Source organism: Poecilia reticulata, chromosome 22 (assembly GCF_904066995.2).
Source record: "Poecilia reticulata chromosome 22, P_reticulata-male-v2, whole genome shotgun sequence".
Lineage (NCBI taxonomy): Eukaryota > Metazoa > Chordata > Actinopteri > Cyprinodontiformes > Poeciliidae > Poecilia > Poecilia reticulata.
This window is the reverse complement of record NC_088851.1, coordinates 20,801,742-20,873,830: the sequence shown is the minus strand read 5'-3', so window position 1 is coordinate 20,873,830 and position 72,089 is coordinate 20,801,742. Positions and strand designations below refer to the sequence as shown.

The window sequence follows — 72,089 nt, the reverse complement described above, 5'->3', positions numbered from 1 at the left end:
ATATCATGATTTAGAAACGGTAAATAAAATGACACATTAATTACAATGGGATTGTGATGGGAGAAAAAGCCAGCTCTGTTCAAAGCTCCATTGCTTATCAATAATTTACAGTGAAAACACCCTTTAAAGTTTCTTTATGTGAATGTGTCAAGTGTACTAAAATGAAAAGGCAGCGTTTTCACTACTTTCAACACTTACTGTGGCAACATTTTCAGAAATAGGCTGGACAGGACTACTATAATCATCTCCTTTATTAAGAAGCAAAAAAAAAAAAAAGACAATTAGTGACGATATTACCTCTTTCATTTGTCCGTATAAGCTTTTTCGATGCATTTAACTTTTCTCTCTTAAAACTCATAATACAGATGAAATACAACACTGACATGTATTTTAAGTATGAACAGGTGCTTCTTCCTCAGGTGAGTTTTCTCTTGACAGCCACCCCAGTTAATCACCAAAGTCAAATTTCCGACTGTAGATCAGGTTGATAGGCTCAGTTTTTTTTGGGAAGGGTCAAACACTAATTCATTAAAGAAATGTCAACATTTTACATGGTGAGCTACCAAAAAACAACAAGTCTGTAGAGGTGCTGAGAATCCAGGATTACATGTTTTTCCAAAGCTTTCAAAGAGCATAAATCTGCCCAATTTCAACTTAACCAGGTTTCTGGTAGCTCTTTAACTCCGTCACTCGCAAGTTCTAACAAAAGAAGAGTTGAATTTGTATTTGACTTGGTGAGTGAAAGAGTGACTCTCAAAAAAACAAAGGACTAACTGACTTTGAAGCATGAAAATCTTCCTTTAGTGTAGCTTAAGAAAACTGTTGTGAATTTCAAGTTAAAAATATGTCACAACAAACCTTTTTTTCTTTTTTCCACACAAACATACAGCAGCCATTCAACAGTTAGAGCAATTCATCTCCGACTGGTTTTATCTGACCTGAGCCGAGTGTTTTACTCAGCATGGTCTGGCGTGCCGAGCACTCTCACTCTTGGGGATTTGTGTGTGTGTGTGATTATGTGTGTGTGCCCTCTGCCTTGTTCACCGGCCCTTCTTACAACCTGTCTCAGAGATAAGAGGCAAGGCTTTTTCATTCCAGGAAACTCTCCGTCTCTGTTCTTGTAGCTGGGACCGGTGAGGTTTCTGACTTCATCCCGTCAATACGATGGGATAAGAAGTCCGACTGAAAGTTCATTAATTCCCGAGTAACCTCTGCCTGGGGTAGGATAATATCCCCTCTGCTCTATTGATGTTGCTGTTACCAGGGTGAGAGTGCTGGCAGCTTCATCCGTGCAGCATACATAGTCATGTCTGTCTTGATTTGACTTTTTCTTTCAGCAGCAACTGTCCAATTTTCAGGAGTGTGATTTACAGGTTGTGAAAAAAGATATTAAAAACATCTAAAGTTAAAGAAAGAAATAGATCAGAATGAAAAAAAATGACCTGAAAACATGTTTTACAGCCCATGTCTTAATCTCTGATCTTGAATAGAAGGAGTAACTTCAGAAATCTGTCTTCATATATGAAGTTTGAGAGAGCGCCACAATAGCGAATCTTCAAAATAATAAAAAATTACAGCAGCATACCCTAGATTCTAAAAAAATATATTTTTAATGGGGCAGTGTCTCCGCTTTTAAACACCTGCATTAAGAACATTTTGCCTGTCTTTTTATTTTCTTTTTTCGTCTGCGTCAGTCAGTTGCAGCTGCCTCTGCTCCGGCGGCGCAGTGCAGGACCGTGGCCTCTAAGGTCATGCTCCAGGAGCCGTTTCAAAAGCCTGACATGTGTTGCCTCTTGATCAGGGATAACAAAAGAACAGAGTGATGGTCTGTACTGAACATCGCCCGTCATCCCAACTCTTCACCCTGTCAGTAACAACACAGATCTGTGATTTTTTTTTTTAAGTAAGAAACCTGACACCGCCCGATCCACTATTTTGCTCACAACTGTTGACTCAATGTTTTGCAAAAAAAAAGACAGAGAGCGAGCAGAACTGTTGCTTCAGAAGATAGGACCAACAGAAAAGAGAAAACCTTTTATTAAAGTCATGTTCTGCCAAACTCCATGGCTTGTAGGGTCTCTATGAAATCTCATGGGCACACTGTAAAACAGCTCACCTTCGAACCCCAGTCTTTACAGATTCATAGATCTCAGGTTGGGTCTTTGAATATGTGTGATGCAGCACAGCAAAACCGCAAACAATCCACCAAAACACAAACGTAAAAACACCTTAAAAACCATAAAGTTTCTAGAAAATAGGGACTAAGTTTTTGCTAAACATACTCGTTGATTTAATGAAGAAATCAGCCCATGCTTTAAATATCAGTCTCAAAGGTTTTAACATGGTAAGCTTTGCATTTGAATTTTGCTTGTTTATGGAGTAATCCTGAGCTGTTTCAGAGTGTGGTAATTAAAATACTGGACTTTACTGTAGTCAAACACTGCTGCTATAGGTTTCAGCCAATAACATGGAAGTTTGAAAGGAACGTGTGACTCATTTTCATCACCAAATCATCACCCAACCCCACACTGGTACTGAGCTGTTGGAGGAAAAAGACCCCAAACCAGGTTTACAGGTTTGTGTTAAACTTTTGCTGTCAGGGTAAATGCTATGAAAGAAGCGAAGGGAATTCTCTACACTGTCATCCAGCTGCAAACTTTCTCCAGAGTACAACAATCAGATAAATTCCTTCGGAGCAAAAACACAGAAGCCTTGAAGCCGACAGGTGTAGAGTTTTACTTTGGAGATGAGAGCATCCACCTGAAAGATGCTGCCGAAAAGAAAACAACACCAAGGTAACGCATATGACCAGAGGCATTCATGTCTGCAGGAATACAGTTCAGTTTCTAATGGGCAGAGTTTCGATATAATGGTAGAAGTTTCCAAATAAAATAACTTCTTGTTCTGTTTATTCAGAAATTTAACAATTTAGTTTATTTACCAACTGCACTTTGCCTTGGTGATTATTTTGTAACGTATATCTAAATTTTAACATTACTATTTAGAACTGAGAACCAATTCCGCCATGTCACCAAGTTTCAAATGTGGATTTGCAAAATAGTGCCCCGTTATTATGAATAATTCTCAAACTGTGTGAAGAGAAGAAAACCCTATTACAAAATATAATGGAGCTGGCAATATAAAGAATATAAAAAGGTGGTAACCTCTCTCAGAACTTTAACAATTAAAAGGGTATTCAGGCCTAATATTTTCCGTAAAACCTGTATTTCTAACAGTAAATATGACATTTGATCAATTTTCTATATAATATAAAATTTGGATTCACTCAGTTTTACCAGAAATACATTCTCTTTGTTGTATATCCCACATGAATGAGTTTAGCTTTCACTGAAGTAATGGTGCATTTTTATGGGAATTCGGAGTCTGCTGCTGCGGACTTATTCCAGGAGCTGTGCTGCTTATCCTGACCAAAAAGTTATGGAAACAATATGTATGAAAATGAGTCAGAGTGTCAAAAGTAGTTTGTACCATAAGCAGCCTGCTGCTCCCAAACTGATGAGAGACTTATCCTGGGTTTGTGGGGCCAATAGACTGACGTTTTTCTTCCTTCTTGGGGGTATCTCTACTTTGCCATGCAGAGCCATTTAATAGTTTCTCAGTGCAGTTGGCATGACTACCGGTGCGGAACGGCAACTTAAATCTGCCATCTGAATCTCAGTGAACCTGCAATAATCATCGGACAATCTCTGTATTAACATCAGGCTTCTGTCAGTGTTGCTCGTTCCCCTGCATGCCTTAGACCAGCACGAAGAGGGTCTTTCCCTCTAACAGGAAAACGGATGGAAAATCAGGGTTCTAACATCATTACCTACCAAAGCCTTTCTTATTTTCCCTGACCCTACTCCTGCCATTTGTCTCTTACGATATGAAAAAAAGAGAGACACAAGGCGGGATCGGGTTAGCAAAGGGCGGATAGGGTTGTTTCAAACAATAAGAATTGGAATAACAAGGAAAGACAAGAGGCTCTGGTGGTGGCTTACTGGATCCATGTAAATCCCCGGAACATGGAGGGGAATGTTACGGGGAATGTAGCAGGCAATGTGCAAACGTAAGCCCTTTAACAGCCGCTGGCCCTGATTAAAGCAGCACATTAAGATGCCACGGGCAGCTGAAAAACATGGCCAAACCCGGGTCCAAACTCTGGGTTATTTATTAGCTGGCATTGCTAACAAGTATCGACTGGCCTGAATTAATGTGCTCTTTCCTCTTTTGCAGCTTTTGACGTGTTTAGTGCCACGGCCATTTGTAAAGGCGCTGGACTCTTGTGACCTCATCCCATATTACAGCAGAATTTGTGGGTACTGTATTTGATGTCCGACGATGAGGAAACATTGTCCAAAAGAAGAAGACTATGAAGGCAACAAACCCACAGCATCTCTGTCCTCATGCTTTTTAAATTGTCCTGCTTTGTCAGTCATCACTTATTTTGCTTTACAAAAAGTTTTAATGATGCATACATTAATCATTTTAGAGTTGCTCATCATTTCGTTCATGCAGTTAAAACGTCGTCATTGTTTGATCTGGGTTTTGTCAGGATCCTGGTCGATGTGTGTGCTTGTTAAACTCCTTTCTTGAAGAGAACATTTCTGCTGGAGGACGTGGCCAACGTATTACACACCTGGCTGCAATTACCTTATCACTTGCAGGAGATTTAAGAAGCTGCTGGAGGATCCTTCTAATGGTCTGCCTTTTTCAGTTGAAGACTCCTTGCTGGTTTCCACAAAAGCTTAAAAAGTCAACAGTCTTACTGAAATTATCATCACCTAAGATGGCAACATGTTTCAATCAATCACATTTTAAAAGACTCCGCTTTACTTTTGAGATAACTTTTGAATAAACATTTTGTACTATGTTAAAAACCTTCCCAAAAGTTCTGGGACACTAAAATTTTCAAAGGCATAATTTACTTTTCTGACTTAACTAAGCCTTCTGGTCCCCTGAAACCTTCAAAGAGCATTGCTGAGGTAAAGCCCAGTTGAAGTCACCTTCCAGATACCTCCATCTGTTGCTGACTGGTCTCTCTACACTCGCTCCAATTGCTGCAACGCCATCTGATGTCCTGAACTCCAGAGATGCCAAACAACAAGTCAAAATGACTAAACTTAAAGTAGCCTTAACTAAGTTTCTGGGAGTGTGGCCAGCTAGCAGAGAGCCACAGAGGTGATGGACAACAAAGAGAGACCCTTCTCTGCTCCATATGGCAGGTTTGAAAAGGCTGCAGTTGGTAGAGACAAGACACTTTACGCCAATAACGCTCAGTATTAACAAGCTGGTATGTTCACAAAAAGAAGCTTGCAGAGAATTGAAAGATGGGAGCATTAGCACAAAATGAAGCAGATTTTAAGATTGGTTCAGTATGTAGAAAAAGTTTAATCAGACACATCTTTAAATGCAAGTATATTGCATTCTGATACTGTGAGTACTGTATTTAGATTAGGCTGTAACTGACCTCAAAGTACTTTAAATGTTATCCTCCAACCACTTGAGTCTGACATCTGCGATTTTAAATAACTGTACCAAATATAAAGTCCTATATTTCTATTGTGTTATATACATTTTCCATGTAATAAAGTGAGTCATACAATGTGATTTTTGAGAGTTTTTTTAAATTCTGTTTCTCAAAGTTAAGGTGTACCTGCGAAGAAAATTATAGATTTATAGGTGCTTCGTAAATAGGAAAACTGAAATGTCAGTGGTGCATCAAATATCAATTTTCCCCCAAAGTTCATAAAGCATTAGCAGCGACAAAAATTAATGGGAGTTTGAAATGTGTTATTTCAAATGCTGAAGAATTAGCTGATCAGGTTTAGGATTAAGCGAAAATAAATAATGTAGTTTTCAGTGTTTTGTTCTGTAGCAACATGTTCTCTAATTGAGGTGATGCAGTACCGGAAAGAAATGCTTAATGAGACTCACATCATCCAATGAGCAAAGAAAACAAAATACCTGTTGCCATCACAAAGTGACGTTGAAGTTTGACTTTTCCACTTAATATTCCACCTCCCAGGATACTTCTGGGTAAAGTTTAGACTATGTAAAACAAGGACCAGGTGTTCACGGGGCAATGACTTTTCAGAGGAAAACCCTGATAAGTATAAAAATGAAATCTCAATTAACTTAATCTAAACCAAGAACCTAAAAGCAAACCCAAGGGCTTACACTCATCTCATGGGCAGGGAAACTAATTTGTCCATTTTGAAGCAACAATTGATCGAGACATACAGTATACCTCAAACAATACACCGACTTCGTGACCAAGTTGCAGGTAGCGTGTAAAGGCCAGTTTCTATCCTTACAAATCCCTGAATGTCACCCATTCCATTGGATTGACAAAATAATATGCACCCTTGCTTTATGCCAGCAGATTGAAAAAAACATAAAGGAAAGGACGTGGGGCGCATTTGGACTCCCCCCCTTCTCTCTTTTTAATCAGAGGAGGAAGACTGACATGTCCAATCATAACAAAACATCAGCTGGTAAATGGGCCTTCGCAATCACTGTCAGCCAGCCTCCATTAGAGAGACCCCCTTTCCTGGACATCAATCAACGCTTTATGGACCGCTTCCTTCATTCATTATTTAATTACAACACTTTCTTTATTTATTTAACAACTGAAGACTTTTTGTGCGGCTTAATCACTTCTTTGTTGGCAATCACATTTTTCCGTCTTGTTTATATCTGTTTTTTTTTTCTTCCTTCTTTTATCGTTTTTTTGGGTAATAACTTTTTTCTTCTGTTCTGTCCCCAGTGAATAAAAGCACAGAGAACAACAGTGCTGGTCCTGTCAGCTCCAAGCACGACTGCTGCAAGCTCAAAGCAGAACCGTCAAAGCAGACTGTGACACATTTGATCAATTTTGAATGTGTTAAAAGTGATCTTCTAAACAGCGCCGTTCTGCTCTCCAGTTCCACAACACTCACTGAAAGGAAAACAGCATCCCTTCAAAAAGTGGCACGGCTTCGGCAGAAATCATATGCAAAATAGCAGAGTGTGGAAATGTGGAATTATTTCCTGAAATTAAGCCCATTAGCCATGAAATTATTTGCTTTCATTTAAGAAACCATGCAATCCAATTCGCGGTGGCACCAGCACACTACATCTCTTTCCAATTTCCCGCTGATCCTGTGGAACTGAACATGCACAAAAGAAGGTGCGTGGGTCACCTAAGTATAGACATCAGGGATATATCCCACTGAGAATCAGATTGGAACGGGAGATTAGCGAGGCTTTATCAAGATTTTATTCAAATCTCCCCAGCAGCCAGTGAAGTTTTTTTTTTTTTTTTTTTGGTCTGGGTAACACTTGAGCAAAGTTTCATTAAAGAACAAAAACTGAGCACACAAAGTTGAATGCAATGAAAAAACGCAGTCAATGAAAAATATACCTTGTACATTACAGATTTAGTTGCAGTCCATTTATCCTGACAGCAGAAAATTTTATTCCATTGTCATTATGGTATGGTTTGTGTTAAAGTTAATTCAGTGCTGTAATCAGCATTTCTGTTTGTCTTAGGTCACATATCTACGACCCAGTAAGGTGGATATGGTTTTGTATAAATGAAAGAGGATGTTCTCACTTTTAACTAAAGTCTGTTGTACTGACTCTGATGAACATGTTTATAGCAGTGAGGCAGAAGGGAAGATGATTTTCACTCAGTCTGTAGATGCTTTTTTCTCAAAACTGTTGCTACAACAATGAGGATATTGCTGTGGCTTTGGTCAAAGCACAAGCACACACAGGTGGCAATTCTGAAACTCATGCATGCACCAGTTCAAGCTTCATCTGCAGTGCATGGTCCTGTTACCAGATTCCCATACCCTATCTGAGGCTAAATATTTCAATCTACAATTGTTGTCTGGGTCTAGAAAAAGCCTTATCTCACAGGTTTGTTTTCATTTCAAAATAAAATAGGATGCCAAAGGTTAGGAAAATCGGCCTTTAGAGCACATTCACGTTTACTACATGCAGGTTAATATATATGGGAACAGGTTCAACAATAAAAGCAGTAGAAGGTGTGAAAGCCTGAGGCACGCTGTGCTATCAAACCGTTAGCACAGGTGCTGCTCAGTCAACCTGTTGCCATAAGCTGTGGTTTGCTGACACGGGAAGTTTGATTCAGACATATGAAAAGACTAAACGAGTGCATGCATCCAGTCTACCAGCAAAACACATGCAGATAGGGGTTGATAAGCCGCATCCTGTGTCTGGGTGAGAGCGACCAGTGTGCCTTGATGTGCGCTTTCCGAGTTCCAGGGCTGCGAAAGCTCACTGCACACCAACGCTAGAGCTGCTCTGGAAGGAAACCAGAAGATTTCAAATCAGTTTATAAGTTTTTGGAAAAGTTTTATCTTGATTCAAGCATATCGATTACTAAGTAATATTTTACTTCAGAAGTTATTGTTGTTATAATCTCAGACTGCTTTTATTTGTATCTGTAGGATAGTTTTTGTTATAGATAAAAGGTAAACTAGGAGAACAGCCCTGAGCAAATCTATCCACTGTTTCCGTGCCACGTTACAGATCCTCCTGGGAGATTTAAAGGCATCATCAGGCCAGAAGGGAAACTCACTGAGCAATAAGTGTCATAGCACACACTTCATTTACACATGATATACAAAATTTTCAATTTCTGTGATATTTTGAACATCAACAAACCTCCGGACAGAACAGCTTTGGTTTATTTGAATATTGATGTGGCATAAAAAGATAAAGGTTACTTTTAGAGTTTTACCAACTATGACGTTTAAGAGCCAGCATGTTCAACAACTGCGTTAGAGTATTTATTTTTCAGCACCACATTTCACAGAAACTGAGTCCGTTTCATCATGTAACATCAGAGTTATGTTTCCAGGAATAAACTGAACTAAAGAAACAAAGTGTTAACTGACTTGAACAACTAGAAACACTGCAACACGTCTTTAACACCTGCACAGCCCCTGGCCCCCTCACCCTTATTGTCTGGCACTCCCTTGTTCACAGAACATCCTCTGCCATAATCCCACCACCCCTTCCATATGCCTTAATCATGACCTGCTTTGGCCTATTTTGGCTGAATAAAAAGGGATAATTGGCTATCATTGTCTTTCTGTTGCGCTGCGGTGGCAGTGACAGCAAAACGCAGGTGTCCAGATGCAAAGACCTTGGCTCTAAAGGCCTTAATTAGGGCAAACCTGAGGACTAGGAAAAGGCCAATTAGACCCTCATAACACACAAACACAGCAGACAGAATATACTACCGTTTGCAGTTGTTAAAATGTCTTATTTCTTTTTTTTCTATTCAGACATAAGAACTAATGTTTTAGTCACAAACATTAACAGGTGCCTCTGTCTAACTATACCTCCAGGGTCATTTCATGTGCAGCCATACTCTGTCTTCCTTTATCACGTGGCTCAAGTCCATTAAATGACATGTGTGTACAGAAAGAAAAAAACCCTGAGGGAATAATTAATTAAATACAATTTAAAAAGCATAACAGTGTATCACCATCATCTAGTGTCAGTGGTATTCAAATGACCTGGTCTCTTATTCCTTTTCTCAATGTGAATTTGCATTGAGTATTCATTCAAATGCATCTTAGATTAATCAGAGCAAACGCTTCTGCATGCCATAAAAAAGGACCTTTTAGAATGGTAACCAAGCACCCGTACATGTATCTACATTATTCATGAGAGCGATTTGGATAATGCTGCCTCTGACTATTAGTCCCCTTATGGTGTGTTAACATGTATTAAGAGTGATTTGATGAGATGTGGATTCATAGGGAATGGGGCTGTCAATTACCACTGGAGTTAATAGGGTTGAGTGAGCAAATGGTGCGAGCAAATTTCATGCAGTTCGCACTCATGCAACATTAATGCAGATCTTTAGGAGCAAGACTTTGAAATCCCTGCATGTCCGCACAATGCACAACCTAGTAAAAGCTGCTACTAATCAATTATGAGAGTTGGCAGAGACAGTTCAGATGGTTTCCTAATGTGCATTAAGTTTCGAAAAGTTTCAACTGATCCACAGGTAATTGGATAAATGTCACAATAGGAGGAAAATACCAAATTTCTTCAGCTGACATCCAGGTAATTGGGTGATAAAGGGGATATTTCTAACATATTTGAGTAAAATTTGTTTTGGTTTTTGCATCTTTTAATCTCGTTTCTGTACTTTTGTTGGACAAAGAACTATGGCAGATAAAAAGGTGGTGCTTAAGGCTATAGGAAAGTCACAAAAAAAGGGGACAACATACTATAGGTTGTAACTTTTGTTCCAAGTCAAAAGATATACAATAATCAAGATGTTTGTGTCAATTAGTATGTTTTTTTTTTTGTTTGTTTTGTTCAATTTTTACGGTCTGTCATATGTAGTGCCACTCACAATAGGTTCTTCCTTTCCACCTTAAACTCTAACCCTTAAAACCATTCATGTTTTAGTTATTGCACCTTTCATCTAGTGTGGGCAGGACTTTCCTTTGACTACTTCAGCTTCTCCAAGAGAACAAGAGCTTAACTCACTTAGCAACTGAGGATATAACTTAATCAATATAAAATATCTGAAACTACCTTAATATTGAACCCTTTAATGATTAGACAGACATATAAGAAATAAACTTGTGTTAAAATATGAGCTTGTCCAAGAGAAACAATTTCAGCAGAAAGTTAATTAGCAGATATTTGGATACTAGAATCTTTTTTGTGCTGCACAGTGGTTCAGTTCTCACTTTTGCATTGCATTGAGACGGATTTGGGTTACAATTTTTGTTTGTTCTCCCTGGGCAAACATGGATTCTCTCAGGATTCTCTGGTTCCTTCTCACCTTCATGTTAGGTACATTGGTCTCAATTTCATTTGATTCTGTGAGTGGATGACTGTTTTTTTAATGCATAGCTAATATGTATTCATTCACTAAATGAATGATATACACAATCTTAAAATGTGGTAGGGATTTAACTGCAGATCTGCCTTGCACTTTAATGCATTAAAATACAGAGCATTACACTGTTTTAGGTAGAAAAACCTTCAGCATTGCCTTGTTACACATTTGTCACAGAATAATAAAAAGTCTCACCAGCAACTAAACTAAACTGTCATAAATTTCTTCAAATTCTATGACATGAGAATCACATCTTATACAATAGCAACTGCTACGGAGGTTAAGTTTCAAAAAAGACGTTGGAGGTAACCGATCCTCCAAACAGAGGCCAGAGGTCAGCAGAGATGTCTTATGGATTAGCTAGATTCCCCAATTGAGTTTGTCATCGCTTGGCAAACTCAATTGGGGAATCAAAGATCCTCAAAGTCTTTAAGCCTGATCATTGGAAATCTTGTGCAGCAACAATTTAGATAATACAATTTTGTATGAAAAATGGTGTATAACCCTGAAAAGAAATCCACAATATGACTGCTGTTTAGAAGGGTGTACCATGAAAGATTAGTCTTAATGTGGTAAGCATTTTTTTCATGAATTAAATTGCTAGATATTAGTTATTTCCAGTCATTCAAGAAAAAGTACTATTTGGCCATTTTTCCCAGTTAAAGTAGCAAAAGAATCTGCAATCTCCATCAATAACGTGTGGAAAAATAAAGCATGTTTTAATAAAAACTGAAATATAAAATTAATAGGAAAGAAACACAAATATGTTATGACTATTTAATAACTGAGCTTCCTCAGGGCACACACACGACCCCGTTAACAAGCCATGTGATTGGCTAAGGATCGTTTCATCTTTACTGTCCTTTCTGAGACTTCCTTGAAAGGACAGTTGTACTGTAAGCTTTGACGCTATCATGCTAATCTTTTGCCAGCCGAATATGATGCTTATCTTAATAATGACCATCAAAAGTTTATTTTAATGCTGAGATCGGCACTGGCACTCGTCCCCTGGGGAAGGACTTCTTAGAGATTGGAGCAGCTAGATTTTATCCAGTTTCGCGGTTATCAGATCTGCTGCAGAGAAAGTGACTTCCCAAACTGGGTTTACTGGAGTAGTGTGTGGAAAGTAACCATTGTAGAGGGCAGGTATGAGTAACACTGTGCACACATTGCTGAAAGTGCACTATGAGGCGCTGCTTTCTTTTCATTTAAATCTGTGAAATCCAGCTCACTCTTAGGACAGAAGTGGGTTTTAGCGATCACATCTCTTTATCTCCATGGCTGACACCATGGCTTGAACCATTCCTCCGTTCCCCCACCCCTTCATTACACACATTTTGTTCAAACAATATGGCATCAGAGATTTGGAGACCTGATCAAACCAGTTTGCGCTAGATGGAAACCATATTCCATCACATTGTATCAGATAATCTTGTAAAAACAGTGGAAGAGCCCGAATGCCCGAGGCAAAAACAATTTAAGCCGCAGCAGCAAAGGCCCTTCAGTCGGCGAGGAGCCCCAAATTAACAAATTAAAGTGTGAAGTCCTCTGCTAAAGTTTTAGAGGAGGCATTCTAGTGGCTTGTGTTGCTTGCAAAATGACTTTTCAGTTACGACCCATTAGCTAATTAGCTAAAGCCTACCAGGGAAGCAATTTGCATTAAAAATACAAACATAGAACCATACAAACCTAAAAAGAGTAAAACGAGTCCTTTAACTCTTTTTACATGGACAATTACAGATAACATACATGTGCTGTGCATAGAATTCCCATTCATTTTAATACCCTAATGATGGAAATGATCTTGAATAGGAAGCAGTCAATTCAATTTAAATAAAAAAATAATGCAGCTAACCTAGAACATGACATATTTTAGGGGAATATATATACACCCAATATGTGTTTGTGAGCCAGACCTTCAGTGTTGCACTGCAGAGCCAGATTTATTAAGCCAAATTGAGTGAATTACCCTGATGAATGAGCAGCAACAGACACCTGAAATACTTGGGTTTATCGAGCAGATCCACATGGCTTCAGATGAAACCTTTTGTAAGTGAGTGCAAGAGAAAAGAATAGAAACCAAAGGAGTGGGAACAGGATGGAAAGGAAAAAGATGAGAAGAGGAGAAGGCCTATTTATCAGTCTAATTATGAGAGACAGATCAGAGGCCCCAGCGCATAGCAGGATGGTCTGACTCAGGGAAAAGAGTCCAGCCAGTCACACTGAATATTAATAGAAAGATGAGAGAAAGGGGAAGCATTTTATTAGAGCGACTAATGGTGGGTGTGAGTAAACCTCTTTTCCAATATCTGAGTTGCTCTGACCTCCCTCATCTCTTGGCCTCTTTTGAATAGAGCAGCTCTGAGATAAGACGGACCACTGCAGGGCGACCTTCTCAGATTTCAATATGAGACACCAGATCTTAACCCTGCCTACACTAGAGAGAAGAATATGAGGCCAAACTGGGAGCTGGACAGAGTTTGAATAATGATCTGAAGGATCCTTTGAAATTTAAAATAATGACAGCTGTATGCAGAATTGTTTGTTCGCTCCGCATGAAGCTCACCTTTATTTCTTCCCTTTTGGCGTTTATACTTCTGTGCACTTTTTTTAAGGTTAGAAATGTTGCTAAAGTCGCACTTTTTTATTTATTTTTATTTTTAGCTATTCAAGAACGACTCCAGATGGAACAGAATCCATCGCTCACTTTCTTTCTTTGCCGAATCTGGAGAAATTTCAGAGGCCAAGCTTAACCTGAAGTGATGTACTTCCAGCTCTCGTATGGACCCTCACACAGTGGAAACATGGATTGCATTCAAATGTGTTATTAAAAATGATCTTAAAACAAAGACAGAAAGGAGCCATCCAGTCTGATGTCGACAAAAAAAAAAAACGGAAGCGTTTTTTTTTGTTTTTCTGAGGCTGAATTAAGGCCTTTAGCAAAGTTTCTTTTTCACTTTTGGGCAACAAGCCCGACTTCAAGACCACATCCTTCTCAGGTACGTCCATGTGTTTTTACCAAGACAATTAAAAATCATATTCTGCAAACAGAGGATGAAGAGAATAAATTACTAAGCTGGGCTGCCTTCAAGCCTAATCTTATCCGAATAGAAAACATCAGAGAATTTAGAAACCAAAATGTTCTTGTTTTTACTGTGGGATGGATGCATGTTAAAATAAGCACTAAATTGATTCTTTCTGCAGATGTTCTGAAAGACAACTTCCCTGTAATAGAGTAGAAGATGTTTGCAAGAAAAAGTGAAAGGTGCTATAAGTGTACAGGTTATCACAACTGTGCAGTAATGGACTGCTTAAGGAATAAATGGTATCTTAAACTGTTTGTTTCTAGCACTTTTGTCACATCTTCTAATCCAAACTAAGCACCAATATGTACATGTTGATATCTGTATTCTGATGAAGATGATGAAATCTGAATAGCTGTTTTAGTCAGGCCAATCTATTTATCGTCGTCAGGAGTAAACCACGGATTCAACCTGTCATGGTGCTGGTTTCTTAATGTTCCCACAGTGTCTTTCCCATTTGACCGAATGATCCTGCTACATAGCTCCAACCCTCAGGCCTCCTCTCTATAATTGCTGCAGTTCCACCACAAATTCATACAAGATTACAAACAGAGCGGGGAAGAGATTGAAATGCAATATCTTAATTGAGGACATTTACTGGGAGCATCTGCATTTTCATCAATAAAACTCCCTCCGTCGGTGGCGTGCACCTTGTCGCTTTTCTCCCTGTCTGACTGACCTCAATTTGTGGACTTCATCCAAAGGTGGACAGATATCTGCCCTTGTAGTCTGGGAAGTAATTACCAGTGTTACCGGCTCTTCCTTGGGGAGGGAAGATGTGACGCCTCGGCCAACGTTCCCATTTGGAGTTGGGCCAGTTATTTCCTGTGGAATCAGACAGCATTAACCTCTTGGATGCAGATCCATTCGGCTGTAAATTAGCAACTAATTAGAAGGTGTTTGTCATCTTACAGAAAAGCTGCTGATGGAAAAAAAAAAGATCAATACATTACAATAGTTATAATAATATGCAAAAGAGCTACAGTGGACTGACACAGCTTTAACTTTTAGTTTAAGCGAAATTGGTCAAAGTCACTTTCCAAATAAGAGAAACAGTATACTTGGTATACTGGTCACGAATGATACAACAAATAGATGTGTTGTTTAAGCAAATAAACTGGTGTCTTCTCTCAATCTTTTATGAAGGGGCTGGGCATCCATGACTCTGTTACGTTTGTGGGCATTACACAATTACACATTTGAGTTAATCATCAATGGTGTATGACAACTGAGAAAAAGAAATACGAAATGGGATGCATAGAAGTACCTTAAAAATATAGAACTGGTGGTTGAGTCACTAAGTTAATCAATCCTGGGGGTACCTTACCCATTTCTTTTTCTGTCTGTGATCATGATTTCATCCGATTTGAAGATACTGCTTAGTCTCAAAGATTTTGGCATCTTTTTGACTGACGCAACCAGATAAATCAGTTGCGCACTGGTTAAGTTGAAGTCGTCACGAAAATGTTTGTTTCCCTCAACAGTCTGCTTGATCATACTACTCAGTGGAAGCATATTCAGAAGTACCAGGCTGCCTTGTTCTGCCAATCGCTGAATTGGAAAACCATCTGCTGCCACGGAGAAGCTGAGATCCGGTGTATAAATTATCCGCCGACAGGGATTACCCAGTGACAGTGAAAGTCTCTTGTTGTTTGTGTTTGTAGGTGAGCAGGTGAGATGGATTACAAGTAGGAGGTGTAATCCACAAGTTCTATTGTCTTCCTAGAAGAATAAGTATTCCTTTTTGTCCTGCAGGCCTGTGACAAAGTGGTTCACTTTGTGTTTACAACTTGTTCCTTCTTCCTATTTCTGATTAATCTTTGTATAGTTGGTAGTTTAACTATTGCACAAGCAAATTGCTTCACTCACTATCCCGGATTTATTTGTGGAAGAATTGTTTTGCAGTTTACATTTATGTTTATGTTTTGGTAAAAGTTAACACTTTTGGACCATTGGATGAATTCGAATGTTTGTTTTATGGTGAGCTACTTGTTTTTCTTTTATACTCACCATTGCTTGCCCATTTTAGATGCTGTATCCTGAGCAGGTTTATGGGAGGGGCTGGAGCAGCATTTTCTGCTTACATGGCTGTATGGCACTGATTGCATCCCTGGGTTCTACCAAAGAGAGGGTTTTCTTTTTTTGTGTTGTTTTTTTCCCCTTAAAATAAAATTTTGAGTTGGCATGTATGAAGTGCTTTATCTTGCAGACCATTTAGTTATGTAGATGAGCTTGTACATTAGGTTAATAATCTTATTCTTGTTTCTCTGTTTAGACTTTGTTGTTCGGTTTGACCTGCTCAGTTATGGTACGGTCTAATGAAGTGCAGGTGTGTTGCCAGTTTGGCGTAAAACCAGTTAAGTTGCATGCTGACCCACACTCCATTCCAGTAGGTGGCGGTAATGCACACCTTTAAGTTGCTTGCCAACCGCCATTAAAGAAGAAGACGACGACGACGATGACTGCAAATGGTCTAGTCTACAAAAATGCTAAATAATAAAATTCACTGGAACCTGGAACTGGGGGCTGATGCTGGTTTTTTTTTTTTTTTTTTGTTAACCTGTTTTGACCATTTGACTAGACTAACAAGGTCAAAACATAATTATAATCAAAGACCCCATGTACCTTGTTTTATTTTTCCTGGCATTTACCTTACTCTGAACAGAGAAATTATGTAGTGTTTTAAAAGACAAACAATATTTGTTCTTTAAGTCCATATATCTTCAAACCGTTTATCACATTTCTGAATTGAGCAGCCTCATTAAGCTTGATCATGCGGACACCCTGCAGGCCAATCAGTGACAGGATGCATCTCTAAAGGTTTTTTTTTTGTCTCCATGTTGGACTTTTGGCTTAACATTCGTGGCCTCGGGTTTGAAATTGTTGACCTTTAGCTCAGACACCTCCTGCCAGGCCAATCAGTGGAAATCTGCAACACGTCAGAGTGCACCGGCATAATATACCATTAACTCTTGTTTTTTTGTTTTTTTCATCCATTTTTTATTTTTTCAAACTGCTGCCTGGGATCATTTCTCGTAAAAACATTGACATTTAATCAGAGCGCCCTCGTTGGGTCAATCAGTTTGAGAGTTGTTTCAAGTCACCAGAATCAAAGCTATTTTAGAAGGTCTATTATCTTTTTTTTTAGCGTTTTTTTTGTAGAAAGAAATACTAAAAACAATATTGTTGGGATTTCTTGATCTTCTCAGACCCGCGATGCCTAATTTGATTAACTTAATATTGCTGTGCAAAAAATTGTCATATTGGTAAATTTCTCTCCAGGTACCATTTTGCAGAAACAAGCTTCAACTCCATATATATCCAAATCAATCTCATATATGCTGAATGAACATCTACATAGTGTGTATCTTTATGTCTGTTTTTTTATGGTGGCTTGGCTAAAACAGACAGGAATGCTTAACATACAGTGAGATTCAATCTTTGATTATTTGTTGTTTTATTGTTGTCATGTTTTCCATCCACAAACTTGGAGCCAGGTGGAAAGGAGCCTGAAGGTTTTGTTGCAGTGGAGTCAGAGTTGAAGTTAAGCATTCAGTGGACGAATAGGGAATGTAAAATGTGTTGTGAGCATCTTATCTGGTCACCAATAGATGGACGGTGAAGAAATGAAGTGTGTTTCAGTGAGTTAGTCTGTCTCAATGCTGAAAACCTAAATCCATTTATTTTGTTATTCTTCAGAGGCATTAAGACACATAAACTCATTCCGGAAGGACATTTTATTGATCACACTTATGTTTTAAACACAACACTTACTCCAACTTGGTTGCCCCTTGTCACTAATTCTGTTTGCGGTGTTTGTGGACAGGATCTCGAGGCGCAACTGTGGAAAGGAGGAACCATGAAAGAAGATACGGCATGAAAGGAAAGGAAAGAGGCTGAAACGAAGGATGCAGGCGAGCTGCAACAAGAAAAGACTCGTAAACATCATCTCTTCTCTGTTCCTGAGCTTCCTCTTTTGCTCTCCGTTATCTGATGAGTCTTGCTCAGCCTGTCATGGCTGACTGATTGAGGCAGCCAGTCACCGCTTCGCCACCCCCAACCCTCCCCTCCTCCTGCACTACCTGATGTAAATAACCTCCCTGCTGGTTCAAGGTGGGACGTCACTTCGACTCCATTAGTTTATTTTATTACCACAGAAAGCCTGGACTTGGGAGCGTTTGTATGAAGGGGAAAAAAGAAGGGTGTGGGGGTGTCTTACACAGAGACTGAGGCGGTGAGGATGGAGATGGGCAAGAGAGATTAGGACAGACAGAGGAAGAGCTAGTGAGAAATAATGCAGGATGATAGAAAGAAGCAATCTGCAGGAGACAGACAGGCCTGAAAAAACAAAGGGATGGCGGCAGTCGATGTCAGATGGTGTGGTTGTTCCACCTGAGTTTCATATAAAGGCACAGAGACTTTGTTTCTTAAAAATATGAATAATATATGGATATTTTTCATACCATAACCACATGAAATAATTCTTCCTGCTGCTAATGTTACAATTCGTTGACATGATCGAGTGTCCTTTTATGGCATTGAATGTTTTCCCAGTGTCTTCTACATGCAGATGTTTTGGTTTGGTGTTCACCTTTCACCACCTTGGGACTGAAATCCCTTCCATAGTGACGATCTGCTGGTGATGTGGGCTTAAGTTTCTCCAGTGGTGCATCTGGAAGAAGCTCAGTAAGGACCAAGATGAGCCTCTTACTGCCTCTGAAATCGCCTGCAGATCTGAGAACTTGAGAAATATGAAGAACTGCAACCATGGTGTGTGGAAAATATTGGTTGTATGGCTTTATACTTTTTAAAGTCAAGGTCAACACGATAAAAGTTGAGTCGACCTGTCTGCGTGCCTCATCTGGGTAAACTGCCTGCTCCTCTGTTTAGACTATAAAAAGTAAATGAACAGAATTTATATCATCAATCTTGTTTAGTTTTCTTTGAACTGTATGTGTTGTAGGCCTTTTGAAAACACACCACAGAAGACCGACCCGACCACCAAGTATATGATTTTGGCCTGATCCAGCCCGAATTACAGGTTGGGTTTGGGATAAAGCGCTAAACTCTGCCGCTGCACCGCAGTGTTAAGACACCGGCTCCCTTCTGCCTCCACCGCTCTGTGCAAACAATGAGAAAACATTGCTAATTTTTTCTGCCATTCCTGGGTTTCCTGAAAGCAGTGGACATAAAGTCTTAAATGTAACAAAAAACGGTTATAAACAGTATTTAGTCACAGAAATTGAATAAAATTACACACCATACCTTTCAGATTTTTGTTTAATCTCGGTGGTAAACTAGTGTCATGTCTGTACTCTGAGCTAAACTTAATTTATCATCCTTTGGTCATGGAGACTGCACTGCTGGCTTTTGTGAAGGATTCCTATGATATTGTTGGCCTACTTTATCCTGGCAGAGTCAAATCAAAGCCGAAATTGAATTTTGCATTTTGTAACATGATTTCTGTTTTTTTTTTTGCTTTCTTCAGTGGTCTGCACATGTTCAGCTCTTCTTCTTGCACACACATTCTGATATATCTTTTCATTGCTTCAGGAAAACATTAAAACTTACCGAGCTTCCACCCTACCTGCTGGCTGTCGCCCAGATTTTTTTTATTTTTTTCTTGAAGGTTTCCTTTGTAATCATGGCCAGTGTGTGAAGTAAAGGCTGAAGCCAAGTGATAATGACGCTGATAGTGTCAATCATGCTTCACCTCTCTTGCGCTGTCTCTCCTGGCCTATCATCTCTGGGTTTCTTTCACTTCTCTGTTTCAAAGCCAAAAAAATAAAAAATAAAAATTACCTTCAGTGGTCAGATCTGTCAGATCTGATCTCTTCTCTCTGACTTTAATGTAAGCAGATTCTCAATCAGCCAAGATGAATCCAATCAAGGAGGGAAGGGAGGAGGAGGCACGACAAACTGGGGCACTTTTCCCAATGACTGCTGGAGGCCAGGAGATTAGAGGACAGAGAGAGCGTGATGGAGGTTAGAAAGCCACACTTTCTGTGCCGTGTGCAGGACAAAAGGCCTTTCAATTCAGAGATGCATTCATCACCTCTCCTTCCATTTGTCTAACCTTCCAGGCTGCTCACAACCGCAGAAATGCAAATTTTTGGCTCTTTTTCCTCTTACTTTAAATTATTTCCACCACATAGTTGCTGAAGGGGAAAACGGGAGGAGGCTGCTTTCCTGGAATCAGCATGACTACCGGTTGATTTATCCAAAAACTTTCCTCCTCTCTCTCTCCCTCCCATCCCTTCATCCCTGCACCACCAACGCCCGGTAACGGCTCTCTCTTGTCTCCTCCTCTCATTTCCAAAGCTTAACTTCATTGTCTCAAGCCCCTCTCTGCTTTCATCTTAAGACAAAGATTTATGTAAATCTTTGGGCCAGCGTTAATGCGGAGCGCCTTGTGAGAAATAGCATCCCTAAATCGTGGCATTGTTGTTGGAAATGACAAGGCAGGCCCGTTAATCCTACAATGCGATCATCCAAATGTGTCATAATGCCGTGTGTAGGCAGGCGAATCTGAATATCAAAAAAGATGCTGCACACCTCTTATGCGGCGCCTTCAGGACTTCCAGCGCTAACACACTTCTGTCTCCTCCTTCCTCTGCCTCTTTTAAAGAACTCGCCCTGCTTTGTCACCTCGCCTGCATAGGGAATAAAAAGAAAAGAAACACGCTAGACGCCTCAGAGTCGAGAAATCCTCCTCACATTAAGCTTCAGATGCGAGGCTTTGATTTACCTCGATAGTGACGAACCGCGTTTGTTTAATTAGGATTTGGAATCGATCGATAGCTTCTGTTTTGTCACCGAGATGTATTCATCACAAAATGAGCAATGTGACGTTTTGTGTCGGAGACAATATGGAGAATGAATGCAAAACAAAATGACTCGCTGGCGTCACGTCATGTTTGGAGCATTTCCCAAACAACCAGCTACTTTTTATTCGTTTATTTACTAGATAATGAGGAAGTAGGTAAGAATTTTTTATTTTCTAATTTCTGTTTTAGAAAGAGCAATTAAAACAGCTATTTTCATCAACTGGACAGTGTCCAGACTGGTGAACGATAACGGAAATAATTGGGAATGGCGCCAATGGAGCCCTTCATGATTGGCTGTGAGTTAAATGGTCGGTACCTCCCAGTCTAACCCCGTCTCCTTCCAAATCCTTCTACTTGATTCTGGTAGTGAAGGAGCCCCAGGGGTGGATTTTGTCAGGGAGAATAGTAGAGTTGATCTGGAAGGCTTAAGACCTTACTGTACCTGTCAACAGTGTGGCTTTGGCACTGACGACCAGCAGCTTAAGTCATTTCAAGTTTTTTTTTTCTTTTTTTTTTTTTTTTTAAACGAATAGGGGAGGAGGCACAGCGAGCGCTGACAGCCAGTCAGGGTCTTGAAATAATTCCATCCCTCTGAATAACCAGAGGTGTCTGTCTGAGTTAATCCTCCCCAACACACACACACACGTGTGCACACACTTTGGCTATAAAAGCATGTTTTGGGGCTGATAGTGGCAGAAAGGCAAGCCTGAAGTCCAACTCAGTTCTATTGACTGATTAAAGTCGATAAAACCATCAAAGTAAATTGCAGGTTTTCCCAGAACTTGCTGCGGAAAACACAATGATATCAAAGGTTCAACAATGACTATCTATTGCAGCGCAACAGGGTGACGTTTTAAGTTATATTCTTTTAGTGATGTGACTAAACACAAAACACACAGCTCAGAACAAAGGTTTGAAATATTACTAACCTTCATCTCTTTTCTAGTAAGCTAATCATTTGACAATTAGTGTCTGTTTCAGTTAAATTGACAATATGCAGAAGAGTTTAGGCTCGAGTGCAAAACGAACCCCCATCATCAACCCTCTACTGCCATGCTTGACAGGTGGCATGAAGCTTTTGAACTCACATTCTTTTTGGTTTTCCAATCACTGCGCTCTGCCTTGTGGCCAAACATCTCTACTTTGATCTCATCAAACTAAAGGTGTAGGAATGGTGGGTGGAAGTGGTGAGGAGAAACGCTGAGACCCAGGTATGGTGAAGATGATACGTTTAATAATATAGATGCTCGGAACTGTCCAATACAGGCAGAACGGCAGAGGACAAAGCTAGCGCTTGACACCGGTAGCAACTGTAAAAAACAAAGACTGAACACGATGAGCTAATGCCGGCACAGGACTTCACAGTTCAACTGTGCCGGCAGACTAACTATTACTGAACGTAGCCGTGCGTTTGACACAGAGGTTAGACAAGGACCCGACGAGGAACACAGACAACAGGTGGGACTAAATACACTGGGAGGGTAATGACAGGAACGAGACACAGCTGGGATCAATCAACAGGGAGGACAGGACAGAGACTCACAGGGAAACAGGACTAAACACAGAAAATCTCAAAATAACTAGACAGAAAAACACAGATCACAACTTAAGGATATTGTTCCAGAAGGCTTTTGGTTTATTCAGAGGTAAATTTATAATGTGTGCTACTATATTCTTTTTCAGGAGGATGAGGTTTTCCTCACACTTGCAAATAATTTCCACCCATTTCTTACTGACATGTCTTGAAGCTGAACATGAAGAAGATAACTGAGTTCTCTTTGTTTTGGTTCTGAAGATTGTGACACTGGTATAAAACTTCTGGGATGTGTACATATACATATACTCTCCATATAAACTCGTAGATTGATGGAGAGCAACTCCTGCATCTCAAGGGTCACTACTGATGTTCTATGTTAGCATTTTGTTAGCACACAGTTAAATGCTCTGCAGCAGTGGTTCCTGGTTCTCAAGGTACACTGCCCTGCTTGGATTAGATGTTTCTCTGCTTTAATGCATCCGATTCAGATGACTGCAGCTCAGCAAAACTCTGTTAATCAGCCATAGATTGAAATCAGGTGTGCTGAAGCAGAGAAATGCCTAAAATATGTATTTCAGGAGAGTTTTGGAAACCAGGATTGGGAAACAACAGTCTAGAGCAGCAAAACTTTATTTATAGAAATGGTTACTTTGATGATGCTCTGACAATCAATGCATTTAATCCAGTTTTTCTGAAGTACATACCGCAATATTGATTTGCGCCCCAAAACGCTGATTTCGGGAAATAATATATCTGTAGAAAGCACTATTATAAATACCAAGTTCTTCTCAGTTTAAAAATAAAACTTTTTTTTCCCTGACATAATCTAATGATTAAGTAAAAACAAAAGTGTTTCCCATCTCTATAATGCTGATGTCTAAGCTATTATTTTGTACTAATTAACCAGTTAGCTTTAATTGCACCATCTCTACCATGAATATATCTTATATTTCTTATGCCTGCTGTGGTTGGAGTCTGCCTGACTTTGCCACAGAAATCTGCCATTTCAGAAATTTTTTTTTTTGATTTCTTTTTAAATCTGCGTCTTCATCGAGGCTTCACTCCCTGCTTCGCTCATTTCCTCCCCCTCTTCCTGGGTCTCATTACTTCCCTTCTACCGTCTTTCTCTTGGCTGGGATAATCCCCCCTGTAGGGGACTTCAAAGTGCGGGCCGGCCAGGGAAAAGCCTTAATTACCCATTTGCCTTGAAACTCAAGCCAAATCACAACTCGCCCGGGTCTGTCCGACTCCACACTCATGCCTCCCTTGACTAATTGTGCTTCAGAATCCCCCCCTACACTTCTCTCTCTCTCTCTCTCTCTCTCTCTCTCTCTCTCTCTCTCTCTCTCTCTCTCTCTCTCTCTCTTTCTCTCTCTGCTGTGTGGAAATGGAACGATGAAATTAAATCAGAAAAGGAAAAACGGGGAAAGATGTGAAAATGTTTAAGGAGGTGATGAAAGTAATAATGGCCTTATTTCAGGGGGAATCATTATCTCGGATACTACACTGATGCCATGTAGATTTTCATTTTGTCTATGGCTGTCATTCAAAGTGACGCTGCCGCAGAGCTTTGTGGGATACGAACATTGTAAATTATCCCATCTAATGTGCCTTAGTTTAAGCTGAAAAGCAACGGTGCTGCTTCTTTACATCAGATCCACATCTGTTTTTAGGTCTTTTTAGGAATCTAACTGAGTGAAGGTAAGGTTCAACATCTTAACAAGCAGCACTGCCACCTTTTGGGTGCCACGCTGTCTTGATAATGGACACTAGGACACACCAAATAGATGCTTTTGTCAACGTTGGCTGTGTCCGGTGAAATTATTTGAGGTTAAAGCATATATTTCAGTCAGTATACAAGAAGAAATGAAACACAGTAAATGATCTTGCCTTACAAATGTACTTTTAATTATTTTAGATAGATTATGCTCACCCATAGGCCAATAAGCGTTTGTGTTAAAGTATTCACTTTCAATCATAGTGAAATCTGACATGTTAACTGTAGGTTGTGCAAGCTATGATTTCAGATTATGTATTCTACTAAGAATTCCACTAAAAGTCACTTGAAGCAGAATTTTTTACACCTTCAATAACTTCATTATTAAAGAAATATTAAGTTGGTCCATTTATTTACAATTGGAGGATGACGTGCTACACGCGTCTTTCTACCTGACTGCAGCTGGTGAGCTCGTGAGACTTCATGCATGCATGTATTCATGCATACAAGCAGATGTTTCCTTAGCATTTTAATGTGTACTTCCTCAGCACTTCTCAGTTACCAGCTCTTCATCATGGACTTTGGCTGCTAAAACAAAAATAAACAAACTAAAGGAGGTTTCTGTTTATTAGTGTTTTTGCTTCTTTAGTAGCAAACCACTCAGTGAATTCCACTCCATGTTACAGATTATTTGCAAGGCTTTTCCCTGTAGCTGCTCTGTGACCAAATGCGACATTTGAATTTGTTTAAATTAATTTAATAATTCCTTTGCACCGAGCACAATTCTTAATGAAAACATAGAAAGTAGAAAGTGTCCTAGCTGCATATCCTTGTGGATTTTAGTAGTGGTAAAACACTACATTGTGCTACTGTGCAAAATTCACAATAAATTGTTAAAATGTGCTCTTCCACATCTAATTGTATAAATTTTATTGACAGAGAGGCAGCTGCATGTAATGGTGTACAATAATATTCTGCATGGACTTTCTTAAAACTTACTAAAGTAAAATTTTTCTGCACAAACCTTCATGTTCATAAGTTCCAAATTTAAAGGCACCATAACAAAAGCTGTGACATCAATATATTTAATTTGTCCAAGATATGGTCTTGCTATGCAGTTGATTTTTTTTTCCATGACTGTTAACTTTTAGTTAAAAAAAAAGAAACAACATGCAAATATTTTGGATTGCCCAGTTATTTTCCAAAGTTTGAGGCGTATGTTACAAAACCATAAAATCATCATCAAATTTATTATCTTCTTCAACTTTTCTAATATTTGTGTTTGCATATAAGTATAAAATAGGAAAAGGGAAAAGCAAGAATCTAATTAGCAAGTTGTTTTCTGTAAGCAACCAATCAGGATCCACACACGCCAGGACAGATTGCAAAGTTCCCATGTAGTCTGGAAAAGTATGGAATTGAATTTCAATGTCTCACAGTTCAGGATAAGTATGTAAGTATAAGTAAGTAAGAGTGTGAAAAATATTCCTTCTACTGTATTTAATTTTTTCACATGAATGTAAATAAGAAATCTGGAATTTTAGCGCAGGAATTCTGTAGTTACTTGGTCAGCTTTCTGAGATATTTTTGATGCTTTCATGTGGATGAATACATTTCTAGAAATGATGGCGTCTACAAAGACATTTCAGAAACAATAAATAGAATTGTTGTTGTGGAAAATCTGAGTTATGTATGTAAATTGAAGAGACAGAACTGCCTGATAACCTTAAATGTAGACCTCATGGGCAATTTGATCAAATGGAAAATATGAGGGGTTGATTTTGAATTTACAGCATGAAGACATCTCTTTGGAGAGATGTTTTGAATCCACCTCCATTGGCAGGTGTTCGTGCTGCTGTCGTTTCCGTTTCTGTTGTTCAGCTGTAAATATTTCCTTGCACAAGTAATATTCTTGCTATGTTCTGTCAAATCATCTTGAAGAATTTTAAAAAATGAGGCAGACAAGCAAGATGGACGTTTGTAACATCTTGTATTTGTGCTCTGTTCTCATGCTGAGGCCTGGAAACTGACATGGAGAACCCCCAGCCTTCCACATCCAGGCCACTGCCAGTGCCGGTCAGAAATCACAAACAGAAAGGACAAACCAAAGGAAAACAGAGTAGTCATAGAAAAAACTATGTACAACCAAAACATCAAGGTGTGTTTTTGTCACTAAAAGGCTGTTTAACAACCTTTATTTGATCCCATTCTGTACAACATGATTCAGTACAACAGTACAAATTGATCAGGTTCTGTTTGGACAAACAGATCGTGGCAGCCCGTGAGTCGGATTGGTCAGAAAGTCACCCCTATTCATTCACAAAGGATGCACACAGCCTACAGGTTAAAAAAAAGACAAGCTCTTTAGGAACGACAGCAAGCGCCTACACACGTAATTCAAACCATCCATGAAGAATAATCCATTCCAGAAGAACAAAAATAGATACAGGTCAGGATTCTCCGTGATTCCTCCTGAAAACCAGAACCGACGCTCCCAAAAACTTCCATCACCGAGTTCGTCTTAGCCCAGGCTTGTTTTCCGCTCATTTATTTATTTGTTTATTTTTTATTTCTTTACACCCAAGCCAGAAGAAAAGCTACTAAAACTCAGGACTTTTACAGTTACATTGACAAAAACAGTTTCAGAGACCCACAATTTAAATTGGACTGTGAAATAAAAGATTTAAAAAAAACAAAAAAAAACCGAAACAGCATTTTTTTATAGTTCTGTAAAATGCCCCAGCATTCTCCAATATTACAAATACTGTTATACTTTTACAGTAAACCAGAAAAATGTCATATATATTCATATATATTTATATATATACCAAAACCCGTCAAGAAAAATGAGAAGCAATGAAGAAAAAAAAAAAATCAAACATTTTGAAGCAAAACTAAAAAAGGAAAAGAGATTTACATACACAAAAATGTATTTTAACCCTTGTATCAATACTGTAAACTTCTTCAAGACAGAGTGCACTAAATTCTGTTCTAGTTTCTGTTTTTCCTGATTTTTCTCCAGTTTTGTGAGGTTTTTATTCACTTCCTGACGATCCGGTTTGGGGACAGACTTGTGTCCTTGTCTGTGTGGAATTTGATATAGATCTATATATATTCATAAAGGTTGTGCATTTATATGTACATATGCATACATATTTATACACACAGACACATTATTACTGTGCTGGGTAATCTGCTAATGCTAAACCGAAACTCAATTTTTCTGCTGATTTTTTTATTTATTTATTTTTTTAATCTGTTTGAGTGTCAGATTTCACTTTACAGTAAATTTGTCTTTGTTCAAATTTGATGCTTCAGGGAAAGCGTTACATTTGTCTCAGACAATAAATAGGAAGATCACAATTCAAGGCACACTCAAGTCAAATTGAATGGCAGTACAAAAGAATGTCCAGAATAAATTAATATTCTAATTACTCCCATCATTCAGTTATTACAGTTTTATAGTGCCAGCTTTGGGAAAGCTAAGCCTAACAATTGTGGCACTCCAACATCAAGAGATCCCAAGCTCCACACCCTTTTTCCCGCGTAGCTGTTTTGTTCGTGTGCATTGGATGGATAAATCATAAAGTGCTGGTTTGTTTCTGAGAACCGTCAGCATTTGAAATAAATGTGATTTATTTATTTTTTAATAAAAGTGCAGCTATGAAGTTGGAATGTCTTAAAGCAAACAAATGGATTGGTAATTCAAAACATCCCAATGTGATGGAGAACATTTCAATCATTTTTAATGTTAGTAAAATGTTGCTCTGGAAACTTCTAGGAGAATGTTGTTTAATTCCAATATTTGTCAGCTTTACATAATTTCATTACAGACATCTACTAAATTTTCTTTACATACCTAATCCCTTCTTAGAATAAATTAAATTTGACTACATTAGCCAAAAGGCTGCACAGTGGCGCAGTTGGTAGAGCTGTTGCCTTGCAGCAAGAAGGTTCTGGGTTCGATTCCCAGCCTGGGGTCTTTCTGCATGGAGTTTGCATGTTCTCCCTGTGCGTGCGTGGGTTTTCTCCGGGTACTCCGGTTTCCTCCCACAGTCCAAAAACATGACTGTCAGGTTAATTGGCCTCTCCAAATTGCCCCTAGGTGTGAGTGTGTGTGTGCATGGTTGTGTGTCCTGTGTGTCTCTGTGTTGCCCTGCGACAGACTGGCAACCTGTCCAGGGTGACCCCGCCTCTCACCCGAAACGTTGGCTGGAGATGGGCACCAGCACCCCTCCCGACCCCACTGAGGGAAAAAGGGTGCAAGAAAATGGATGGATGGATGGATACATTAGCCAAAACATTTTTAATTTATAAAATGATATCGACAAAATGTTTAGAAAGGCAGCATAAGAACGAGCGGGTAAAAAATAATAATAATAATTGAGCAGTTATATTTTACCCTGAGACGTCTGTGCTCTTTCTGTTTCTCTGTCCTAAGTATCGCTCTGTGCAGACTCGTCATGGCTTCATGCTCAACTACTTATTATTAATAACACCTGCAAATCATCAGGCTTGGTGAAAAATATAATGCAGAGGTGTTTAATGTAGTAAAAACTAGAGCGGAAACTAGTAAGTTGTAGAGTTGTAGGATTCAGCAGCTGTCATGTCGAGAACCTGTTTCCTCAGGCTGGTTAGGTTGTTAAGGGTTTATGAATCTTGGGATCTTCTTTTGTTTGACATTTACTATTTGTTATGACACTCAGTGCTACATATCCAATTATATCGAAATGGTTTACAGTCATTTCATGCTACAATGCCAAAAAGGATTGTTGTCCGCATATCATCGTCACGCAAAATAAATTAACTCTAGCATTCGCAGTTGACTCTGAAATTGAAGATTGAATTCTGCTTCTTTTCAAGATACTAAACAATTATTTTAATGTACAATTTCCTACAAGCCGTGTCCGAAAAACAAACAGCCTAAAATGTTTTTTTTTTTTTTTTTTTTTTTTTTTTCTGTTCGGCTTGCTTAAGAGACTCTCAGGATGTCATGTGGGATTAAAAAAAAAAAAAAGCTAAATTAAAAAAAAACTGTAAAAAAAAGAAAAATGTACCTGCACGTGCCAAAATACAAAATCCAATAAATACAGAAATTATTGCACAGTTAAAGGCTCCACATATTTAAAACTCATCAGACTGATTGTTTAAAAATGAATGCCAAATGAGGCAGTTTAGACAGCTTCAGTTGTTAAGATCTCATTTTTTTTCTCAGTTGGCAGTTTTTTAATCAAAAACACAAAGTTAAACTAAAATCAATACAAAAGTATCCAGCTACCCCCTTAATTTGTTGTCTTTTTTTTTTTTAGAGTCCAAGGAGAATGGTGCAGAGCATGAAAACGTGTTTTAGACTCTCTCTGCTTGTTCGATTTTGACCTCACTGGTCATCAAATGTTCTCCATGCCACTTTTTCATGTGTTTCTCCAGAGTGCTGTACACACTGAAGGGCATTTGGCAAATGTCACAGCGGTAGACCTCCTTACCAAGCTGGCCGTGTGTCTTCATGTGGCGGGTGAGCTTGGAGCTCTGGGCGCATGCATAGTTGCACAGCTCACACTTGTAGGGCCTTTCCCCGGTGTGACTACGCCGGTGCACCGTCAGGTTGCTGCAGTTCTTGAACACCTTGCCACAGTATTCACAGGTGTCGCATCTCCTCCCGTCCTTGGAGCTCGGTCGACCCGGACCAGGGCCTCCACCTAAATGAGGCGTGCTGCCCCCACTGGCGGTGCCGCTGCGGCCGGATAGACCGCCGTCCAGCAAGTCTCCTGGAGGCGTCGAGAAGCGCAGGCTGCCGTTTTCCGATGAGTGCTCTGAGGAGGTGGCAAAGGGCGATTGTCTGGAGTCAGTGAAGCCTAAGAAAGGGTCTTTGATGAAGTGGCGAGAAGCAGCATAGCCCACCAGCCACTGGGAGTACACATTCTCAGAAGGGATATGTGGTGCCTGGGGAATGTCCAAGTCCTTCTCAATCTTGATCCTCTTGTTTGAGGAGTTGGAGAGAGCGGGGCTGGTGATGGGGGTGGGCTTTCGAGGGAACAAGCCTGAGAAAGAGTCACCGGAGCCACAGTTCCGGCCATTAATGGTTGTCCGCTCTTCCTGCTGGTGGTGATTCATCTCTCCAACCACAGAATCCTCGTCCCCAGTGTCCCGCCGGCCATCAGAGCCCCTTTTGGAGAAGGGCATCCTTTTACGATTGTCAACTATCAAATTATTATACTGCTGAATGGAATTGAGCGCTCCACCGTCTACCATTTTGTCAAGGGAGAGAGATGTCTTTTCTTCCGAAGGAGGCTTAGAACCATTTTCCCTGTTCCTGAAGAACTCAGACTCCATGCTGAAGTTTGATTCTGGTCGACTCTCATTCTCCAGTTCCTCTTCTTCCTCTTCCTCCTCCTCTTCCTCATTACCCTCCCCCTGGAAGTCCCCATCACGATTTTTAATGCCCTCCCCAGTGATATCACTGGTGCCTGGTTCTGGGGAGCTTGTGGTTGAAAGGCCATCGTCTGAGCGTCCCGTCATGGATCCAGCCTTGTGCATGTGCGTCTTCATGTGGCGTTTCAGCTTGCTCGCCTGAGAGCAGGCATGGTCACACAGCTGGCACTTGTATGGTTTTTCTCCAGTATGGCTGCGCCGGTGCACCACCAAGTTGCTCTGGAACTTGAACGTCTTTCCACAAAACTCACAGGACTTGATCTTGTTCTGCGTCTGGGGAGGGGTGGTGCTGTTTGGGGGCATTGGTGGCAAAGGAGGGGTGCTCAGAAAGGGAGATTTAGGGCCTTGTTGAAAGGGATTGGGGTTTAGCAGTCGATGCATAGGGTTGGGCCTGCTGGGGGATAGTGGTGGCGTAGTGCTGTTAGTGTTCCCTGCCAGTTCACGTAACCGCCGGGAAAAATCCATGGACTGGGACTCCATGGCCATCGGCGTAAGCCGCATCACCCTCTCAAAGGCACTGGGGTGCTGTGAGATGAGGCCCATTTCCTCGGCGCTAAGGCGTTCCAGCCGATGGGGGTCCAGGTGATGGCGGGGAGGTGGGCTGACAAACGGTGGGGTGTTGGGGAGACGGTTCTCCACAAAGCCTGGGGGTGGTTCTCTGAGTAAAGGCCCTGTCATCCTCAGCAGGTGGAAGGGATTGTTTTCCCCCAGGAAGCTGGTGAGTGGGGACTGTGGGATGGAGTCGTTGCCCATGGGCGGCGGCATGGTGAGTCGAGGGGTGAGGGCTGTGCTGGAGGGGTTGGATTCCAGATAGATGCGAATGCCGTGAGTGTTCTGGGCGTGCTGCAGCAGGAACCAGGCGCTGGGGAAAGGCTGCTTACAGGTGGTACATATGTAGTTGGAGGGCTCATCTCTCCCACCTGCAGACACACAAAAAAACAGAATAAAGATTTTATAGTTGATATTCTCAGAGATATCAACCCTAAACGTAACTCTATCCCATCATGAAACATTAGCAATAGATTTTTTATTAATAAGAGCTCATTTGCAGTGTGTAAACTTTTCAACTGAGGCAATGAGATGTGGTAAATACTTAATATTCTATGTAATACTCTCAGTAGCTGGGAACACCTTTTTACTCATCATGCAGAAATGCAATGTACTTATCACACTTTTGACAAGTGAATTTTCACAGTCGGCCTACAACGAATATGTGTTTAAAGAGGTGCTTAATCTCTCACTAAGGGAAATATCTTTCCTTTCACTTCAGTTTAGTCAACATGGGATTCCCCTTATTGCAGAGATATGCACTGTAACTCCAACCTTAAAATTATTTTTAGCCTTTAGTACATTTTAGGGGGGAAATGCAGCCGCAGAGAGATATTTAAAATGAACAGCAACTAACCAGAATTCAGCAGAGTCCTCAGTCTTTATTTTCTTTAACATAAATTAATCTACTTGTTTTTCTGTCTGACTTAAAGACACACGCACCAAAAACAGAGATGATGCTAATTGTGCTTTTTTTTATTCTTGTGTATTTATTTAATGAAACCTTGTTTTCTTGACCTACTGCACTAATTTCACATCGCTTGGAAAACATATGCTGCTCTAATTGTTGCCCTTGTTTGCGCGCATGTGTGTGTGTGTGCGTGGGGGTGTGTGTGTGCGTGTGTGTTGGCTCACTGGTAGTAAGGCTGAAATGCATTTACTTTACGAGGAACATTTATTTATTTAAAACAAATAGCAAAAAAATATAATTGTGTGTCCAATTGGCAATCATTGAAATTTAAGACATTTAAATGTAAAGTAAACATACAAAAAAACACAGACAACGGATATTTAAAAAAAAATAATATTAGTAATAAAAATAATAAATAAAACCTGAATTATTCATGAATTTGTCTCGCTCTGTGAGTGTGTTTGCATTAAGGAGGAGCAGCGTGGAGGTGGAACAGCTGTTCTCCTCTACAGTCCTGTAAGGCCTTTTGACTTAATTATAGCAGACAGGACGTTCACACACACACACACACTCACACACTCTCACTTGTACAGTGAAAATAACAGCTCCCCATGTCTCAGCTTTTGTCTGCATGCTTCTCACAAGCTGTTTTAGTGTCAAATCTTAACACTCCAAAGAAAGAAATATTCACTCCCTCTGCCCCTGCCTCCATCTTTCTGCAAACTTCTCATTTGATCAGTGAAGTCATTTAGGAGTGTGTGAGAGTGTGTTTCGGAGAGTGAAATAATGCACCGAGACGCTATTTGTCTCCGGTCACAGTGGAAGCAGAGGGCCACGTTTTTTGTCTTGGGGAAGTGTGTGTGTGTGTGTGTGTGTGTGTGTGTGTGTGTGTGTGTGTGCGTGTGTGCGCGTGCGTGCGTGTGTGTGTGTGTGAGTGAGAGACAGAGTACGAGGGAGAAAGAGAGAGAGAGGGAAAGAGAGCGCCCTCCCGGGGGAAGGGAGTCTAACGCAGATGGCAAATAAAGTATGCAGCCCGAGGCGAGAGCACATTATGCTAATTCTAATGTCAGCTGTACTTTAATATACGACTCTATTTAATCACCCCATTATTTTCTATTTCCATATGAAAAAGCAGGGAGAGCGAAGGAGCTGCTCATCACTTTATTTGGTCGAATGCTGAGCGCTATGCTTTATGGAGTGAAGGAGAAAACACTGCACGGATACGTCCCTCCTCTCTGAGTGTTACTGTACACACACACACGCACGCGCGCGCGCACACACCAACTCTTTGAATTATGATCTCCTGTATGAGTATTTACACTGAGTATGTCTGTAAAGGTTACACAAGTTCACTGACATCTTTTTATAGAAGGCTTCAATGCTCACAGGGTGAACATTCACAGAGAGATAAACCATCCTATGCTTGCAGCATCCTGGAAGTCAAAACATTTTATTCCAACTTTTAGCATGCATCTGATTCTAGTGACAAACTGTAGATCAGACTCTGATCTGATCAAGCAGTCAGGGAAGTGATTAAGATTTTACCAAGACAAGAGTGACGTCAAATATTCAAGCTTCTAACTACTCTGTTGCAAACTTTCTATGGAATAAAGATGATACACAATAAACGGTTTTATTAAATATTCTGAAGTCAAAATATTTAATGTAATAATTTTTTTTAAATTAAGGAATAAAAAAGATAAGCTATCCTTTTAGAAATGCATAGTCTTGCATGTTCAAAGACTTTGTTTAAAAAACATGAGCATGAGTGTGTATTTCAGTGACTAATTTCCATAAAATAAATATATTATTGCATGAGAGTAAATAAAACATGATAGAGTTTTGAACATTTGTTTTTAACATTTAAAAAAAACAACTTTGGAAATTCACTAGTATTACTGCCTACTTGTAGAGGAAAACAACAGAAGAAGAATCGACAGATATACAGTTGATTATTGTAATTAACATTCATGCACAGAATGAAACTAAATAATTCAATGAAGAACTTATCTGTAAAAAAAGGTATATATATATATATATATATATTTTTTTTTAAGAAAACCCACATTTATTTGCATTTTATGTGTTTTCATTGACAGCATGGAAGCAATAAAAAATGAGGCAAGGAAAAAAAGATAGAAAATGTCTTGGTTGTGTTTCCCACCTGATATTCTCACAAATTTTGCCTCAAGTTGTGCAATAAATCCATCTGAGAATAATCCAATTTCTTACCCCGTTGTACTTCAGTAGACGGGGTTGCTCTAGCCATTTTCTTTAGAAAAGAGTGTCACTTCAAACTATGGTTTTGTCAAATCTAAAATCTGAAGTGTTTCACTTCCTCTTTATCCCTTTACCATACCTGAATAATTCTGTTTACTGGAAGCGGCTTGTAGTGGTTAATTGAGAGGCTGGTACAACCACACACACTCTAACTTAAGGCCGATTCAGAGTCTCAAATCCAACGTGTTTGTCATTTGGACGGATGTAGGAAACCCTTAGAAAACGGGGGTTTCCTCTCAGATACAGAGAGAGGACACGTGACCTCTGAATCATCTTCAGCTCTTCAACTCCGTCAGTCTGATTGGAGTCTGTTAGGCATTCATTAAAATCTGTAAAGTTTTGTCTAATATAAAATAGTTAAAGGTCATTAAAAAAATGAACATCATTGTGTCCGAAGCACAATTTAACCCAGTAGCTATTGGATGAAACCTAATAAAAAGAAGCAAAGCAGATAAACAGATACATGTATACACTTATTGCAACTACATGCAGCTTTTTTTGGCTTGTAATCTCATTATTTTCCTGCAGAGATCTTTGCTCTGAGCTCTAACAGTTCATCTCTTCCGTTTTTGTTCAATTTCAGAACCGAGACACTAAATAAATCTGATTTCTTTGTTTCTACATCACTGAGTGAGTCTCAGTTTCACATTCAGGGAAATCTGGCTTATTCCTTACACTTTCTCTCATTCTTTATCTCCGTGTTGTTGTTTCTGTGGGCTGATGATTAGTAAAGGGGAGTGTCTTCATCCTCTTCATGTTCCATTCAGTAGTCTCCAAAGCAGATCAGCTGCTTTTATGCCTCCAGCATCCTCCTCTGTCTCACGTCATCTCTTCCTATGCACAAACTTTATCTGAGATCTTCCTCTTTTTCTGCTCTCTGACATCGCCATATTCAACACCTTTTGTCCACTACATATCCTCTGTCCTTCTTCTGTCAATGTCAATTTGTCTCCAAACTACTCTAAAACATTTACACAAGACTAACATTGTGAGAAAACATATTTGTGACCCTCCACAATATGAATGGGGCTGTATGGTCAGCTGGAAATAGGACTAAAGGCCTCTCAATTGTCAAGTCAACAGGCTGCATAATTATCTCAAGTTAAAGGTGTTCAAACAGGATAAAGAGAGGGCAACAATGGAGAAAAAGCACTAATGTTTTCTATTGCTTGCATTGATGGATTATTACTTGTTGCAATTACATAAGGTGCAACTGTTTCTCCACATCAATATGGAAATAATTATGAGTTTATTTTCAAGCTCTTTGGATCATCACCATTATTCTGCAGAGACAAAACCAGAAAATGTTCCAGCTAGTTCCCAGCAAATTCAACTGAAATTTAGACTGAGCAATGTGATACAAAAACAATGACTCTGCAGGCTTGAGTTAGAATGTTGAATGGTAAACTTCATGACAGCACAATTAAAATAAAAACTGAAGAAATACAGCTTGTTTAGAGAAAATGAAAGAGAAAGTTTTTCTCCCTTCAGGTCTGAAGAAGTTCATCTAATTAAGTGAAAACATATCTGGATCTAACCGATTTGGATGAATGAAACTTATAAAAACAAAGGACGGACCTAATGCGAAACAAAGATCTGCTAAAGACCAAATATTTTTTTGAATGACTTGCAAACCTTGCAGTGATTTAGCCACCCTGTGAAGTTCTCCGCACACCAAATTTAAAGTGTGGGGCCATTTGTTCAAATCTTGGTCCAAACTGGTTCATTTGAAGCGACTGTGGAAAGAACAAGTCAAGATTTATGGCTGCTAAAGGTGCTCCCTCAAGCTGCTGAACCATAGAGTGTATTTAGTTTTTTACTCATTATGTTTCTGTTCTTGTTCCTCTTTGTTTGGTGAATACTTTTAATGCGTAATTTCTTGTTTTTCTTGTACATTTGAGGATAATTTATAAGAGTTTAGATTCTGGTAAAGAACTAATATTTTTTTGTGTGTGCTATGGTTTATTAAACCCTTATAAATTGTTAAAAGTAACCATAATATTTACCCAAATCCAATTCTGCATCCCGGATCTTCCCATCTTTCCTTCAGGTGAAACTCCACCTCCCTTTTCTTTTTCCACACAGAATCAAACTCTCATTACACACTGATTCCAGTTTTCACTATGATTCAATTTGCTGTAATTACTGCTGCTGCTGCTAATAAAAAAGGAGGAAGAGAGAGTAGAAAAGCAAAGGTGCAGAGGTCAACTGGCAGTTAGCGGCGTTCATTTTCATCACAGTGTATTCATCTGGGGCGGCTAATGGTCCAATTTTCTCCCCCTCGGCCCTCAATAAATATTGCTGGAATTACAGGTTAAATAGCTAAATTAAATCACAGCTATTACAGATGAAGGAGGGAGGAAGAGTGGGAGAGAGGGAGTTAAATATGTACAATTACAGAGGGGGGGGGGGCATCGCTGCAAAGAGTGCGATTAAGGCAGCGAGTGTCGGCGGAGCGCTGTGGGATTATTGCGTCCAGTTATTACGCAGATCCCTGCAGCAGGCTGATGTATTACTTTTATCTAATGTGATTCATTGTCTTGCACTTTGGTCATTAAAGCTTGAACATTAAACCCAACCAAACACTGAGAAAAATTAGCCAGTATGAGAAATTCAGGTTCTCCCTCCTGTCCTACATTGCTTAACTCCTCGCCCTGCATTGCTGTCCATCACAATCAGCGCATGGCAGCATTTTCTCCAGTCATGTCAAGTAGCACACATCCCAGCAGCACCAAAGCTAGTTGCTGCTTGTGGGGGGAATTAGGAGGTGTTTATTTCATGTGTCTCTGAGATCATTTCAAAAACGGAGCTCGCTCGGCGCCGCTTTGCCAGTATTCTTTAAATAGTCTGTTAGCTCTGAATGAAGTGGTTTGAGTGCAGCCCGACACGCACTTTAAATTGGTTTTAATAGCTCACAACTAGAATCATTACGAGACCACATACAGTACCAGCAGCAGCTTTAATTAAATCTCATCAAGATCTTTTGCTCCAACAGCCGAATTTATCTGCTGCGCGACGCGCCGGCCGGCCAGAAGTCTTGTTGAAGCTCCGGTGGGAAATGTGAGTCATCTCCGAGCTCAGATCACCGCAGATGCTGTTGGCCAAAAACCAAGAGGCAAACCCCAAAGTCCTTCTGGTTTTTAGGCTCTTGCTGTCAGACTGCAAGCCGCAAAACGAGCTGCTGTCTAACAGATTTTCACGTTTTTCAGCTAAAAAAAAACAAAAATGCAAAGTATTCAAAATGAAAGGAGTTTAAATTGGGAACCAATAAGTGAATTTGATCTTCGAGGTTCTTTGAAGAATTAGTTTTTATCTAGCAAGCTATGGTTGAAGATTGAGTATTCATATAGTTATGTCATGTCCCACCTAAAAGAAATGCAACAGTATAAAATAAATACTGTCTGAATGAGCAGTCTGAACATATTAGAAACATCTTATGTTCTAATAATTTACAAATGTTCTTTTTTGCTTGAAGATCTTTTTCTTTTCTGAATGGATGTTAACTGACAAAAATCTGGGTGAATGTATGAAAAAATATGGATTTGAATGTCTGGTCAAATAATTTGAATCCAATGATGCAAAACTCCTGAATTCAAATGTACAGGTGGTGGAAACAAAGAAGTGTTTGTATCCAGCAGGCCATTCTGGTACAACCATAATTAACCAGATTTAAGATAATCAACATGAGCTCTGCTGGTTTTTATTTTTAATTTTCTGTACTTCTGTGTAATTTTCCTCTGTCCTTCTTCCTCCCGTGGTGTGTGTTGAACTTTAGTTTCATCCCATCTTCTCCTCATGCTATCCAGCCAACAAAGGATTATCGCTGAACAAGGTCTGTACGCATTCCTGGCAAGAAAAGACGGGTCTTATTGGTGTGGGTTTGAAAGGAAAGCTGAACAGATCAGAACCAAATTAGATTGAATTTAGCTCATTAGAGGAAGAGGAAGGCAGAGGGAGAGATCCGCGGTCCCTCACGCCGTGCAACGAGTCCTGCAGTCAGAACAAGGCCAATCCAAAACAAACTGCTGTGTGTTTGTGTGTGTTGCTGCCTCTGTGCCCTGTTAACAAATTAGAGGGATTAGGAGAGGAGAGTGCCAGAGCATACCAGCTAATCCCGCACACTGGCCTGCACCACTGCACCTGGGGAGCCTGCGAGAAACTGTGAGGAGCGGCAGGAGCCTCTACAGCCGCCTTTATAATCCTGCACAACGCACACACAAACACACGACACCTGATACGTGTCACTCCGACTGCGTATGTCGATGAAAGACAGCGATGTGACAGATTTGTTGCGCTTCGTTGCCTCTCAGGTGACTTCCAAAGTAGCTGACATATTTGTTGCCGTCTCTTGTAAAGCTTCAGATCTCTCTCCGAATGTCTTTATTCAGCAGTTGCCGTTTACATTCAGTAAAAAAAATGCACCCTTTATGATACTTTGCATATATCAAAAACAATCGTTACCTAATGTCTGGAAAGAGAATAAAATGTAGCAGAAAAGTAGATATGATGTGATTTTTTTTCCCTGCCTTACAACTAACTTATTTCAGGCTTCCTGTCATTTTACGTCATTTAATAAAAGAAAGAGGAAGCTGCCGAGTAATGCCAGCACTGGAGACTCACAAAATGCTGAGTCGCTGGTTGCTATGGTAATTCCATTATTTTCCAGGGAGCAGGAGATGGCCCACAGCATGACTATTTTCATTAAATAGAAACAAAAGTTTAACTTTTAAATATCTCAGCCAAGCATTGTGTGAAACACAATTATTGCATCAAATAAATATTTGAACCGTCAGTGGCAGAACCTTCTTGTGGACCCACATTTAAATCTTTAATGCATGTGCAGTTTTTTTTTTATTACAGAGATATGAAAAATTAAAGAGACTTCAGTTTCAGTTTCTTTTTTTTTTGTGCATCTAGTGACCTTTATTCACATTAATCAGACAGGAAATGAGTAAAAAAATAAAGGTGAAAACCTGCAGCAAAGGCTTCAAAGGCTGAAAATAAAACCCTGCACGTGTGTCAAGGACACAATAAGTATTCTCAATAACTACTTTGACCTAAAATAACATGCTGAATTAGTTAAATATGACAAAAATTAATTTAACCTGACATAAAAGTATTGTTCTTATTGACTGCCTCACAATATTGACTAAGTACTGAAATAAAATTGGATTGCCATTATGGAGAAGATTGGAATTTAATCTGTGAATTTATTTGTTCTGGTGCCTGATTTTCTCCCTTTAAATATAATTGTTAACATTTCAATTTGAAGTGGATTCTCAGTTCTCACAGACATCTCTATGGAAAAAACTGTGTTTTTGTCTGTACAGGTTAAGTCACTGACATGCTGTCAGGTGGAGAGCTGGCATAGCCACAATAGAGAAACTCTGCCATGAGCTTGATGTGACAAGGACAGCGGTCCAGCACATTTTTGGATCCCTCGCTCCTCTTCCTATCTCCCGTCCCGTCCAAATTCCATCCCTCTCCTTCCCGAATGCAAGACTCGTCCAAGCCGAGCGCGGCCAAGTGGGAGTCTCCTGGAACACGCACAAGCCGGAGAGCCATCCAAGACTGTGATGTAGCAGTGCCTCTCCTGTCTGAATAAGACATATTACAGCTTTGTCTGACAGCAGCATCAAAAGGAAAATCTCTCTCTGTCTGCGTTGGTCCTTCACTGCTCGCCTGTTCTTCCTTACTGTAGCAGACAGGTTTATGAATTCAACATTACGCCCTCTGATCAGTTTCACCTTTTCAACTCTCAAAGCGAGCAGAGATCTTTCAGGTGATATTTCTTTTTTTTTTTACATTCATCACGGATGTGAGGCAGGAAAAGTGCTGATGCAGATTTGGCTTTAGTGTGAGAGGAGAGAAAGACAATGAGGGACTGAACTCTGGGGTCTGAGTTGACTTGTTTATCCAGAAATAACACCGAGATGAGGGAGCAGGGAGAGGAAGGGGGACAAGTAGAGGAAATCCAGACCAGAAATCGTGAGGGAGGGTATGGATGGGATGCAAGAGGGATGAGGGGACAGGTCTGTGCTGCAAGACCTTATAAGGGCCGGATGAGTGCAGTGGTATTAACACAGACGCAGCAATGGTATATATAGTGAACCAAACTGAGAGCAGTCATTCTGACTGACTCATGCAGTTTTAAAGTGGACTACATAAATGTCAAGAGTTAAATTAAAGCTAATCTAAAGACTCATTGTGTTGATTATACCTTTGTTCTCATTTATCCTCAATTTCTCCTGCTTTAAAAGCCCTTTATACACAGCACATAATTCATCTGCACTTTAAAAAAGGAATATAATTAAATTTACCACTTTATTTATTTATTTATATATAAATAAATAAATAAATTTATTGTATATATATATATATATATATATATATATATATATATATATATATAAAGTGTGTTACTGAGCTTGGTTCAAACAGGCTAAACCTGAATGCTTGTGCAAAAATATACAAAATCGCAGCTGTAAAAACTTCAGCAATTCTTGCTAAATACGTCCTTCACCTACATTTGGTGTCCCTCAATAAGACCTTCCACTTTTCTCAGCCAAGGACTCAAAGAGGGCTGAGCAAACTACAACACTGTGAGCCATGTGTACAACAATGGTCGTAGTAAGAGGATGTATGGAAACCACATAAATACAAGATTTGGTCCATGAGAAAGCGGCCTTGGGGAAATCTGCTTCCCAGTTCAACAGTGGATTTGTCAAACTGCAGTCCTCAAGGACCAGGGTCCTGCAACTTTTAAAAGCATCACTGGTCCACCTGAATTAAATGGCTGAATTACCTCCTGAAGTTGAAGTTTGAGAGCGCTTTTCCCATAAGCTCTGATGATCTTGACTTCCCATCAGTCAGACAATGTTTTTTGACTGAATGTCAGTTTAAGCAAACTGAACTTTTACCGCCAATGTCTTCATCTGTGATCGTTTCCAAATCAACAACGTACTGGATCCTTGAATCTCTTCCCGCACCAGTGGAGTGATCAGAGGGTGGCTCCATAAAACTTATCTGGCCTACACCTGACCAGATCCTGGTGGGTAAGATTCACCAATGAGTCTCCTCTTACACCTGGCTCCAGGAAAACACCCAACTACTTCCTGTCTGAGAGGTACAACCAGGTCCAACAATCTTGAAATTGCCTACATAGGTACTGAATTGTGCCATGAGTCAATTTACCATTGGTAAACTGACTCATGTGAACAACAGCTTTGGTTTTAAGGTAATCAGGACATTTTAACCCCACCACCAGGACAACATAGTGAAAGTAATGTACTAACTTAAGTAGGGGTAATAAAAGGTTAAGGATGCTGGCTATATTGAGCAGTTTATGGAATCAAGATTTGTTTTCATGCAAGCTAGCTGATTTATACAGAATATGGGAGAGACTGAACACAGCTTCAGGTGAAAACTGTCAGCACATCAGTTTGGAAAACAGCTCAAATTTAAGCCTCACTGCCTTCATCCACAACTCCATTTCTCTGCCTCTAGCTTAGCAGACAAGAAAATATAACAAACTCATATTTGCACCTTGCAGAGTTTGATCTTTTATTGCAACAGGTAAATGATCTGTACGGGTTATTCTTCAAACTGTTTTGCAGCCGGTTTTTTTGCCTTTTAGTTTGTACTAATACAAACATGAGCAAAACGAAACAGTAGTTTTCGTGTTTTAAAGCAGAAACGCTAAGGATGCACCGGCATCACACGTCTATCATAAAGCGACAACCAAAATAAAGACAGAAAAATAATTTTTCATTACAAAATCTAATTTTTAAGGAGCTAAGGGACTCTGTTTTATTCAAAGGAACCTTCAACAATTTTATGATTTTCTGCAGATTATGCCAGATAGCTGCTTCTTCACACATGATAGAGCTCCGTCTCTTGCAAACCCCACAGAATGTGATAGAGAGCATGGGTCAGTCAGGCGCTGCTTTTATCCAAGAACTGACCATTTAGGTCATAACATTTACTGCAAGAGCCGCTTTCTCTGCATGTGCCTGCTTCATCCAGCTGTCACGACGGATGCACTGATCTGATTTCCCTTCACCGTGGCCAGGCAGATGGCACCGTGGCGCTCAAACAAACCATGAGAGGCTAAGCCCTGCCAGCAGTTGGTCACACTTTAGCCACTGACCAATCACAGCTGCATGACAATGGCTTGGACCCTGCGGTTGCTGTAAATGGCTGAACGGGTGGTTGTAATCTACTGCAAAGTACCAATAAATTGAGAGAACAATCCGGTGTAGGGCGGAGAGAGGAAACGGAGCAGAACCCCGTGGTGATATGGCAACCACAACGATTGAGAAAATTCTACCTGCAATTTTCTCCATGCAGGTCTGCCTTTTGTTTGTAGGTCTAGAAATGGCACCACGGGGCACTCAGGGGGTCCAGCAGGGGCAAAACATGTGCAGACAGCAGCTTTACACATCACATAAAAACATCATGGTCAAAGCTGTAAACCATGTCTGAAATTATCAATAGCTGTGCGTTTCCAAAGCAGCGTTTTTATTCACAAACTTGCCCAGATTTCTGGGTGAATAAAGGCAAGAAGCAGAAGAAAGAACGGGGAGTGGTCTGCCTGTCTTTAATCAGGCGGCTGCTGCCAGTTTTTGGCCCTCAGCCAGTATTGTTTACTTGGCCAGCCCCCAGCCTCGCTCTGCATTGTAAATTATCCTGCAACAGGGGCAATTTTAGCCCCTCCAACAGGTAGAAAACAAACCGTTCCCACATGGGAGGGCCCTCATACACAAACAGCTCTCACAGGCTAAACAACATCAAATAAAAACTATCATATAAATTCATTACTTGTTGTGCTGGGAAACAGGACACGGGCTGCTTTCTCAGGAGAAAAACTACACATGTTATCGATTTATTTAAAGATTTAAAAAAAAAAAAAAAAGAAAAGCAGACACGGCAGCATCCCAGCTCCTTTCCTCCAGCCTTCTTTTTGTTATCTGTGATGTTGCCCAGAGAAATCAATAGAACAACTGTAGCTGGCGAGCTTTGTTTATCTTTTCCTCTAAGTGAATAATTCAGGGGTGTCAGCAGGGGTGAGGCGAAGCTTTGATATAAACCAAAGAGTTTTGTGTTCAGGGGGGATCTATCTCCCTCTTTATCCCACTCTTCTTCCCCAGAAAGTCACAAGGAGAAGCTGCAAAAACTCCTACTTTGGCTCACCAGCATCAACAACAATCCCCCTGGTATAAAACTGAAGCTTGTAGGAAGAAAAGATGAGGAAGAAGTGTGACAAACAGATTTGGGAGAGCTGAGAGTAAATGGCTTTAATTTGAAGGTTCAGAGTTTCTTTAGGAGCTGATTGAGGTGGAAAGAAAGTACATTCACCAAGAAAGTTTCAAAGGTAAGACTGAATAATCAAGAAAGGTGGCATCCAAAAAATATTTTTCTTTCTATTTTTCCAGTGGTAGCAAAAAGTGTGAAATTTGCTAAGACTGATGAAACTATAGTTCTGAAACTATAGTAAAAGTACCACTGTAGGTAGATGGGAGCCTTGTGGTTGGTATTAATTATTCTTAAGATACATGTGAGTTACAAAAATAATACATTTATGGTGCAGAGGCAATAAGTATCAACAATCAAACAGATAAGTTGTTTCTGTTTGGGAGATAATAATAATAATAATCTTTATATTATAATAATAATAATAATAATAATAATAATAATAATAATAATAATAATAATAATAATAATAATAATAATCGCAATAATCTTTGCTTTGTCAGATAACATTTCCAGAACTCCCAAACAGAAGTAGACAGTAAAAAACCGGAAAAGTGTGGATGGACACAGGATGTGGAATTATATTTTGGAGTTTGGAAATTGAATATTGGAATGGGTCGACATATTCCAGCTTCTGCTGGGATTTGCTTATTGGGATTTGCTGAAACAGGCTAGCTGCTGTTAGCAATAGAAGCAACAATGGCCTTTTGTGTCATTGTTTTTACTTTAAACATGTTCACTTTGGGAGGTTGCAAAGTGATGTCAGTGTAAGTTTTAGTTAGATAAAAATGATCAGCCATGTCAAAAATCTATTCTCGCTGCATCTATGGGAAATATTTGTGCAAGGTATTCTAGAGATCTTTTCTGTAATTTAACTTAATTTTATTTTTTTCAAACTCCGGTCTGGCAAATTTCAACATACATGGAAGAATGAGAAACATTATCAAACTGCAACGTTCAAAAAATAATGCTTTTCTCTTCTTTTGGGGTGAGTTTTTATGACATAAAGCAACTGACACTAATGGTTTTCAAGATGGTTGGAAAACTCTGAATTTTCTGGGGTGGTACATACAAAAGGTTCAATAACCACCACCAAATACAGTAAACAAACCAAATTAGTCAGCCTACAAATAAAAATCCAAACTCCAGAGTTTGGATAAAAACTCAGAGAATAAAAAGCCAGGTATTTTATTTGTTTAAAAATACCTGGCTCAGAGATTCTTAAATCACAGACCACATTTCAGATCCAGACCCGAATATAACATGTCTTCGCTTAAGTGGTTTCAAACAGAACACTGTTTTTAATGGCCATGTTTTCTTGCATTTATGGTAATCCAATGAAGGCAATGCAGCTTTCCAGTCTTTATTACATCCCTGATTTTGGTACTAGTTGTGAAATGGCAATGTCTCAGCGGGGGCCTGTTTGGTTGTTGCTTTAGCAGAGACCAGGAAGAGATTCATAGACTCCATGACTCCTGTGGTTTTATATTTGTTGAGGTCATTTAGGTACGAAACAGAAAACTGGAAACATTTTTGCACTGAAGGTAACGTTTAAAACAAACGTTTGCGCTGTAGCAAAGTGTAGCATGAGGTGTGTCTTGGGAATTTAAAGCCCCAATGGAGCCATGCCAGAGGTACAACCCCATCATGAACAATTGATGCTGGCATAGATTTCTACATCCAGACACAGTTTTGACAGAATTGTGCCAGGACGTTTGTTGAAGAATCACTACGGTAGGTTTTCTAAATTTGCCCTTATCCCAGTCCAATCTAATAGGTCTTGAATAGTTTTGAAATGCCCGTCCACTAGGGAGGATGCCTTACAAGTTAGGCTGCTTTTCTGAAAAACAGATATTGAATTAAAGATTTAGTAGAAAGTGTTTAAGTCCAGCTGAGAAAATTATGAATACTAACAGCAAACCACTTCCTGACAGAAAACCCTAACAGGATTGGTTTAAATTACTGTTTTGTCATAAGCTGTGGTTCTGTGTTGTATAGCCGAACAGTAACTGGAGAGATTTAAACCCTTCCAAACAAGGGGATCAACATGTATTTGTCAGGCTATGTCACCCTTAGCTGCAGGAACATATATGCACACACTCCTCCACACACACAAACAGACATGCACACGTACGACGAGGCGGCAAACACATCCAGAGAAGTCACTAAACCTCTGCGTCCCACCTTCACCACGGACACACAAAACCCTCAGTCCCTTGTAATTGAGGTTTAAATCCTTTCCTAACATCCTTCCATCCCTCACTCTTCACCAAACATGGATTGGGCCAACACAGAGCCCCTAATCCCTCCCAGTTTAACCAAGTGAGAAATTAGCTTTTGTTAAGTGGTGATTTGGCCGGTGCTAAACGCCAACAGACTATTGTAGAGGAGAGGGGCAGTCATGAGTTGCAAACACTCAGAGAAAAACTGTCCGTGCAGCCCGGACTGAACTGCTGCAACAAAGCCGTCAAATTGTTTTCGCTGAGATTTCCATCCCCCTCCGTTTGGTTCAAGAAAACCTTGAAGAAAGGCCTGTATCTGCAACGTTTCTCTGAGGTATTGTGTCTGTTCCCTTGCCTCTAAATTCCTCCCAGTTTTTCTGCCTTTATAAAACCAAAACATGCACTCAAAGCTGCTGCAGAAAGCCACTAGTGTCAGGTTGATAGACGACACAAGGATTCAGATCCTCAAAGCTGCAGAGAAAGAGCCGGCTGTTGCAGCAGGAGGAGACGAGACAAAGCCCGGCGTCTATCTGAGACTCAGCAGGGCGAAATCTGCCACAGACCGGCTCAGAGACTTCAGGAGTTCATCAGAGCTGCTGTGATACATCTACAAGGGGGAGAGAAAACTGACAAACTTTCTGTTTCCAATACTAGAATCTTTACCACATCATTGGATTTGTGCTTTTACTTTTGCTCTCGGCATTTCGTTTTTTGTTTCAGGTCCAAGTTCTCCATTTCAAATTTCATTAGTTGTCGATCTATCGTCGCTGTGATTGCTTCCTGCTTTCCCATCACACCTGATCCTCATTCCTAATCATTACACCTGCTTTGGATCCATTTGTTTATTTCCTTTCTTCGTATAGACCCTGATTTACTTATTCTGTTTCTGCAGCCATGATTAGTCGCGTTCCATGCATCTCTGCCCCGTTCATCTGCTGCCTTGTACTCTTTGGAATTTAGCTCTTGCATTTAAAATTTTTAGATTCCCTACTTCATTTGCATTTTTTGTGTTTTTTAGAACTTGGAGCACACCTCAGAGAAAAAGCATGGACATGGTGCACAAAGACACCATTATGAATAGGCTTTTGTCACTCAGTCTGTTCCTGTTCACACTCTTTAATAAAATGCCTTTCATTCTACTTTTCCTGTAACTTTCTGAAGTTTGTCCTTTCTCCAAATCTGATGCACCAATTATACCACTTTAAATGCAGCTTTAGACATTTTTATTGGGGAACATAAAAGCTTTAATGTTTCAATTATGCTCCCAAATTACTTGCTTAAAAACATTTAGTGAAAACAATTCGAAAAAGTGAAATTTCCTAATGCATAATTCCCCAACAATTGTACAAAGCCTTAAGGGAATAATGGCTGCTCCATTCAGGAGCACACCATTCCTTTGTGTAACTTTGTAACATCAAAACCCTGTTTTCATTTTATTAAAGTTTGTTCTGTTTGACACACCACCCAATGAATTACTGAGGGGGATGGGAGTAAAAACGTGACTAAACAAGTTTGTGGAGCACAAATATGTTTTCCTCTTCTGTTATTCATTTGCCAGCTGCCCAAAATTGATCTTGCTGCGCACGGTGGGGGTCCTGACCATCAGGCTGGGAACCATCGCTCTATTTCACTCACATTTAATGAGGACCAGCTCACAGGTTCAGAAACAGCTTTAAAGTTTAAGTTCAGACTCTTCTGGTGCACATTTGGCATGAAATTATTACCACATTTCCCCTTACTGTTGAACCAACTCATAATTATTTGCACAACTAAATAAATGTTCTTTTTTTAGATCAGTTTCGACTTACACATTGCTGCGATAATCATGAAAACACGACTTAATTAAACCGCAAATGCCCCGAATTCAATGTTGTATAAATTAATGAGGAGTCGCCAAGAATGCCAGGATGAAACACCCACCTTCATTCTGTCACTTAGCCGACGATTGTTGGAAAACTTTCAGAGCCCTTCAAGACTGGATCATATGGAGGTAAGACGAGTCCATCTTTTTTTAAAATCTGATGCTGGAAAGATATTTCTACATATGACCAGCTGCCATATCTATGACCTAAATATCTACACTCGTTAAACAATTCAACATAAATGGTGTCACTAAGGAAAATTGCAGCATAAATATGCGAACATACTAGAGTCAAGATTAAGCATAGACTAAGGATGATTTTTTGTGAACACGCACATACACCTACACACAACTTCTCAGTGCAGCAGCATAGCATTCGGAGGGAATGCCGTTTTTTTTGCAGTGCCTGCATCCTTAAATATCAGTCGCAGTGAAAGTGAAGTAAGACAGAAGGGAAGCTCCGCATAGCTTCCCAATTCGCTTTTGTCTCTCTATTCAGTCATGCTTGACAAAAGTTTCACATAAAACAAAAGGTAAAAACATGAAAGAAACACAACAATGATACTCTATGGTTTCATTTCAAATCTAGAAGCTATCTTTTCTTAATGAAAGATTTTTGAACAATGAAGGAAAAGCTTGATATCTTTACATGATAAAGTATTTTTCATAAATTACGTTCTGCAAAAATGTAGATGACGTTTCACCAGTTTGCAAAATGCTATTTAAAAAGCGTCGACGCAGCCTGGATCAGCTCAGTTCCATGGATTAAACACACAGTAAGTTTTCTATGTATGTTCAGCTCGTCTCACTCAGCACTACACAAAGTATACAATTGAGGTGTGATTTATGCAAGTCAGTCTTTAGTTTCTGAGAAGACAAATAATTCAAAGTAGAGTCTGTCTTCAGTCAAGATCATGGTTTTGCCAAACCTGACAACGTAATTTATGATTCTAAGCTATAGCAGGTAGCTTAGGGACTTCAACGGCAAATAATATAAGCTGAAAATGAAACATAAAACATAATAATGTGTAGAAACTTGACAAAGCAGATGGAAATATGAAATAGGTAAAAAAAACTGACTTTGGATTTTACATAAATTGACAGTTTTTGTTTGCGTTAAGTTTTCTGTATCTGCAGTGAGAAATGTTTCCTGAGGCTGCAGGAAACATCAGTGCCGTTTCCTCACAGCATGAAAGGAATGGACTCAAAACCAGTACAGCTTTGCATGTTTTTTTTATGTTTCAATTGGAGCTGGTAAAAGTCTTGAAGTACAGGAAAGAAAATAAGTTTATAGCATGTGAAGACAGTCTCTGAAAGAATGATGCACATTGTTTTTCTAACCGTAAACAAGTAATTGTTGGTGTCTAAACCTAACTGCAATACATCCAACGCCAAAAGAAATATAAATCAAAACAAATTTTTAATTTGTAATTTTTTTTAAGATAATGAATCCAGTCTCTTCCCTGAGCTTTACAAGGCCAAATTCATTTAATTTTATTAGATTTGTTGAAAATGTTTTTCGTTTCTTCCAGAAACTGTTGCTAGTGCTTCTTTGTGTGTCTGGCCCTGGATCAGATAAGCTGGTTCTTTATTAGCTTTATTAGGTGAGCTCATGGAAACCACCACCAAATCACATGTTTTGATCTGACAAAAACCAAAAAAGAACATGGCTTAAATTTTAACAAAAAAAATCTGACTGGTGTCAACAACAAAAAAAAAAAAGCTGACTCTCTCATGCTGCCACTCATAGATCAATGTAATGCACAAAGCTGTGGTTCAGCTGAATCTATAAACACCATTTCCAACTGAGTTCTTAAACACTGCTGGTGAATAAATCTTACTCTGAATGATGTGTTTATCTCCTTTTCCAGAGCTTCTGGTCCCAATTAGATCAGTAAAGAGCTGGACTGCATTGTGAAGCATTCATAAACACTTCATGTTGTTAAAAGCAACAATGACATCTAAAAAAATCCTGATATTAGGGCATCTGTTGGAGGGATACTGCATGAACAATGTATTTCAAGCTAAACTATTAATAGGTTCATAATACAGCCAATAACGTAGCTGCAGGTTGATTATCAGATTGTGGCAAAACAGTTTTTTCTTCAAATGCCTGCTGGATCCAGCACTGGGCCTAGTGTAAGTCTGGGAACCACTATTGTGGAAAACCCTGTCTGTGTCAACCCATCAGAGCTATACTGTGTTACTCCTCTTTGCAGTTTGTCAATAGCACAAAGTAAAAATTATGTGTCATTCTGTTATTTTATGAATGAGGCGATAGCTTCCGTTAATGTTAGTTTCATTCACACAATTCTGCTCATTTTTGCCCAAGTTTTCACATGTTAAGTTTCACATGAAAAAAAAAGGCAACCATTTGTCAAGATTTTGACAAGATTTATTCCTCCTGTCAAAGAGGGAAAAAAGATGCCACACAAAAAGGTCCAGATTTATTGCTCTATATTTCTTGATTACGTGAAAGGAAGCGTATGATCCAGGTCGTCTTCAAATATAGCTCTCATAGAAAATAAGTTCTTCACACTAACTATTTGCCAAATAAGTTAACACAGTGCCACCTACAATCACTATAGCAAACCATCTGTTTCAGTGCAAAAACACACAAACATGAATAAGTGTTGAAGAAGAATGAAACCAGGATTCTTCGGTATTATCCAAAGCTGCCCTGTGATTTATTCCCATCCTGTTGATGGTTTTATTGGCCGCAGCCGGAGACTCTCCATGATCCCAACAACCTCTGACTGCGTTTTAATAAATCAAAGCACAAAATAACATAGCCTGCCTTCTTTCTCTTCATTCCCTTTTGATATAAATTGAACTTCACTAACGCAAAATGGCACACAAATGGCTGTGGATCAAACTACCCCCCCAAGAAATTATAGTAAGCTTCTTCTCGCGGAAGAAGATTTAAAATAAAGGCACGTCTTTTAAAATCAGAGTCTATTCACTTTTTTTTCCATGATCATTAGAAGTACCACGTGTATGAAATCACAGGCATCTGCATCACTGGAATTAAATTGTAATCTCCAAAATTTTATGAATGTTTTCATCTTCATCAAGCCCGGCACTGTCTGAGAAGTCTTTGCTGTTTTGAAATGAAGAACTGTGAGTAAACAATAGATTTACAAATGGCTGCCAGCCAGTGCTCGACTCAGTGTGTGTGTGTGTGTGTGCGTGTGTGTGTGTGTGTGTAGGTGTGTGTGTGTGTGTGAGAGATAAATTTAGGACAGGAATTTACTGAAAAGCCTTCAGTTTCTCGACAAATAAAGCAGATTTCAGGAAAGTTACGGGCAAAAAGAGAGCTGATCTGTCATCTTTGATAAAGGTCCAACATTCCTTTCACCTCCTCTTCTTCCTCCTCCAGGCCTCACCTTCATCCTCCCTCATGCACACATACGCAGACGCACACAAACACACACACACACACCACTGCCTCCTCCACCAATCTCATCACTGACGCCAGGACATCAATTTTGCAAGTCGCCGAAAATTACCATGCATGAATGCAAAAAAGGCTGATCAGGAGTAATTAACACGGCTTCATATGCAAATTTTATTAATGCAGAACTACAAAGTCATTATGCAAATGAGGGCTTCGCCGAGCCTCTTGACAAATACTCACAGCTCCAGCCATCGAGATGGATGACAAGTCTGCTAACTCACTTCGGACTGGAGGGATGCCTGTGTGTTTTAGTCTAGTTAGTGGATTAGCACCGGCTATTGCTGCTGGCTAGCTGTGTGTGCGTGCGTGTGCGTGTCCGTGCATACGTGGCCAGTCTGTGCGTGTAAACTGTGTGATTAGGAAAGTGGCTAATGGCTGTGTGGCAGAGTAATGAACCTGAGATGCAGGGGATGGAGGCATTTGGGGGGTGAGATGATATGAATATGCATGATGCTCGCTGGCTTTGATGATTAAAGAAAATTTTAATATTTAAATGAGTGCATGCAAAGTGATTACCGCTGCAGAGACAGAGAGGGAGAAGACAGGGCAAAAATGGCAAAAAGGGATTTAGAAAATGCAAAGAAGCACATGAGATGTTGTATTGATGGCGAAGTCCCCACTCCCCCCCCCCCCCGCCCCCCCACATCCCCCTACCCACCTCCAGCCTCTGTGTTTCCTCTCTGTCTCAATCAGTCACCGTCTTTCTCTGCCGTCATGTGTCTCATTTCGCTCTGGGTGCCTGGTTTGTGTCCAGGATGTTGGATTTTACAGAAGAAAGATGGAAGAGGAGGATGGAGGGAAGACAAGAGGGGGAAAAGTATGCTCACACGGACACGCAACATCTCATCCTGTGATGCATTTCTAAGGCTCGACGAGGAATACTCGGAACGAGCCAGCGGTTAAACACAATCATTCTAATGAACAACTAAAAATATCCTTTGTAAGTAGGAACCAACCTGATGAGGCAAAAGTTATTTATTGAGTGCCTGGAACGTGCAAACAATTGAACTCCAGCATATTTCTTCTCTTCGTTGTGAAGAATGAACGACACACAGGCATATGTTAGTATTTACAATGATCCCAACGTTTTCCACCAGCCCTGTTCTTTCCTGTCAGGATTTATAGACCAAATCAGGAACATCAACCATCAACAGCATCAGCATCAACAGGATAATGCTTAAAAGCTGTGTTACTGTTCAACTCGGCGTATTTGTTTTACAAACTGTATGTTTAGTGACACTGGATTTTCAACTAGCTGGAAGTTATTATTTTTATTTTTAGTGGAAGTGTTCCTCTTTTTGTTTTCGAGGTTTACATTCAGTCAATTTTGGGCTATGTTAGGATCAAACAGTTTTAGACTAGGGAGACGTCAGATTTTAGCACCAGACTGACTCAACATCTCCTCCTGCTACTCATTCGTCCCTTTGCTTCACTCGGTCCTCTTTGTGTTTGTCCGTCTCAAACACTTGGCTTTGGGCTTGAATGCTTATGAGGGTCATATATATTGAAAACTCAGAGAAAACAATTTTATATTTGCTCATTAGTGATGCCATTGGGTCCTGATTAAAGGGAATGTGACATTTTATAAATATTAGCCATCGGTGATCAGTAACAGCGGCGCTCAAGTAGAAGAAAAAAAGTGACTTGGCCTCAGAGTTTTCTACTGGTTTTTGCACATCCAGATAAAAGGTGTTCCCATGTGTTGTAGATAGTCCAACACCGTACAAAAAGATGCTCGTTCATATTTTTGTACAGTGGTTTCTGACTCAATAAACCTTTTTGTTGATAAAGGACTGTTTCACCATTTTAAGACTCTACAAAGAGCTAGAAGCAACGTTGAACATCTCAGTCAGGTGCTAAATTGGTGGGGAAGTTGTCTGAATTTAAAGACATGCAATTCCAACCAGTTCATGTTTGTTTTGCATTTTAAGAACCCCTTAATTTTAAAACTTACATATTTAAACTGACTGCGGTTGAGTGGTGAACAATAAACCGCAAAAATACTTCCAAACGCTCGTTTTATGGGAGGGCATAAAGTAAAGCTAGTGTACATAACAGAATTGTTTTGTTAATTAAAACACTTATGTGAAATATAAAATATATTTATTGTCCATGGTGTTTTTACATAAGGTGATCTTAACTCTTTTTACAAACTCTTGACATATTTGAAAAAATGAACACATTCATTGCGTTATGGCATTTTTATTCATTAATTAAATACAAATATAATTTAACAATGGAGAGAAAAATGTATAGTGCTGCTTAAACTTAAAATCTGAGCAAATTCTGCACTCTAAACTGGAAAATTCACTTTCTTGCAGAATCATACAACAGTTCTCACAACCCTATCAATATGGCGGCAGGGGTGACGTATGAAACGGCATGCGTGTTTGATCGGTAATCCTCCAGACTTCGGGGATCGCTGCTTTACATTCCCACTTAAACAATTTCAGAATAAATAAATAATGAACCCCGTTTTCCATAACCAGATGACATTTCTGTAAGTCCTTATCTGAGCAAACAACAAGTCCTTTTTTAAACAAACTGTGTGGTTAAACCTCGACCTTATATGTGCATGCGCCTTTCAGACCCTATAAAATGCATCACGACTGAACTATCTAAAGATACAAACACCCAGGCTGGGGTGAGAGAGGCAAACCAATACTTGCAGAGGGAGAGAGAGAGCGATACAAACCAGAGTAATTACCACTTCAAACAGGCCATCGCTCCATCCAAGAGGCCTCCCAGCTTTATTGAAACAACGCACACACTAAAAAAAAACAAGAGCAGTGGGGCTCCATAATGCCTCTAAAGTACAGACTGCTGTATCAAACACACACACACTCTAGGTTGAAGCTCTTTATGCAGTTTAATTTGGAAGATAAATAAGCATATGGTAAATATTTTCACGACCCGCCACCGAGCTCTGTCATTATTTATGAAAAACGTGTGTGAACGTTTGAAGCGCTTTCGTCATCGCCGCGTTTTAATATTGGAATTACAGCTGGTGGTGTAAGAATAAATGAAGTGCAACAAACAGAAGCGAGAAAGGCTGCGAACGCAGCACACGTACAACCCGTCAGATTGAAGAAAGGTGTCATCGTCTCGGAGTTTGTCAGAACTTCCCCACCTCTGCTGCTCTTCTGTGTGTGTGTGTGTGTGTGTGTGCGTGTGCGTGTGCGTGTGTGCGTAAGTGGACTTGGTTAAATGTCTGAATTAAAGCCTGGCTGACGGGGCTTTAAGAGCTGCACAGCATCGTGTCAGGTGCTGTTAAACACTCCTCGGTGAGAAGCACTCACACAGTGCGCAAGCCTTAAAGGAAAACCAACATGTTTCTTTATTTTAATCTGCTGTCACCGTGTGGCGCCTGCTAACCAGGCCGACGCTCACCTGAGACTGTGGAGGTGTTTGACCCGACTGTTGCCAGTAAACCTTCAGCAGATTGGCCACAATGCGTTTCTTCAAACTGCCTCCGATGATGTCTGGTTATCTGTGTTGTCAGCGCTGATAAGAAACAGTCATTGTCTGCTTTATCGTTTATTTTGACTAATTCAGAGGCTTCGCGAGCGACAAAACCTTGAGTCGGAGAAGGAATTGCTGCATGCTGTTAGCCAGTCAAATATTTCATACCTGGACTCTGACTACTTCCAGCCTGTTTTAGCAGCTTCGTGAACTTTTAAGCCGCTGCTATACATGAATTTCCCCTGCAATTTTGCATTTTTTGAGGTTTTCTACGTCTCCTTTTATTTATTTAACATATAAAATTGTATGGTAGCAACAGGTAAAAAAAATCATATTATAAAAGTAACATATTACATTATTCTTAGTGCTTACAGTATAGTTATTTGCGTTTACTGTCAGGGTTGCAGAACCCTCCTATTGGTGGTATATGTACTTAAAGGCCCGAAAATATAACCGTCTCTTCTTTGGTTTCCTTTTTGTCGTCATATTGATTTTCAAAATGTTACAGCTAACTTTAGAAGATTAAACTTGCCTCGCCTCATCCTGTTGATCTCCTCAACATCCGCACACCTTCATGACCAATCACATCAACCAGCAATATCTTCACAAAGTGTTGAGATAAAAGTTAGTGGATGCAGCAGTCATTATGGACCCACTACAACTGAAATACCCTACATTAAATCACAACAATCCATTTGATTTTTACCCATTTTTAATCTATTCAATGAAAAAATGCTATATTTATCAAAGGCATATTAATATTTATAAAACATAAAAACATAACTTTTTATACAAACTAATGATGTATCCTGTGAGCACTAGAATGTGTTATATATATTGCTTCTCATTATATCTTGCACACATGTTTATCTTTCAAATCTCATCGTTTCATTTTGTTTTGTAAACTTTAGCTTAACATCAGTAGATTTTCTTCCTCTGAATTTGATTTATCTTTGTTAAATAAATATAAATCTTCCCACAAAAAGATAGAAGGTACATCTTGCTCTGAGCGGCCCATTTTTATTTAACTAAGTTTTTAAAAAGGAATATAATTTTAAACATGCTTGACAATATGTAGAAGATAAGAAATGAACTAGAAGAACCTTCATATTGTGGAGAACTTATAATCTTGCACATATATTGTTTTTATTTTCAATGACATAAAATTATATGCTTTAAATTTAGAATTAAAAAAATACTACATGAGGGAAATTTGCCTGAGAAGTGAGATTACACCTTCTGAAACTTGTCAATTTTTCTTAAACTGTTTAAAAAATATTTTTCTATCAAATGTCTAATAAATCTATTCTTGCCTCACGGATCATAAATCATTCTGAGATGTAGTTCTTTTTTTAGAAGGTGAACCATAACTTATGCTAAAATTGGTCCCAGAAAGCCTCACACTGATAGAGAAGCATGTTTTTACAGCTCAGGAGGGGGAAACACGTCACGCTCCATATTTCTCTCTCATGTCTGACTTTAACATAACCGGTGAAAGACAAGGCATCAGTTACAGAGCAGGAGCACCTCTTCTAATTTAAAAGTTTGAAATAAAACAGAGGATTGCTTCTGCTGAATCAACCTGCAGGGTGCCAATTACACCGCCCTGATCAGTTTTCCCTCTGCTCCATCTCTGTCCTCACCTACAACACCAGGTAATAAAAGGTGTGAAGGGAAAAACTCCATCTAAGTCGGAAAGAAAACTTCTTTCCCAGCTTGTCGCTACCCTCCCCCCTCACCCCTCACCCCCAGTGGCTGTGTGTCGTGCGTTTTCTGCAAATTAAAGCCTGTGTTGATTAACAAAGCGCTCTGTCCTTTGCTTGTGTTAATAAGGTGCAGCTTGGACGTATGCATCATGTGGAAACTGTGAAATACTGAGGGTAATTTTGCAACATAAAATCTTATTGGAGCAATATAGTTTACAGCTGCCGCCGCAGTGCACGTCCAATTGAGCCACTAATGTTTTTGCTTTTAATATGAAAATTATTATTACGCTTTCTGTTATAAAGAAATATTGTGCAATTACGGTTTCCAGCATGTGGGGCTGATTCCACTGGAGAATTGCAGCTGAATATATTGCAAGCATTTGAAGCAAAGGGAAAATATATTTCCGCACATAAATATGAAAAACTAATGACATGAAGTCAATTAGCACCGAGCTAGAGAGCCGTTTTTTTCTTCTTTTTTTTTTCCTGTCGTGTCCACAGCAGTGAAACTCGGCCTTGCAGAGATGTTAGGGCCTGATGAAATAATAATGAAGTTCAGGTCCAAACACCATTTCCACCAGAGGTCAGACCGCAGACTGACATTTTCTCATGAGATCTATAAAACGGAGTCTGAGGTGTTACCTGCAGGTGGCTTTGAACAAGAGTTTGCAACTGTACCTACTTTTATTTATAACCATGCGGACAGAAAAGGTAGAGCAAACTGTACTGTAACAGAGGAAATATGTCAGTCTTAGCGGACAAACAGAAATGGGTCTACAATTAGTTTACTTATGCAAAAGTCCTTGTGGTAAAATTACTTCTTTCAGCAGTTTGCAAACATATTTTTGACATTTTCTTATACACACTTTCCCTGGTTGGTCTGGATTTTCTGTTTGCTAAAAAAAAAACCTGTTTGCAAATCTCGTGATGTCCTAAAATGTCTTTACAATGTTGAAAATTGTCAATGAAGCTTGCACTTATAAATTGAAGTCAGCTACTGACTTCAATTTAAATCTTGTTGCATTAGCATTTTGTTAGAGAATCTGAGGAACATAAAATAAAATGAAAATTGTAACACGAATCTGCAAAAGCACACTAAGCGAGGGCTAAAATCAGAACAGGAAACAGAAAAGTGTAGCAACATGTTTCATGTTGACCACTATGGCCTCAAACTACACAGAATATCTACTTTCGTTTGAGATTCACTAATCACTTAACTGCAGTTCGGAATCAAACACTATTTCCTTTTTTGTTATTTAATAAAAACCATAACACAACAACACCAATCATCATCTAGAAACACAACAACTAACAGCATGACTTTGGAGGACTTTTTTCAAACTTCACAAAAATCTGATTAAGGTTAGGAACAAATGCTTTCACCCAAAGCAACTGTCTCTATTAAATAATTAGTCCATCAAATTTTATTTGTATAGCAACTCTCAGCAACACGGCATTTCAAAGTGCTTTGCATAATAAAAAACACAAAAGTACAAAGTCAACTTAGAGAAAATGTTTTGTTGCTGGCATGCATACCAGCTAATCAGACACATTTGGAAACTTTTATATTTAAGTTATATACATTCTGAGTCCTGACCCTTGCTTAACCGCTGGTTTGTTGGTGATTTTTAGCTAAATCTGGATTTTGGTGAATTCCTGTGGATTTTCGACTTCCAAAGTTCTCTGGGAATATTCAGCCTTTCTCCTGTGGAGTAATTATATTGACTGGTTTGAGAGATAACTGGGAAAAAAATGGAAGAAACTTGCCTCTTTTTAATCCCCCTCTCTGCCTTCTCCTTCCACTGTGTTTTTTCCTCTTTCTTTCTTTTCCTAGCTTTGCTTATTTGAATTTTAATGAGCTTTTCACCTTTTTAAGCAGATGGCTTAGGCTGGATTTCTCCACGCGAGTCGGGGTGAGCCTCTCTGTCATGTTTTTGCACAGTTTGTTTCAACGAGCCGAGTCCTTGAGGGGGTTTAGAGCTCTGAGTGTGGAAGGCGTCTGTCCTCTCTCTGTTGTCCTCCCTCTCTAATGAAATGAACTTCTCTCTCTTTCTTTCTGCAGCAGCAACACGACGGGACTGATCCACAAAAACCGAAAACATGTGTGCTCAAAGATATGCAAACCCAAACACTCTCTTTGTAGCAGACAGACCTGAAAGTTGGAGGTCAGAATCTGGAAATGCTGTTTTCCAGATCAGTTTAAACCCTCAAGGATCTCATGATTAAGGTGAAGGTGTCCCGGCATGTCTTCCACTCATTTTGCATTCTAATTTGCTCCGATAAATCATTAGCTTGCGATAATATTATGTTTGCAATTTGGATCAAAATTCAATCAGTTTCTGGTTATCATCTCATTTTGCACAAACTGACATTTTCAGCTGCTTCTGAGTGCAGATACACCTCTTTTCCAAATGCTAAGTATATTGGAGTTTCTGCAAACAAATTCTGTTGCATCCAGTTAGAGTTGAAAATCAGAGCTGACTCAAAACAGTTGCATGCTCTCCACATAATCTTCTGGCCAAAAGCAGCTGTGCTCCTCCCCCCCGCCCCCCCCAGTGCTCTGTAACTATAATGTGAGATGCAATTTCAAAATTTACCTGCAAATAAAAATCAGAAAATTGCAGTGCATGCCACACACATTATTCTAACTGAATGCCAGAAACAATTTCTCATCTGAGCAGAGCACCTGCTTCCACACGTCTGCTGTGTCCCATACCTGTCAGCAAGTCGCTGACAGAAATTATTTTGGTTTTCTATCAACAATTCAGCAGTTTTACCACTCTGCTACTGACGCAATATTGGTGTAAAATATGACTAATAGTTACGATGTTAACAGAATATCCCTCCTGAGCTCCGGATCGCTTCAGCTCCTCCAGAGAAACAATGGGTGGGTCTTTTTGGCTGCTTCCTTGAAAATTGCGTTCATTGCCAGGCCTCTCTGATTAGGTGGGAAACCACGTTTTTATAGATCTACTGCTACTTTTTCCATTTTCTACTGATGAACTACAAAAAGATCTGTGAGAAGTTCCGATTATTTACCAATAAACTTCCAAGGCATTCCCAGAAAAGCTGGATTTATATGGAGATTGAAGTAAATTAACTAATAAGGTGGTTTTTGAAAGCATTTTGGTTTCAAAAGAAGTTAAATGGGTTGGAAATAAATGCATGATTTGTTTGCAAAAAATAAAAAAGGTATAAAAATCAATGTATTCTAATACTCCTGGACGTTAGGTTTGTTCTATCAATTAAAATCGTGACTAAATACATAGAAATCAGTGGTTTTCAGGTGAAGAAATTTGAAGAAAAATTCAGTACTGTTCAATATTATACTGCTCATTTAGAGAGTTGGATTTAATCAAAAATAAAAACTGAGCCTAAGCAGACCTATCGGACTCTGTCTCCAACTCTGAACGTTAGGAAAAGTCCCAGTTTAGAATAGTGGGAAAGTTATGCAACGTTGAGAAAATACACTTGCAAACTAGAATGATTTCGAACAAATTCTACAAATTTTGCTTAAATGAATTTGGTTTTTCAGATTTTACATGTATAAAGGTGATTTTTTTTTTTGGATGTGCGTGTCGGGGAAAATGTGAGCTTCCTGAAAGTGATAGTGTGCCTCTGTCCTGCCTACCTGCTAGAGTGCTCTCCTGCTTCGGGCAAATTCCTTTGGTGGGCGTCTTCTCCCCTCTCTCCACTCCTTCTCCTCGTCTTCTCCCTCCCACCGCCTCCTCCTCCTCTGGTGTCACCTGGATGCCGATCTCCACCGGCTCCACCACCTTCCTCAGCTCCCCCCGCTGGGCGTAGTGATGAAGGCTTTGCAGACCCCCTCCTCCTCCTCCAGCTCCTCCTCCTCGGTCATTCAACTTGTCGTAGCAACCGTTGGGCAGCAGCGGTGTTTGGCACTGCTTCTTCTTGTGCTCGATGAAGAGGAGGATGTCGCCCAGCGGGAAGGTGAGTTGGCACTGACCACAGGTCAGCAGGTCGTGATCGACGTGGAGGCCGGGCGGCAGCGTGTGGGCCAAGCTGGGCTCCAGAGCGTGGCCAGGAAGGCCGAGCGGGTGGGGGGGCGACGGGTCGGAGAGCAGAGCGCCATCTGGATGCTCAACTTCCGCTACAGTTAAGAGAAGAAAACAGGCGACACGAGTCAACGTCAGTCTGGATTAACATCAGCAGGAGCTGTGAAAATTAGTTTAACTTATTTTTTTATTTTCCACAGACACACATCTTTGAATCTTCTCCAAGAACAGAGACAGAAAGAAGAGAGAAATGGACAACAGCAGGAAGAAGCAGACGAATTGCACAGATCCAAACAGTGGAGGTTGTGACTGACCCTGAATCGTGACCTTTGCTCTCTACTCTGCGAACTCTGATGCACTCAGCAGGATTTTATCATAAACTCAGAAAGGCTTCAGACGCAGCAGCTGGCTGTGAAATCTGATGGTAAGGAAGCCAGAGAAACATTTTCCAATCCAAAAACAAAATCAATTCAAGTAGGCTTCCACTTCCACTTATTTGATCACAAAGGGTTGATATAAGCCGAACACACTTTTATCTCAAATTCAGCACTCGGTTTACTCTGTAAATTCATTGTTGGTATATGATAAACAGGAGCCTCAGGGGCACTGTAAAAATCTGTGTTTGATTCTTCATCATGCCTGTAAGATTCATCTAGTTTCTCTAAGTAAAACTTAGATGAGGACATAAACAACCTTCTAAAGGAGAAAAACTTCATTTTTCTAACGGTATCATGTCTGTAATTCTTGATTCTCCAGTTCATGCACTTGGTGTCCACCCAGACTATAAATGTTATTCCCGGTCTTCCTCATCATCACCTCTGTTTCTAACGGATATAGCTGCAGAAGTCCAACTCGATAGACCTGCTGCTTTTTAACACAGAGCTGATCAACTTTCAATTAGAGATGTATTCTAGATTTGATCCTCAGAATGTCAGCAGACAGACTGAAGACAGATGCAGGCATTGCTTATCTGTTTTCTACGGCTGCAGGAAGTGTGTGAGAGTGCGTGCGCGTGTGTGTGTGTGAGCAGGTGTACAGCATCAGAGCTCCGTCAGCCCACAACCCTGCTTCTTCTGCATCATAACATGTTTGTCTGCAACACACACACACATACTCACACACACACATGCATGCATTATTGTGTTTGTGGCCTGCAGGCTGCAGCCATCTGTCCTCTGAAATGATCAGCCATGTACAGTACGGAGTGTGTTTCCTAATAAACATCAGAGAGAATAAAGCCAGTTAGCTGACCTGGAACAAACCCAATACGCGCACACACACACACACACACACACACACACACACACACACACACACACACACACACACACACCGCAGACTCGATTTCATCTGACATGTCAGTTATTGTAGTAATGCGATAAACACCGACAGATGTGAAATAGGCAGCTGGCTTCCTGTGGGTTGATCAACTGGAACAGAACGATTCTCTTAAAACCACAAAAAAATGATCAAATTTACTCAGGTGTTTGTTAGTCGTCCTGATAAATCGCTGTGTAACGTTACATTCAGCCCGTTTGAGGAGACGCTTCGCATGAAAACAAAACCGTAGGTTTGGTTTTGACTATTTTCTCTTCTTTCTCGTACGGCGGCATGGTCGACAGTTTGCATGCAAATGATGGCGTGGAGGAGGAAGCGACACTGTAGCCTGATTTACCTAATAAGGTTTTTGTGAGGCAGCTGAGAGCGCTAATAGGATGAAGGAGGTGGGGGGGGGGGAATAGAAATGGGCAGAATTTTTTTTTAAATCAGTAGAGATGCGGAGCTATGATGAAATGCAGAGTTAAAAATACTCTGTTTTCACATTTGGCCCAAGTCGCCTACCGTACCTGCGGTTTGGCTTCATTTGGTGGCCATCTACTATTGCAGCTCAAGATACCAGCAAATGAACATCAAATGTTTCCTTTTATTCTGAGCGACTTAAGCTGACCAAAAAAATAAATAAAAAATGCCAGTGCGTGTTTTTTTTGTGTGCAGCGAGCTCTGAAATCAAGATGAAAATGTTAGTAAGGCTACACACCATCACACACAAACACACACTTTCACGCAGGATGGTATTGAGATATCAAAATTTGATTTAAGTTCATTTCCTCTAAGCTCATTTCGCTGCCGCATGCGGCTGCAGCTGGATGCAGAAGCTCTGCAGACACAAAGTTGTTCTTACTGTGCATCAACTATTTTTACTTTGCAACTTGTTTTGACAGAGCAACTGGAGGTGACTGACTGTGTTTGTGCAGAGTGTACGATGTGTTTTTCGGTTTGCAGGTGTTTCAGGATCAAACCATCACCTTCTCGCTCTTCTGCCGTTTCCTGTCTGCTGTCAACCATCAAAACCAGAGCAAGAAATACATGAAAAAGTACTCGTATTGAGCAGCAAACGATTCCAGGCCAAGCAGGGGAATCGGATGATATTTGTTCTCAGATTCTGTGGACAAATCCTCCCCGTTTTGAATGAAACTAATTTTAATCCACAAAATGTGACTTTTTTTTATTTTTACTTTGTTCTGTTTGCTAAATCAATGAAGCATGTTGTTTTAGCTATGCAAAACTCTGTAACATTTAGTGTCGTTTTGATTTTGATAAACAGACTCGAGTGAAAAGAAAGATCCAGTAGTTTTAAAACAGCATTACGTTTGCGTTACGACACCATGAACGACTTTGTATTTACGACAGGAAATATTTTTACAAATCAAAGAGTGTTGACTTTGTAAGCATGAAGAAAGCCGTATTTTTTTTCAGACAGCTGACTGGCAGTTCACAGCCACAGGTTTGGAGCGCTGAGCTTTAGGAATGTTATAGTGGAAAATTTTAAACGTGGTTTTTTTTTTTATATACTTTTTAATACCATTAGCCAGCCCATGCCTACTACAAAACATTTGGTTCATCATAAAATTACCCCAAATTAATCACTCCCACCTTGAAAAAAAATGTGTGGAGATGAAAGATATATTATATATAACTAATATATTTAGTTATAAACTAAAGAAAAAGTCCAGAAAATATGCTTAAATCCTTGTACTAAACCCACAGTGAGTGAGTCCCAGTGAAGTTTTCACTGTAAATAAGGCCCAGAAGTACACAGTGTGCAGTTGCTGACAGTTAAAGAGGTGAATGTGGTCTTCCAAGCACTGATGTCATCTGATTAAACACACACTCGCGCACACACACACACACTGCTGCAGCGCTCCCAGCCTGATAGCTCCCCCTAGCTTAAGCAGAGTGAACACCAACAGGAGGAGGCGCTGAAGTGCAAGCAGACAACAGTAAAACCTCAGCTGAGCACGCTAGTACTCTGGTATGCAGGAGTGTGTGTAAAGCGTGTGTGCAGCCATGAGTTCAGACATGCTCTTGCGCATTCGTGGACTTCCATGCAGGATTTAAATGCTACAAAAGCAATAGGAAATTGCACCGGTTTACAAAAATTAAGAGGGGGGCGGGGGGCAAATATCCCTTTCTGGTTTGAGTAAATCAGCACGCACATCTCACGCGTTCAGCTGCTGTTTTAGTGACCCTAAACTGAACCGGTGCGTTTATCAGAATCCGCTGAGCAGGAGAGCATTTTCATTTGTGGCATTTTAAAGGCTCCTCTCCGCCTCTAACAAAGACTTCAGCCCCAGCGGGGTGCACGGCTATTTGACAAGCCGAAGGGAAACATGCATCTCAAGTGGGCGACTGCAATTTACAAGGAGCACGTGCGCGCGCGCGTGCGTAATGAAAGCTCTCGTCCTGTTTGCGCTTCTTCACACTCCATCAGCCTCCTTGGAGGAGAGCCGGGCTTTCTCTTTCGTTCCTTCTTTTTTTTTTTTTTAATTCACCGTGCATCAAATCAGACAAAACCCGAAACTGTCTTGATTCTTATTGTCTCTGAGGGACAAACTCTGCACATGATCAGGAGATTTCTCACTCTGGTTTGGTTTCTTTTGTTGTTGTTTTTCCTTCTTCCTCTTTTAAGTGCTTGATGTGAAAAAATGTGCAGAGCTGGATTTTACTGGAGACGATAAACATGCAGATTATTCCTCAGATTCATTCACCAGTTGGTTCCAGGACCAATTCATTACTGAATCTAAAAAGAAAAGGCTGTCACACTTTAAGATGGAAAAAGTCTCCATAAACAGAGCATCCACTAAGAACGAAATAAAACATCTGAGCGCTTCGTGGCCAAACTTCGTTTAAAAAGTTTAGCTTCACCATCTCCACACATTCTCTCTTAATGCAGAATTCAGATTTTAAAATACAATTCTTTTGGAGTGTTTTGCAACAAAAAAAAATTGAATAAAAACCTGCGCATTCAAACCTACATCTGATGGATTTTAGCGCATGGCAGCTCAAGAGGAATTATGTAGATTTTGGGGGAGGTGTGTATATTTACATGTCTTACTTCTCACATAAATATGTGCATCTGTGTGTGCACATGCGAGTTGTCAAGCAGAGTAAATCCAGGACCTTCGCTTGCACATAAATTACAGAACGTGGTAAAGTACAGGAGCCTGAACGCGGATAATTCAGACGCGTCCGACCGACCTGCACACAGAACAACAGGAAGTTCGCTTATTAACCTGTAATCGTTCGTTCCGCCTGACTTCCCACATCCCCATTTTCAGCTTTCTGATAAACTTACAGAGCGCACCAAGTGACGCTCCGCAGGCCTCCCGGGGAGCTGCTGCGCAAAGTTGCGGCACTTTTCTTTAAAAAGAGAGAGAGAGAGAGAGAATAGTTTAAGATCAAGAATTCGCTAAAATTCCTTTTTTTTTTCCCCCCCCGTGCATGCAGGTCGGCCTTACAGCAAAGCGGAATTTGTGCACAGCCAGGCTGTGGAATTAAAAGCACACCCAATGCAAAAAAAAAAAAGTTTGTTAAAACATTTAAGGTAATTCAGTGCGTGTTGTCTCCCTGCTGCCAGGACAAACCAGCCCGAAAAAAATGATCCGAGGCCAAAAACAAAATAAATATCTTCATGCTCAGATGTCTGAGAGCAAAGCTTCACAGATGAAAACTGTTTGAAGTCCAAGGATTAATAAGAGGGATTCAAATGTCACACAAGATTAAATGTCAAAGATGTTTGTCTTTTCTTTTGAAGAAAAACTAAATTAATCAAATTTAATAGATCATTTCTCATATAGAAGATAACTTTTGACCTGCAGATTGTGTTTGTCACTTATTAGGGGAGCACATTTTAGCTTGGTGTCAAATAATCCAAACGTTGTGAACAGTTTACACATGGTGGGAAATGAGCTTTATAACGGTCTGAACGGGACAAAGTGGTGGGAAAAATCTAATATTTACGTAGCGGCGTCTGTTTAATTGAAGCCATTTTTCTTAACCAGGTTTTTTGAAAAGTTATATTGGTCAATTATTTTTTTAAAAATAAAATAAAAACAAACATTGAGTCTTTGAAATGAAACATGAATAAACTGTACAAAAGTGTGTTTTTTTGTGTAGAATAACAAGTCAGGAATCTGGCAGATTAAACTGCCTCTTTTTTAAATCTAAAATATCCATTTGTCTGCTGAATAAATCGCAGCTTCGCAGTCAGCCAGGAGCGCAGCACCGACCTCGTCTCCGGACGGACCTCCGGCTCCTCCGTGCGCGGCTCATTCAGCTCCACTGACTGATCAGTTCATGGCTCCACTGACAGACAGCGTGTTATTTTTGCACGGAGCAGATCAGATAAGCGCTTTAAAGAAGTTGACTAATTCCTACCAATTAATTATGAAAAATGGGAGAACAATCCCTCAGGGGACACTTCACAAAACTTTCCGTGAAAAAAAAATCTGAAAATGTAGATTTTTTTTTTCCTTCTATGCACTCAGAAAAGACAAGAAAGAAAAAAAAAAAGAAGCAAAAACAACATCGGAATGTGAGCGTGAGAAAAAGTGATGCAGGGAAACTTACGCGTGATTTCTCTCTGGGACAGGTGCTGCGGGTTCCCCTGCTTTCGTCGGGACATCGCCCTGGCATTTACACTGGCATCGCCCGGAGAGCTGCGCAGGAAAGGTCGGCTCTCCTCCTCCTTCTCCCTCTTCTCCTCCTGCGGCTGCTGCTCCTGCACGCGGCCAAACTGGCCCCAAAATTCACTGGTCACCCCCAGCTGACCGCTTCGCACCGGCCCCAGGTGCGGCCCGCGGACTGGCCCCTGCGCGGCGGATCTGTCCTCGGTGGGCAGCGGCTGCTGCTGCGCTCTGCGGTCACCGGCCGTGGCGCAGCGCTGGGCGCCGGGGCGCTCGCTCGGAGCTCGGTGCCAAAGTGTTTGCGCGCCTCCCTTCTCGGAGCGCGGAGGGAGGGGGGGACAGCCGGGCTCGTTCCTCCGTCGCTTTCACACCATCCCCTCAAAGGAGCGCGGAGGAAAAAAAAAAAAAAGAAAAAAAAAGAGCGGAGCGGAGAGGCGGCGGGGTCACCTCCTGATGGTCTGTCCGTCTCTGTGTCCACTCTCCGGACACTGGACACTGTCCGGTCCTGTGTGCAGGAGTGACGCGGGTGGCTGGACTTCAGTTGACGCGTGTAAAACAGGAATCCAGATTTCTTCTCGCCAAGTGGTGGGCACCTCCAGCGCTGCACTCAGCGCCGGCCTCTCAGACTTTAACTCTTGCAGTCAGAGCCCGGCACTGGTCCGAGGACGGTCTGTCACCCTCTTTTTCTCTTTTGTGCTCGCGGAGGAGTCTCGCATCCCCCCGGCGCGCGCGCGTGGCTCTGCGTGGCTCTGTGCGGCTCTCTGGCTTCTACGGTGGGAGAAAACTCAAGTTCAAGTGCGGACGTGACGTTCAGTCTGCGGTGAGAAGGGAGAGTGGAGACTGAAGAGCACTGGGGGCGACTAGTGGTAGCTTTCACACACACTCTCACACACTCACACTCACACTCGGGCATGTGTCGCGCACGGCAGCAGTGGCCACAGTCGCTCAAGTCATCTCCGCGCCGCGGAAGCGTCGCTGCGTAAGCGGGATTGGTGTTTTCTGTTGGGAGAAGTGACCCGAAGCGCGTGCACACCTGCTCGGACACTGTGCACGAGCACTTCGTTGGCACTGCGTTTTGCAGGGCAGTCTTTTTTTTTCTTTTCTTTTTCTTCTTTTTTTTTGTAATTATCCACCGTTTTAATTCTCCGTAAAGCTTTAAATGCAACTGATTGTTAGATGTATTCGGACTTTACAAAAATGACCCTTTTTTGTGTTGCACGTGCACAGAGGTAAAACAAATTCACCCTAGAAGCGAGTAGAGCATTTTACTAAAATTAAAGCTGACCCTTAATTCATTTATCAATTATATAATTGATACATTTGGGATGAAGACGCCATGTCTTGCTCTTCAGTTGTGGCCCTTGCTACACGCACACAGACACTGATCACACGCAACTATTGATCTCGCTCGGATTCGAATAATATAAGGGGGGAAGAAAAAAAACCTAATTGAATTCTTGTTTATTCGATTGTAAGGATAAGATATGATCGTCGGAGAGTTAAAAAAATAATAATTTAGGTGGAGATGTGCGTTAACGTGGCAGCTTTGTGACCTCATAGTGTCAAATCAGCTTCGGGGAGAAATGAACATCTAGGTGTGAATTTAAGACTGAGACCCTGTTATTCACACGTTAAACTGGATTAATTTAATTTTACTTTTTTTTTTTCTTTAAATGGGTTTTGGATAGCACTGAGGGCTTTAAAGGCGGCTGGAAACTGCATTTCCGCGCTCCTTCCTGGCACCACCTTCACTCTGGCTCCCATCCTCACACACCTCCCTCCAGGGGAGACGCCAAAGCAAGAGCAACATTTAGGATGTTTTTTTGTTGTTGTTGTTGGATTTTTTTTTCCATTTGATGGGAACGCGCCAGTGTCAGAGGGAGCGGATTTTTATTTGATTTTTAAGCCGTGGTCGCTCAAACTGACCAGAGAAATGAAATCGCTCCTCTCACTTTTTTTTTTTTAAGCTTCCTCTCTGCAGAGCGTGGAGGCTGCAGCAGGCCCGAGGTTTCTTCTCATCCATCACAGCCTCCAACCCAGACAAACCTGCGGTTGTCGTCCTGATTCCTACAGATTTCCGTACTTAGTTGAGGAGATGGCAGGTGTATCCTGCAGATCAGCCATTTTAACGCGTGGAGGAATCCCTGCAGCCCTCTGTCTCCGCATCATCAGGCCACAGAGAGGACTTAAAACATTCAACTTCTTTTAGCAATTAAAATGAATTAATAAACCTGTCTTCTCTGCGATTTAAAAAAATAAAAAAGCAAACAAAAACAAATTGCAATCAACTTTTTCGAGCAGAGAATGAGGCTTTCTTCACTGCGGCCAGCATCAGCATCAGCATCATGGGCTTCTTGTCCTTGCAACCTGATTGGCTCATTAGTCAGATGGGCGACAGGTGCATCATTCCGCTTCCTTACTGGACGTTTTTCCAGAGGTGATTTCTCACTTAAAGGCCATCAGTGTGAGTTATGGCGTCCTGCTTCCATCCGTCCCTTCATTTGCATATATATGTATGTGCGTGTTTGTTTTTATGTTAATTCTAAATAATTCCTTCCTCCACTTCTTTCTTTTTTTTTTTTCTTTTACTCCATCGCATCGTTTGGCGCGGTTAAATTTTAATTAGAGGGACGTGGAGGTGTCCTTTGGAGTTTTAAGATCACTTTGCCGGCAACTGTTCACCGCTAAACTGCTAATATTGATGTTTACGAGTGGAGATGCAGGCTGGCAGATTAAACTTGATGCGGGGAGAAACAAATGTGCACTTTAAGAGGATCTGAGCTGTGAGAGGAATGTTTGATGTGAGCCTTCACTCTTTCTTCTTCTTCCACTTGTTCAGCCAATCAGGAGCTCTTTGTTTATTACAAAGACATCCATCCGAACAATGGCCTAATAAACATCCTTTATATGTGTTCGCTTTCTTTTCATAAAGAAATTGATATAAAAAAATAAGTGATTAAAGTGTATTTTTTCCGCTAAAATATTAAACGCATAAAATCCCACTAAAATATAAATTATAATAATTCAGTGTAGATGGAAACTCAGAATAATTTTTAAGAACGACGCAGCCTGTAAGAAAGCGTCCTTCTTAACAGCAGCCATCAAGTCTTAATGTCAGCTTCGTCCATTAAAGGGACGATTCGCTTCTCTGATCCCGTCTCCAGTGATGAAAAGCAGAAAAGAAAAAAGGCTGGAGGTGAAGTGATGGGCTCCGAATGATGACCCTCGGAGCTGCGACCAGCGGTGCAACACCACCCTCTGTTGGTGATCTGCTGCCACAAGCAAACACCGAGTCCCTCTGATTCAGCTGGAGTGTTCGCCACATTAATAACTGAACACTCCGATTACTTTCAGAAAACTTCTTAAATTGAATCAAGCAATATGTGAAACGCATGTTCAATCATGTCATCCAACATGTTAAAGTCTCAGTCGTCTTCTCCCTGACTTTATCTCGTTGTAGAGGATTTTGGGCCCATAAAGCACTGCTATACTTTAACTGACATTTGGTCTAGTTGTTTCTGTATAGCTTTTATCCAAGTCTGGATCATTGAAACTGTTTTTTTTTTTCTTATTGAGCCATCCTATTATACATTTACTGCTCGGTTTGGGATGATGGTCCAGCTGGGGGCAAGCTTCACCTCTAGGGACACATTACCTCATATTTGACTCTAGATCATGTCATGTATCCAGCAAAGTTCATGGTTGGCTCAATGACTACAAGGCTTGGCTAAAGTTGAAGCCTGTGCCATCAGCACCCCGACACTTTGTGCTTCATTCACTTTGCAAACATAAATCATGCTGCCATACTATTTTTCAGGAGAAACGGTTTCTCCGCCAGTACTTTGCAACAGTTCAGTCTTCCTGTTCTGTCATCGACTTTAGCATTATGCTAACTGAACCTTGTGGAGACTGAGATGGAGCGCAAGGTGTTTGTAAGTTCTCTGAGTATTCCCCAATTTGATTTTTGGGGAACCTTCAATCCTACAATGACAGGAAGCTGTCTCAATGTTTTTCCACTGTTTTTCCATCATTTTGCATCATGGAGAGAAAAGATATCCAGTTAGAAATGGCCTATTACAGAATGAGCAGCTCCAACATCTAGCGCATTACCTAAATTTGGGCTTTGATTGAGGTGTTCACTCTTATAATCATTTAAAATGTGCATATAATTAACAGCACCTCACCAACACTCGTCAAGTTAATATTAAAAGTTTTTATAACAGGGTGATTGCAGCTCAAACGTCACTAAATCCATATCAAATAACTTAAAATTTTGGCTCCCAGTAGTAAACCTTGTAGAATGCCACGTGTTATTCTCTTAAACTGTGACTCTGAACGTTGATTTTTTTTTTTTATGTACTGAACCTATTTTCCAAATCAACTTTTAACCAACCGTTTTCAGCACTTCCTGCTCTATGATGTTCACATTTTTACAGCACCTGGCTAACTTTACCTCTCAACTCCTGAGGAAGCAGCAAAGGGGCTGTGAATGAGTGTGAAGTGAATAAAAAGCAGCTGTGATCATCTCTGCACTGAGCAGAGTGCCAGTGGAGGAGCGCAGAAGCCCTTAAGCACAATTACAGATATCAAAGTTGGAATTATTCCGTTTAAAGGGAAAAATGCTAATCACTGATTTATTTAGAGCAAGTTAGCAGAAGTCTCATGACACAAACAAGTGTGCGCTCCCACTTCAGGACCTTTTATCCTCCCCTCCTCTGTTTTCAAAGAGAATTATTTTCACCTTCATTAATTCCAGCAGAATTAAAGCAGCGGGTAATGCATGTGTTGGTCGGTATTAATTTTCATATAATGATGCTGAGAGAGGAAATGAGAAAAAGGGATATGTAGCGTCCTAATTAGGTTTGCCTTCAATTAGAGGCTATAAATGAGCAAGGCAGATCTCCAGGGCTTCAAAACGTTCACAATGCTAAAAAAAATATTTGTTTTTCAAACTTGAGTTTTGAGGGTGATGGGTGGTGTAGCGGCTACTTTGGAAAACATCCAGATAAAAGAAAGTGAAAAAGTTTTTGGAAAAGTTGTGGAAAATCTAAAGTAAAAAAAAAAAAAATCATTTAGTAACAATGGATTTTATTAAAAATATTGACCACTACATCCTGCGTCTCATTAAGTTTGCATTGGCCAATCAATACTTTTATTTCAGGCTGCAACAGAAAGAGGAATTTAGCACTGGTGATTATTTTAAAATCAACCGATATCAGTAGGTGATCATGACTTTGTAGGGTCACAATTCTCTGTCACCATTATTTGTGGGTCAGAATCCTAAATGTCTACCAGTTTGTCACAATCTGAGGCATTGATAGAACTTCTCTCACAGGTGAGGGAGTCCTGCATGTGAATAACAAATCAAGGACTTAATGACGATGTGAAGCCAAGTGACCTCAGCAGAAGGAAAACAACTAAATCAGGTCCTTTTTGGCAGTCTGACTGCAGACCATTTTCCACCAGAGCCTCTGGAGGAAGCAGAGAAATACACAAACAAAAGAGTAAGGGAATGCATGACTACACACACACACGCACACAGACATCCACACACAGAATAATGTTGGCATCTGATAGGAGAACGAGGCACTGCCAAAGCTTTGCATTCACCACAATTAGCTCCATCCTCTGACACTCGTCCCAAACGCTGCAGAGCCAAATCCTTGCTTTTGTGTTAAAGGACCTCTTGTGTCTTTTTCATCCTCCAGCGCTGACACGACTTTTGGCTCCGTAACCTGCCTCTTTGTCTTGTTGTGGGCAGGGGGAAAAAATAAAAATCAAGAAAACACACAAACACGGTAGCCAAGTCACACAAATCTAAAGCGGCTTCAGTTAAACAGGAGCAGCAGGGAGGTTAATTAGGAGAAGATGGCTGATACAGTTCAGCACCGATCAGGGTGAGAATCTGAAGTCTGGAGATTTGAAGCACTTCT

At 40.3% G+C, this 72,089-nt stretch overlaps 1 protein-coding gene across 1 annotated transcript; it reads right to left on the bottom strand.

The window, feature by feature from the left end:
• Positions 1 to 26,019: 26,019 nt before the first annotated feature.
• On the bottom strand, positions 26,020 to 67,283 carry bcl11ba (BCL11 transcription factor B a). The gene is made up of 3 exons (XM_008400139.3): positions 66,101 to 67,283; positions 59,806 to 60,285; positions 26,020 to 31,395 (listed from the first exon to the last, which is right to left on the bottom strand). The coding sequence occupies exons 1-3, from the start codon at positions 66,153 to 66,155 to the stop codon at positions 29,393 to 29,395; spliced, it is 2,538 nt and encodes an 845-aa protein (XP_008398361.2). The 5' UTR covers positions 66,156 to 67,283; the 3' UTR covers positions 26,020 to 29,392.
• Between the last annotated feature and the right edge of the window lie 4,806 nt (positions 67,284 to 72,089).

Coding starts and splice junctions, on each gene's coding strand:
- bcl11ba (XM_008400139.3), bottom strand. CDS start 66,155: ATGTCCCGACGAAAGCAGGGGAACCCGCAGCACCTGTCCCAGAGAGAA. Junction 60,286..66,100: donor GTCCCAGAGAGAAATCACGC/GTAAGTTTCCCT, acceptor TCTTAACTGTAG/CGGAAGTTGAGCATCCAGAT. Junction 31,396..59,805: donor GCAGGAGAGCACTCTAGCAG/GTAGGCAGGACA, acceptor GTGTGTCTGCAG/GTGGGAGAGATGAGCCCTCC.